The following is a 71,068-nucleotide window of genomic DNA, read 5'->3' as shown; positions in this document are numbered from 1 at the left end:
TTTTCCTACAGGCAGCCAGAGCAACAGCCATTTCATTTTGTCCTCAGGAAGTGTATTTAGTGGTAGGCTTTCTTTCTTTTCCTGTTAGTTTCCTGCAAAAGGACACCAGTGTCTTCTCAGAGCAGCAGCTGATAAGAAGGATTTTGTTGCCCAAGTGAAGGCAGACAAACATATTTCCTGAGGCAGACCTAGCACATCCCAAGGGCACGGAGAACTGAGCCTGGGTGTGGAAATAGAAGAACCTGATTTTCACACCTAGTTCCCTCGTGCCATCTTCCTCCCTGAAATAGTCTCTCTAGTGGGATACAATAATTACATCTTCCACTTGTGTAGAATTTCACACTTTCCCAAGGTCTCGTCACACTGTACAGAAGCAGACTCCAAGGCACTGTATTTGAAGGAGGCTGGGAGTTACTTTGGAGGGTTGATATAAGGAGGCAGCTTTGGGTTTAACTCTATGTTCTGGGGAAATTATACCAATAGTATAGGTTTACCCTAAGTTAGATTCCATTTACTAGCTGCTTCTCATCTTACAGATCTCACCTTCAAAGTCACTACTACAGTGGGGCCTGCTGGCACCTCCTCTCCCAGCCACCACTGGGTTGGATGCCCCTCTTATACACACTGCACTTCCGTGTGGAATACACACACCCCATGTGTAAACTTGCATAGTGCCTATCTCCCCTGCAGCATTGTGATACCAGGAAATTCATCCATCCTGCTCACAGCTCCTAGCACGAGGCCTGGCCCAAAGTAGCTCACTAAATGTTTAGCGAATGAATGAGTCAGGAGTTGTCTCTAGAAGCAGCCTTCCCACTCTACACCATCATTTATTTTGGGGTGGTGCTATGGGAGTTATGAAAAAGGCATGTGCTAATTATCATATAATGATCACTAGTGGTTACATTAATTAGTAGGTAAAAAGCACAGTGGGGGGATATGACTAAATAAAGCCTTCCACCAGTGTGTACAGGGCCTTCCCTGCATTATGAATTTGAAATCTCATTGCCTGTCTCTGTTGGACTCCCATAGAGAGACAGGGTCATTCCTTCAGTCGCCAAAAGTGGGGAGAGGGAGAACTCAGTTTCCTCTGACTCAGTGAAACTGTTCTGGTCTGAAAATTAAATTAAAATGCTGGGCTGGTGGTGGCCCTCGGCTACTTCCCTCTCAGGCTCTGGGATGGATTTCCCCATCAAGGGTCTGGACTGAGTCATTCCTGCTCCAGATAAAAAACAAAAAAATTCAACTCCCTCAGGATGAGTGATGCAAGCGAAGACTCATCCTGCTAATCCTCCCGTTGGGGGTCGTTGTTCATGGCCTCGGCCTCCTCCTTGGGAACAAGAGGATAAACTGAGAGAAAAGACAAAACTCTTCCTTCCCATTCCTTCCTACCTCAAAAGCTCTTGGTCTGTGGTTTCCTCTTCTTCTGCAGAGGGGAAGTGAGGATGGACATAGAGAAGGAGGAAGGATACACCACAGGACACAGCACTCTGATGGCCCTGAGATGGTGGGGGAGTTGTGAATTGGGATGAAGGATGACAAGACATGAAGAATCCCTAGGGATCCTTCAACAGGATCCTTCAAACCATCAAGGCACAGCCCACTTGCCAGGACACAGGGAATCAGAAATGCAGTCAGTGGGAAGTGACGACAGCGAAGAAGCAGGCAGATCTGACACACAGGCCCTACTAACAACTATGCCCCATGGGAGCACAGATTGCTGCAGATTGGGTAGTAAAGAGAGAGAGTGAGCGTTGAGTGTGAGGTCTTGGATCAGGAGGCCCACACTCTATTGCCTGCTCAGCCATCAGTTGATGGAAGGGCCCCACGCAAAAGATGATTGTCAGAGATGTGGCTTAATCAGCTACCCAAGGAATGGGCAGATGTTTGTGAAATGCTTTGAAATCTCTAGATGAAAAGACATGCCAGGAAAAGTTGTTATTATTTTGATTGTTGATTCATAGAGGACCCGGAGCATCTTTGAGCTCCTGTATTGGAATCAGAGGCCACAGTATTTTCATCTTGGGTGGACCAGTCCCTGGAGATCTGTTTTCTAATAACCTCAGTTGAGAACATGTTCATTGCTGATGTCTATAAGGAATACAACCAAAAATCCCCATCATTGGAGTATTACACATTTCCAACCAAGCACCAGTAAGTTTTCTGTGCAACAGATCCTGGCCAGGCCTAATTTGTGTGGAGGGATGTATAGGCTGTGACCTGGTAACACTTCTCCCTCTCTCTCTCTCTCCTAAGCCCTCCCTCCTATCCTCTTTTTTACATGTGTGTAAGGCTACTTAGGAACTTTGACTTATCAAAGGATATTTGGAGACTCCAAAATGATCACCCCAATTGTGGCTCTCCATCTCCCACCACTTAGCCCTTTTATTTTTAAGGAAGTGGTTAAACCAGACCCTTTTTCATTCTATTTGGCAGGTATGTGACCCTGGTATTCTACTTCTCTATTCACTCCCTTGTATACTTTGCTATAAATGCTCCTGCCCCACTACCTCTCCTGGTCTCTGTTCCACAAACCAACCAGATTGTCATTCCAAAGTGATATGTTAGTCATTGAGTTCTTAAGTGAAAGTATATTCCCCTTCTTGGTGTCTCCAAAGCTAACAGGCTGACTAGACTCATAACAGGACTTTAACCTGAGCCTGTAACAAGTGCTTACCTGTCCTGAATGACCTAAGCAGTAACAATCCCAGGTCACAATCATCACAGGAACAGATATTATTTTTCTGCTGTTGCACGAAGTGGACAAAGGTTGTCGAACTGATGCAGAATGGATCACCTAATAAAGCCAGAGCTGCTTGTAAACCAAGAAAAATCTCAAGAATGGCCATGTGACTGCTAGGCATGCTTTAGGGGGAGAGCTGAGCTAACTCTGTAGTATCACAAACAGCGTGGGGAAGATCAGCATGAACTCTGCTCTCAAATCCCCGAATCCTAGGATTATAACATCATTGACAAACTTCCAGTAGAGTTAAGATGAGGACTGGTAAAAAAAAAAAAGAATACTTTAAGGTGTAGGTAATAAATGCATGGAGCTCATTATCCAGGGAGGGAATATAGTCAGAATACAGAAATGATTAGAGCAAATTTATGAATCGCAGAGTCATACATGAATGAACCAGTCATTTTTCAACCCCAGTCCTACAGCAGAGTCCCAGATCCCTTTCCTAGTTCCAGGGGTTCCACTTCATTAGGTTGGAGTAGGGTCCAGAGATCTGTACTTCATTTTTGCAAAGCTCCACCAAGTGATTCTGATTCATAACCAGGTTTAAGAAGCACTACTTGAATAACCTTTCGTCCAAGGTAAGAGAATATTAAATGGACTATAGGTCTGTCTCAACCTGGTAATCCTTATGGTCCTAACTGTCAAACTGCTTGGTTAGTGAATGCCAACTCAGAGACATAACAGCTGGTATCTTTGTGATACGGACCAAACTCCAGAGTATCCATTAGACCCTGGATCCACTGATCAAATGTAGTAATATAATAATTCTCCGGCCCCTGGCTCATTTAGAACCTTCCGCAAGATCTGTGAGACTTTCCCACCTCAGGGATGAATCAACTGGAGCTTTTTAGAACAACCTTTGGAAGGAAATATTCAAATCTGCTTACCAGAATACACTGCAGACTTCTTTAAACACTTCCCTTGTGACTCGTCACGTGCAGTGCTTAGACTACTAGGCAGTCACTCATTCAGTAAATATCCATTGACTAAAAATTAGACACATACTCTATGCTAACAGCTTGCTGCTGAGGCTGTAAATAAGCAAATAAGACAGTGGTAAAACAGATGTGGTCCCTAGCTTCATAAGTAACTAATAGGCTCTCAAATTCTTTTTGTTTTTTTATAATGGCTGGGTACAGTGGAACAGCCATCCCAGGAAATTCTATGAGGGCCATTCTACCCTCTTAGGGACATAGCATTTGAGTTCTAGATGTAGCTCACCTGAGGCCAAGAACAACTGTAAAATGAGATGCCCCCCCCCTTTTTTTTTCCAAATGTACTTACAAGTAAAGGATAAAATGAGCTTCCAGAGGATAAGAACTATACTTTGTTCACCTTTGGATCCGCAATTCCATGTAGAGTACCTTGTGCATAGTAAGGTTCAGTGTTTTTGAATGAGTGAATGAATGAATGAAGCTTGACTCTAAGTTCTGCTGCTACTGTGTACCCTGTACAAGTCACGGAATCTTTCTGACCCTCTGCTTCCTCACGATAGAGGCAATAACTATCTTGCCTACTTGTCATACAATTAGAAATCACATGGTCACTAGCACTATAGCTGGCATAAGGCAGGCAGGTACTCAACAAATGGTTGTAGGGATGGTACATGGCTGTTACTGTGAGAACAGGTCAACAGAAGCTTCCAGGAACCAACTTGTATGGTCAGACTGACACCTGGTGGTGCAATCTTAGAACCTAGGCCAAAAGTATAGTCAATTGCTGGACTGAAATTTAAGTTAGGGAGTAACTAGGAACTAGTAAGACGGGCTTTACCCAAGTAACAATTTTTTTTTTTTTTTACACAAGTAATATTATTTAATCCTCACCAGTGATTTTCAATCCTGACTGTATATTAGAATAATCTACAGAGCTTTTATAATCTAATGCTATCTGGATCTCACCCTCAGAGATTTTGACTTAATTTGTAGAACAGGCTACCATATATTTTTTAATTAAAAAAATTTTTTTGATGTGGACCATTTTAAAAATCTTTATTGAATTTGTTTCTGTCTTTTTTTTTTTTTTTGGCTGTGTTGGGTCTTTGTTGCTGTGTGTGGGCTTTCTCTAGTTGTGGTGCGCGGGCTTCTCATTGTCATGGCTTCTCTTGTTGTGGAGCATGGGCTCTGGGCATGCAGGCTTCAGTAGTTGTGGCATGTGGGTTCAGTAGCTGTGGCTTGCGGGCTCTAGAGCTCAGCCTCAGTAGTTGTGGCGCAAGGGCTTAGTTGCTCCATGGCATGTGGAATCTTCCCAGACCAGGGCTCGAACCCGTGTCCCCTGCATTGGCAGGTGGATTCTTAACCACTGCGCCACCAGAGAAGCCCACTTCTGTCTTATGTTTTGTTTTTTTTTTTTTGGCTGTGAGGCATGTGAGATCTTAGATCCCCAACCATGGATCAACCCTGCACCCTCTGCATTGGAAGGTGAAATCTCAACCACTGGACCACCAGGGAAGTCCCAGGCTGCCACATTTTTTAAAGCAATGTTAATGTGCAACCAGGTTGAGAACCACTGCAGAAGACCCATGAGATAATTATCATTCTTCCCATTTTACAAATGATGAAAGTAAAACTCAGAATGATAAAGTACTTTTCACAGACTCACATAGTTACTCATAGCAGAAGGAAGTTTGAACGCGACTCTACCATTTTTCTCTATATCACATTTTCTTTTTTTTTTAACATCTTTATTGGAGTATAATTGCTTTACAATGGTGTGTTAGCTTCTGCTTTAAAACAGAGTGAATCAACTATATGTATACATATATCCCCATATCTCCTCCCTCTTGCGTCTCCCTCCCACCCTCCCTATCCCACCCCTCTAGGTGGTCACAAAGCACCCAGCTGATCTCCCTGTGCTATGTGACTGCTTCCCACTAGCTATCTATTTTACGTTTGGTAGTGTATATGTGCACATGCGTTCTCTCATTTTGTCCCAGCTTACCCTTCCCCCTCCCCGTGTCCTCAAGTCCATTCTCTAGTAGGTCTGCGTCTTTATTCCTGACTTGCTCCTAGGTTCTTCATGACATTTTTTTGTTTTGTTTTTTAGATTCCATATATATGTGTTAGCATACAGTATTTGTTTTTCTCTTTCTGACTTACTTCACTCTGTATGACAGACTCTAGGTCCATCCACCTCACTACAAATAACTCAATTTTGTTTCTTTTCATGGCTGAGTAATATTCCATTGTACATATGTTCCACATCTTCTTTATCCATTCATCTGTTGATGGACACTTAGGTTGCTTCCATGTCCTGGCTGTTGTAAATAGAGCTGCAGTGAACATTGTGGTACATGACTCTTTTTGAATTATGGTTTTCTCAGGGTATATGCCCAGTAGTGGGATTGCTGGGTCATATGGTAGTTCTATTTTTAGTTTTTTAAGGAACCTCCATACTGTTCTCCATAGTGGCTGTATCAATTTACATTCCCACCAACAGTGCAAGAGGGTTCCCTTTTCTCCACACTCTCTCCAGCATTTATTATCTGTAGATTTTTTGATGATGGCCATTCTGACCGGTGTGAGATGATATCGCATTGTAGTTTTGATTTGCATTTCTCTAATGATTAGTGATGTTGAGCATTCTTTCATGTGTTTGTTGGCAATCTGTATATCTTCTTTGGAGAAATGTCTATTTAGGTCTTCTGCCGACTTTTGGATTGGGTTGTTTGCTTTTTGAGATTGAGCTGCATGAGCTGCTTGTAAATTTTGGAGATAATTCCTTTGTCAGTTGCTTCATTTGCAAATATTTTCTCCCATTCTGAGGGTTGTCTTTTGGTCTCGTTTATGGTTTCCTTTGCTGTGCAAAAGCTTTTAAGTTTCATTAGGTCCCATTTGTTTATTTTTGTTTTTATTTCCATTTCCCTAGGAGGTGGGTCCAAAAGGATCTTGCTGTGATTTATGTCATAGAGTGTTCTGCCTATGTTTTCCTCTAAGAGTTTGATAGTGTCTGGCCTTACATTTAGGTCTTTAATCCATTTTGAGTTTATTTTTGTGTATGGTGTCAGGGAGTGTTCTAATTTCATTCTTTTATATGTAGCTGTCCAGTTTTCCCAGCACCACTTATTGACGAGGCTGTCTTTTCTCCACTGTATATTCTTGCCTCCTTTATCAAAGGTATGGTATCACATTGTCTTGGTGGAGGCTTTTGGAAGTCTGATGTGCTCCACTTAGCTTCTGCCTGTGAAAGTCTCAAACTCAGAGGCACTGAAGAATTCCATGACCCTATGGGGTGAAGTACCCCAAACAGCATTTTGGTGTTGAGAGGGTAAAATGGCCTAATGAAAGCACTGACTTCCTGAATTCTCTCTATAGAATCCCTCTTCCCAGAGCTTTAAACTCTACTGCTCTCTTGATGGACAAATGAGCAATTTAAATTTGTTTGACTCTGAATTGAATAGTTACAAGATATATTTAAAGCTTTGTTTTTTCTTTTCTGAGATCTGGGATATGTTAGAGAGCTAAAACAGATTAATTATCCATTACTGAGTTCCAGGAAACAGCCTCCCATACAACTAGTGCGCACTTATATGTTTGTCCAAAAACAGTTGAGGTGACAGGTATCAGCAGATAAAGAAGAATGAAAGGGCTAAATCCCAACCTCTGAGACTGTGTCTTAAATTGGCCTCCCAAAGAGATTCTCAGAGGACAGATGATCTTGAAAGGTATGGGAAGCACAAGTGCCTTCCAAACCTACCCTGTAGGAAGTGCCAGCTCAGCCCAGGCATGGAAAACGAATGGTGCCTCACTGGGTCATTGAGGAAGCCTGCAGCATCTTATAGAGATGGGGGAGATCCAGGCCACTGCCTAGCTCATTTTCTTGCTAGGACGATTTCCCTGAATTTTTGAGGAAATTTTCTTTGGTTGGTACTGGGCAGCACATGGGAAAAGGCTGAGGGTGCTGAGGTTCAGCCAGGTGAGCAATAGCCTAGAAACTCACCATCTGAAAAGCCCACATCAGGGGTCACAAACTCTCAGCCCAAGGGCAAAATTTGGCTCACAGATGTGTTTTGCACAGTGTTAGTTTTCAGTGTTTTTAATATTTTTAAAGTAATTGCCAATGTTTTACAGTGGACAGTTTTCATGTAAAAATCTAGATTTTTTTGCATGAGTTATAATGTAGAAAGCCTTGACTATCCTGGTCACTGCTATATCCCAGAACCTAGAACAGTTTCTGGAATGTAATAACTCTTTAATAAATATTTTTTGAATCAATGTTTTTTTAAAAAAAAACAAAACCCAGTCCTATGAAGTAGGAATTATTGTCACCATTTTACAGTGAATGAAAGAAATCTCAGGGCTTCCCTGGTGGCAGAGTGGTTAATAACCCGCCTGCCAATTCAGGGGACACGGGTTCGAGCCCTGGTCCAGGAAGATCCCACATGCCGCGGAGCAACTAAGCCCATGTGCCACAACTACTGAGCCTCCACTCTAGAACCTGCAAGCCACAACTACTGAGCCCATGTGTCACAACTACTGAAGCCCGTGCACCTAGAGCCCATGCTCCACAACAAGAGAAGACACTACAATGAGAAGCCCACGCACCACGACGAAGAGTAGCCCTCACTTCCGCAACTAGAGAAAGGCCGCACGCAACAACGAAGATCCAATGCAGCCAAAAATAAATAAATAAAATAAATTTATTTTAAAAAAAAAGAAATCTCAGAGAATTTAAGTCACTCACCTAAGGTCGCATAATTAATAAGCAGCAAAATATTTGGACTCAGGCATGTTGACTTCCAAAGCCAGTGTTCTGTTCACTACTCCACACTGCACAGCACCCTACACTTGTGGGCCTTTCACAGTCACAAAAGCCTTTCGATTTTGATTTTTTAAAAACAGCCGAATTGAGGTACAATTAACATACTATACAATTCACCCGTTTAAAGTGTATGATGCAATGTTTTTTCATTTTATTCACAAGGTTGAACAATCATCACCACAGTCTAATTTTAGAACATATCTGTTCTCCCAAAAGAAACCCCATTAACAGTCAATTCCTATTCCCCTCTCCAACTCTCCCTCCCCCATTCCCACCTCTCCCAGCCCTAAGCAATCACTAATCTACTTTCTGTTTACATAAATTTGATATTCTGTAATCTACTGCAAAGGAGGCAAGAATATACAAGGAGAAAAGAGAGTCTCTTTAGCAAATGGTGTTGGAAAAGCTGGACAACTACATGTAAAAGAATGAAATTAGAGCACTCCCTCACACCATATACAAAAATAAACTCAAAATGGTTAAAATACCTAAATATAAGACATAACACCATAAACTCCTAGAAGAGAACATAGGCAAAACATTCTCTGACCTAAATCGTAGCAATATTTTTTTGGACCTGTCTCCTAAGGCAAAGGAAACAAAAGCAAAAATAAACAAATGGGACCTAATCAAACTTATAAGCTTTTGCATAGCAAAGGAAACTATCAACAAAATTAAGAGACAACCTATGGACTGGGAGAAAATATTTGCACATGATGCAATTGACAAGAGGTTAATATCCAAAATGTACAAACAGCTTATGCAACTCAATATCAAAAAAAAAAACCCAACCCAATCAAAAAATGGGCGGAAGACCTAAACAGACATTTCTCCAAAGAAGACATTCAGATGGCCAACAGGCACATGAAAAAATGCTCAACACCACTAATTATTAGAGAAATGCAAATCAAAGCCACAATTGGGCATTACCTCATATCGATCAGAATGGCTATCATCAAAAAGTCTATATAAAGATGTTAAAAAAAGAAAAAAGTCTGTAAAAAAATGCTGGAGAGGGTGTGGAGAAAAGGAACCCTCCTACACTATTGATGGGAATGTAAATTGGTGAAGCCACTATGGAGAACAGTATGCAGGTTCCTCAAAAAACTAAAAATAGAGCTACCATATATCCAGCAATTCCACTCCTGAGCATATATCTGGAAAAGTTGAAAACTCCAATTTGAAAAGACACATGTGCTCCAATGTTCATAGCAGCACTATTTACAATAGCCGAGACATGAAAATAACCCAAGTGCGCATAAACAGACGATTGGTTTAAGAAGGAATAGACAAATTAAAAAATTTGTCTATTCTGGAAATTTCATATAAATGAAATCATACAATATGTGATCTTTGGTAACTGGCTTCCTTCACTTAGCATAGTGTTTTCAAGGTTCAGCCACACTGTAGCATTTATCAGTACTTCAGTATATTGATTTATAATGTGTTAGTTTCATGTATACAGCAAAGTGATTCAGTTATACATTCTTTTTCAGATTCTTTTCCATTATAGGTTATTACAAGATACTGAATATAGTTCCCTGTGCTATACAGTAGGTCTTTGTTGTTTATCTATTTTGTATATGGTAGTGTGTATCTGCTAATCCCGAACTCCTAATTTATTCCTCCCCACCCCTTTTCCCCTTTGGTTACCATAAGTTTGTTTTCAATGTCTGTGAGTCTCTTCTGTTTTGTAAATAAGTTCATTTGTATCATTTTTTTAGATTCCACATATAAGTGATACCATATAATATTTGTCTTTCTCTGTCTGACTTACTTCACTTAGTATGATAATCTCTAGGTCCACCCATGTTGCTGCAAATGGCATTATTTCATTCTTTTTTATGGCTGAGTAGTATTTCCATTGTATATGTGGGTATACATTTATATGTGTGTATATGTATATATATATATATATATATATAAAATCACATTTTCTTTATCCTTTAATCTGTCGATGGACTAGTACTTCATTACTTTTTATTGACAAATAATATTTTATTGTATGGATACACCAAAGTTTATTTATCCATCCATCAGTTGATGGACATTTGTGTTGTTTCCACTTCTTGGCTATTATGAATAATATTGCTATGAACATTCATGTTAATTTAGATTTTTGACATTGTTTCAAAAGTTAGTCATTGTAATTTTTTGTGTTAAAAGCAATAATTTAAGTGGATACATTAAAAACCTACTGTATTTTTAGAAATTTCATTTTGGCACTTCATTTTTAAAAATATTGCTGAAGTCTCAAAAAAGTCAGAGTATCCAGCTCACTCTTGACCTCTGAGAGGCCCTGATGCTGCTGCCTCCAACAAATGAGCCCCTTTTATCCAGTAAGAAAACAAACTCCTCAGAGTCAGAAAAACTGTCTTACACTTCCTGGCACAGCCATGACGCCTAAATATAATACATGCATTTGGTAACTATTTGTTGACAGTATAGCTCTTCCAGAAAGGATGCGATGGAGTGGGACGATTAAGTGATAACCAATGGGAGGTTGTGGGATGGGAGAGAACAAATTCTAAAGAACAAATTCTAACGCAGGTGTTTTCCTTCTGACCCACCGCCCCCTCTTTGCCGTTAGTCTGGTCAGGAAGATTTCTGTTGATGTAGTTCACTAAGGGATGCTAACTTAGATGGAATATGTAAAATAATAAGGACATGAATCTTTGTTGAAAAATGGAAAATTTCTCTAGATCTCGACCAAGAGAAGGTCAGCATAGTGTTTCTCCCACAAATTGGGCCAAACAGAAGCTTCCTTTTAAAGTAGGATAGGCAGCAATCCCTTGTCTAATCAACCTGTGGAGTTAGCGAATGTCTGTGGCAGAAGAAAGGAGATGAAAAATGGAAAGAGGAGTAATGGAAAGGAGACAGCCGAAACATTCTGTGCGGGAAGACTCTCCTACAACTGCCTCAGTCTGGAAGGACAGGCAAGGATCTCTGGAATATTTTGTCACTAACAGTTTATTAATATGAATAGATACAGCTAGAAAGCACAAGGGCAAGGAGAATAGATGACCTGCTTCTTTATTGTGAAGCAACAAGTGAACTGATTTGGAAACACAAGAGGAAAATGGAGCTGTCGTGGAGCCCTGCCGAGTTCCATCCTCCAGCTTTTCTCGTGTCCTTCCCCCCACCTGGAAGATCTTCCCTCCTCCCCTCACTCTATCTAAGGCTCGTGCTATCCCTGAGACCCATGACTACTCCAGCACCCTTCTCCCCTGGACTCCTACAACACATCTTCTGTGTACCCCACAATTCCTACTAGATTAAGCATACTGTCTTTCAAAGGTTCTTATATGTGTGTTTTATAGAACCCTTTGTACACTCCTCAAAGACAAGGGCCATTTCTGCTGCTTCTGCTACATCTCCCAGAGTGCCGAAGGCCTAATAGACCCTCTGTTTGGCCTTGCTGACTGACTGAAGGGTTCCGTTCAGGCTTCTTGTTCCTGCCAGTGATGCAGAGAGCACAATAAAGTCCTTTCATTATGAAATTACAAAGTCAAAGATAGAGGGGCTGAGAAAGTACTCATACAGAATTATTTATTGTCTCAAATGTCTCATGGCAGCCAGATCTCAGAATCTTCAGACTTGATAGATGTGGAAATAATTTTGATGTATGTGATGGTGCTTTTTGGCTTAGTATTTAACTTGAAGTGTGTAAATTAATAAATAAAAACATGGGTTACATGAGTCAGGAAAAGGGAAGATTTTCTTTTACATACTTAACTGATATCCCCCCAAAGTGCTTTTTTCCGCCGTGTTCAATAGCTGCTGGGTGTTCATAGTGGAAATTATTGCTTTTTATATTTCTGATCGTAACAGTGCAACCACAAGAGAGGATCTGATTAGGGGGAGAAAAATGGAGAGAGAAATTCATATTGGCTCTATTTTAATCACTGAATGTCCCAAAGCTGTTTAGGGTGTAAACAGCAATCAATATTTAGGAAAGAAAGCTGCATGCACACTACTATGAGTTCTGGATCTTTCCTCGTCCATGGCAGTTTTTTGGGTATTGTGTGCTCTTACGGGATCCCAGCTTAGGATACAGATAACAGTTTGTAACTCTCCCATGATGCCTTAATCTTTTAAGCATTAAGTACATTAAGGAGGCTCATGAGAATTGCTAATCAGCCTTGTGAAACTGCAGCAATGCTTCCTAGGGATCTAAAAGTGTTCATACCCACCCACGCAGTACAAGGTGGAAAATATTGTACTAGCTCTGTTTTCTTGTAACAGTCCAGTGACATGGCTTCCTTATTGCCTTCTGGGCTGCAGTTAAAGAACTTGCTCTAGACCAAGACTGGACTTGTAGATAGAAAACATCACTTAAGATTTTCTTTCCTAGATTAATGGGATTCTAGTTTGGGTTTCAAAGGGCTCTTTGTATAGCTTACAAAAGATTCTGGGTCTTTGAATATTTCTCTTCTAGTAAAATTTGGAGTTCTGACCTATATTTAGTATATGACTTTTCTGGGTTATAGAAAAATATGGACTGTCACCTAATGTGATGTCAATTTTCTTTAACCCTCTGTGTAAATGGTGCACATTAAAGAGCCAGGTTTACTGTTAAACGTTTTTCTTTATAAACATAATGACAAAGAGATACACATCAGTTAAAGAGAAGAATGTGACTAGGTCCACTGCTGCCTGTGTCTTGGAGGAAGAGAAGGGCTCATCCTAGAAATAATTACCTTTCCTTCTAGGGGAAGAGGACATGACCCTGGAAAAAAACTGAGTTTTTACTTAGCTAGAGATCTTGGTTGTCAGATCCAAATGGTCCCATCGCAATTCTTTTTTCCCGGGCAGTGCGCAGATCTTTGACAAGTGATGAATGACCTCTGCTTCTTGTGTTTAGGCCCGGGACTGGACTCTGTGACCAGGGATTTGGCGTGCGGGGCCTCACAGGCTGCAGAGAGATATTAACATGTGAGCGCATGTGCAAAATGTGGTCTCATGTGACAGATCCAAAGAGAAAGCCTCTTCAGCCATGGTTTTATCAGAATAGCTCTGTGAACTACCATAATAAATAAAAGAATAGAATCTATGAGTCCAAGACCTGCCTGTTTTGACTGCAGTCAGCAGCCTAATGTGGAGAATATGCCTGAATTTCCCACCCAAGGCTTGGCCCTCCACATGGCGATCTTTGGGGTTAGCCTGTGTTTTCTATGTCTTTATTAATATGTAGTAGTAGCAGCAGCTATGGGAACTGTAGTAGCAATGACTAAAGAGCTTTATTCTTCATGTGTGCTAAGGTGGATTCACTCAGGGTGAACAGCCCCTGGGGACACAGCGCTGCTCTATTTTCACCTTATAAACCAAAGTAGTGATGGCCATGGTTGAGTTTGTACCTAGGTTAAAGCGTTCCCAGGAATCTAGGCTGTTCTAATGTTAATCTAGGTTTCTGTATTACTCTATGAAATAGTAAGAGAGTTATCTATCTCATTCCCAAATGTATTCTAGCTTAGGGCCAAAGTACAAATGGAATCCCATTTACTAAACGTCTAAATATTTAAATGTTATAAATCAAGCTAGCAGGGATTTCCCTGGTGGTCCAGTGGCTAAGACTCCCACCCACTGCGGGGGGCCCGGTTTGATCCCTGGTCAGGGAACTAGATCCCGCATGCTGCAACTAAAAGATCCCACGTGCCGCAGGATCTTCTAAGACTGGGCGCGGCCAAATAAATAAATAAATATTTTTTAAAAATCAAGCTAACAAACGGTTTTTGTTTTTTTTTGTTGTTTTTTTTGCGGTACATGGGCCTCTCACTGTCGTGGCCTCTCCCGTTGTGGATCACAGGCTCCGGACGCGCAGGCCCAGCGGACATGGCTCACGGGCCTAGTCACTCCACGGCATGTGGGATCTTCCCGGACCAAGGCATGAACCCGTGTCCCCTGCATCGCAGGCGGACTCTCAACCACTGCGCCACCAGGGAAGTCCCCAAACTATTAACTAAAATACATACTATCACCTACATTGACAAAAAGACCAGGTTTGAATTTGGAATTTTTGCAGTCTTTGGAGCTCCTTACCAGAATGTGGTGGTGCAGGAAAACTGCATTATAAATAAATGCACCATGTTTTTCTTTTGTGATAGGATCAAGCAAAATAGAATACATCAGAATTGTGTATTTGCAGGGAGCAAACCTCTAATGGTACTACAAATGGTGAATTTTTAAAAATTTTAATTAATTTATTTTTTGGCCATGCTGTGAAGCATGCAGGATCTTAGTTCCCCAACAAGGGATGAAACCTGTGCCTCCTGCAGTGGAAGCATGGAGTCTTAACCACTGGACCGCCAGGGAAGTCCCTTGTGTATGTATATATCTTCCTCCTTCATTAAATAAATAGGAAAAATTTTATTATGGTGCCTAATGAATTTAATGGGATTATTTCTGATTTTTTATATTGGGTCGGCCAAAAAGTTCATTCGTGTTTTTCCCATAAGATGCTACAAAAACCCGAACGAACTTTTTGGCCAACCCATACTTGACTACTCTTTAATTAATCTCAAAAGCCTAACCCCAAAGTTTGATATATGCCCACTTACATATACGCAGAGAGAACACCATGCCTTGTATAATATTTCTTATTTCACAAATAACTTACAATTTTAGCTACATATTATATTGTATTTTTGCTATTTAAGGAAAAAGAACCAACACATTATTTATTATCTTGTTTTTCATTACTTAAAAAATTGAATAAATCAATTGTGACGGGTCATATCATTTTAACTTTTAATTTGTAAGTCTCACCTGCACATGAATGTTTGTAGCAACTTTATTCATAATCATTAAAAACTAGAATCAACCTTCGGTAGGTGAAATGAAAAACAAACTGTGGTACATCCATACAATGCAATATTGTTCACAGACAAGAAATAAGCTCTCAAGCCACAGAAGACTTGGGTGAACCTCCTTGAATATGTATCGCTAAGTGAAACAAGTTAGCCTGAAAAGGCTACATATGTATGATTTTAATTATATGACATTCTAGAAAAGGCAGAACTACAGAGATAATAAGAAGATCACTGATTGTCAGTTGTTTGCGGGGAGGAAGAGAGGATGGAAAAGAGGAAGCACAGAAGATTTTTAGTGTGGTTAAACTATTCTGCATGATACTGAAATGGTGGATACATGGCATTATGCATTTGTGAAAACCCGTAGAACTATACAGCACAAGAATGAAACTTAATGAATACAAATTTTAAAAAAAATCATTTAGGAGGTCAGGGAATCCCAGGAAAAACCCAGACTATGACAAGAGAATATAACCATAACCTCAATTTAAATACATATTTTTGTTACAGACAGTGTTATGATGATGAAAAATATTTTCAAGCATAAACATATAGTATATTAGAATAAAATTCTGTCTGGAAGTTATTTCAAAATGGAAATATAAGCTTAAAAAATACATTAAATTTTCACCTTCAAAGAAGAGCTTGTTTATTTTATAATTTTTTAAAATGGATGATGGTAGGTATCGAACTGTTATAGACTTAGTTGGATGCATTTTAAAGTGATGTAAGTTTTTTGTGGGTTTTCTTTTTGCGGTATGTGGGCCTCTCACTGCTGTGGCTTCTCCCGACGCGGAGCACAGGCTCCGGACGCGCAGGCTCAGCGGCCATGGCTCATGGGTCCAGCCGCTCCGCGGCATGTGGGATCCTCCTGGACCGGGGGACGAACCCACGTCCCCCGCATCGGCAGGCGGACTCTCAACCACTGTGCCACAAGGGAAGCCCGATGTAACAGTTTTAATTTAAAATATCAATATATATAAATGCTGGACTATGTAGATGTTAGAAATTAGATGCTTTGTGTCTATTTAAACTTAAAAAAAATATTTGATGTCAATGAAAAAAGGTGAAGAGGTGACATAGCTTTTCACAATTCTTTTAGAGGGTCCATGAGCAAAAGAGTTGGAAGTTCAACATCCTAGACAGCATCTTACATGATGTACTGCAGGACTTGGCAGACTTCTGTGAAGGGCCAAATATTAATAGTATATATTTTAGGCATTGTGGGCCTGATGGCCTGTGTCAAAACTGCTCAGCTCTGCTATTGTAGTATGAGAGTAGCCACAGACAGTTTGTAATGAATGAGTGTGGTTGTATTCCAATAAAATTTATCTGTGGGCACTGAAATTTGAGTTTTGTACAAATTTTATTTCAGAAAATATTATTCTTATTTTGATTTTTTTCAACCATTTAAAAATATGAAAATCATTCTTAGTCCACAGGGTGTGTAAAAATAGGAGTCAGGACAGATTTGGCCTGAGAGTTATAATTTGTTGATCCCTAATTTACAGTAATTTGGTAAAATAGTTTTACAAATTAGTGAGTCAGTAGTCTCAAAGTTAGACTGTAATCTGTCTCACATTTGCCAAAGCAAAGTCCTATATCCTTGAGGTCTTAAGCAAAATTATTCAAAAATGTATAAAGTTAAACATGAAAGTTCTTCTATTGCCAATAATGCCATTCCCCAGAGGCAACCTCTGACTTCAAATATTCAACTGTGCAGTCACACACACAAATACAACATATGTGGTTTTAAAGAAACTATATATAAATGTATATGGATTTTTTATAAAAGGGACAACATATATGTTGTGCTGCAATTTGATTTTTCAGTTTACAATATATTTTCAACATCTTTCCTAGTCATTATTTTTAACAAGAATTCTTGAAACTTAGTCGACATTTGAGTCATTTCCAATTTTGAAATGATAAGCAATGAGCATCTGTATATATCTCTGTCTCTATCTCTCTCTATCTCTATCTCTATATGTTTGTACACATGGATGAATATTTCTGTAGGATAGATTCCTAGAAGCAGTATTACTGGATCAAAGATATCCACATTTTTATGTTGATGGGGTCATCCAAAAGTTTATCCTAGGGTTTCTCAACCTTGGTACATTTAGGGCCGGATAATTCTTTGTTGTGGGGCTGTACTGCACATTGTAGGATGTTTAGCAGCATCTCTGGCCTCTACGCATTAGATGCCAGTAGCATCTCCCCTGTTGTGACAATCAAAACTGTCTCTTGATATTGCCAAATGTCCCCTGGAAGGGAGGGGGGTCAAAATCATCTTGGGCTGAGAACCACTACCCTGGACACTTGTTTTTCTTTTTTCTTTAATTTCTTTTTCTCCCTATCCCCCTTTTAACAACTTATCATGTTATCCTTCCTTCAAAAAGGAAAAATGCTTAAAGGAATTTGTGACTTAGTATATATCACCCCTCTGTTATGGGATAAATTGTGTCTCCCAAAATTCATGTGTTGAAGTTCTAACCCCCAGTACCTCAGAATGTGACTGTATTTGAAGACAGGGTCTTTAAAGAGGTTATTAAATTAAAATGAGATTGTAAAAATGGACCGTAATCTAATATGACTGATGTTCTTATAAAAAGGAGAAATTTTAACACAGAATTGTACAGAGGGAAGACCATATAAAGATTGGGAGAAGGCAGTCATCCACAAGCCAAGGAGAGAGGCCCCAGAAAACAGCCCTGCCAACACCTTGATCTCGGACTTCTAGCCTCCAGAAATTGTTTTCTGAAAATAAACTTCTTCGTTAAAGTCAGCCAGTCTGTGGTACTTTGCTACAGCAGCCCTGGCAAATTATTACACCTTCCCAGTGTATTTGAATTTTAAATAAAGAATGAATGAAAAAGGCAATGACTTATCCAAAGGTATACTATCTAACAATGGGATTTGGTGGGGGAGATAAATTTTCTGAGAGGATTCAGATCATTCTATGTAGATTTAAACATGGGATTGGCTCTATTCAATCTCTTTTCTACAGCAGCTTCTCTGATGAACAATTAGTAACTTCTATAATCTCAATGTCAAATTTCTTTCATTAAACAAAGATAATATCAATTCAAAAAAATAAGAGCAAGGCAAGCAATGATTAGAGATCAGAAGAAATGAAATGAATTAGGGAGAGAAGTTTGTTGTTTAAAAAAACACTATATAAGTTTTTCTTTTTTTTTTTTTGGCTGTGCCCTACAGCTTGCGGGATCTTAGTTCCCCAACCAGGGATGGAACCCTTGCCCCTGCAGTGGAAGCATGGAGTCCTAACCAGTGGACTGCTAGGGAATTCCAAAAAAAACACTATATTTTTAATTGCACAAATGATATGTACAATGTAGAAAACCCAGACCATGCAAATATGCAAAGAAGAAGAAAATAAAAATCACCTGGAATCTCACCATCCAAAGACGATCACTGTTAAATATTGTGGCATAAAGACTCCCAAACTTTTTTCAGTAGTACGTATATATGGATGGATGTATATAGATAGATAGAAATACACATATATATCGACACACACATATATATCTCCCAAATGGGATCCTACCATAATACTTACTTTGTCTGATTTTTTTCTTATTCAATGATATATTGAGAACATTATTCCATGTCAGTAAATATATTTCTTTTTCTTTTTCTTTCTTTTTTTTGTCTGTGTTGGGTCTTCGCTGCTGTGCGCGGGCTTTCTCTAGTTGCAGCGAGGAGCAGGGGCTACTCTTCTATGCGGTGCGCAGGCTTCTCATTGCGGTGGCTTCTCTTGTTGCGGAGCACGGGCTCTAGGTGCGCAGGCTCAGTAGTTGTGGCTTGCGGGCTCTAGAGCACTGGCTCAGTAGTTGTGGCACTCGGGCTTAGTTGCCCTGTGGCATGTAGGATCTTCCTGGATAAGGGATCAAACCTGTGTCCCCTGCATTGGCAGGCGGATTCTTAACCACTGCGCCACCAGGGGAGTCCCAGTAAATATATTTCTGAAAATGGTTATTAATAGCTGCTTTTGTTGAACTAAGTAAAGCCACAGGAAAATGATGAAATTAAAAGTAAGTCAGTCTCCAAAAGGTGTCTCCCAGTCACGAGGGAAACTAGAAGACAGATAGCAACAACATTCTTTACTTGAGGAATTCATAAAATGTTGAAAAAAGAAAAGGATGAGGTCACAGGAAAGACTAAGAGGAGGAGATATTGTACAGGATGTGGAAAAGACAAATTTACAGCTCTCATCTAGCTAAGCCCAGTGTTTCCCAGCTTTGCCAGCAGAGAAGCATAGCTCATCCCCCCAGTTCACTACAGGATGTGTCCACTGTCTATTGAAAACCGCTCCCTTTGAAAAAGCAATGAAACCTCCCAGTGCCATCCTTGACCTGCCCTCTGCAATATTTCCCTGGGGAATGTGATATCAGGGTCTGGCCAGCACACACAGCCTGTATGTCAATTAGGAAGAGGGCTCCCCCTCTGCTGGCCCTTCCTCCAGACACTGCAGCCCTAGAGTAGGGCACAGGACTTTTGAGGATAACATCGGTTGGTTTCAGACCCTACTCTGGCCCTTGGCCAGGTAACTTTGTGCAGAGCGATACCTCACACGATGGCCTTGTCTGAAACGGTCCCACTCACCATTTAAACTTCCACAGGGCACAGGCAAAAATAGTCTTAATCTTCCCATCCCATGCTGTCATCCTGGCCAATTCAAGAACTCTGACTCCCCCACCCCTAGTTTCTCTGAACTAGGCCAGAGGCACAAAAGCCATCATACAGGTCCTTGCCCCATAATAATAAATTATAGCTACCATTTTTTTAAGTGTTTAGATCTGTACCAGATCCTGTGCTAAGTGCCCTGCATGCATTATTTTATGCTCACAACAAAACATTATTTTCTCCATACATCTATGAAGAAGTATGTTCAATGACTATTCCTACTTTACAGATGAGATTACCGAGATCTGAGAGAGTAACTTGACTAAGCTAATGCCACAGATAATGAGTAGCAGGGACTCAATTCTGGTTGGTCTGCTTCCCACAAACATTTCCTGTGCATCTTCTCTGTGAAGAGCAGTGTGCTAAAAGCAAGAGAAAGAGGCATACGGAAGTCCTTTGCTCGAAGGAGTTAACAGTTTAGGAAGTTTAAGAAGGAATCTGATATATAATACACCAATACATGCACAATGTGCTAAAGCAATGTGAAAGGGCCAAAGTCCTCCTGTGACTAGGGAGATGGGAGAGCCTTTGGGGAGGAGATGGAATGTGAAATGGGCTTTAATAAGGGTACTTGTTTTTATTTAAGGTTTTTTTGATGTGGACCTTCTTTTTTTTTTTTTTTCCTCTGTACGTGGGCCTCTCACTGTTGTGGCCTCTCCCGTTGTGGAGCACAGGCTCTGGATGCGCAGGCTCAGCGGCCATGGCTCATGGGCCCAGCCGCTCTGCGGCATGTGGGATCTTCCCGGACCGGGGCACGAACCCGTGTCCCCTGCATCGGCAGGCGGACTCTCAAGCACTGCGCCACCAGGGAAGCCCCATTTTTTTTTTTTAAATCACAAACATTTATTACTTTCCCCAAAGCAGTTTGAAAAACATTTGGGAGGCAATGTAGAAGGCCCACTAGGTAGAATTAAAAGGCTTCTTTCTTTCGTTTTTTTTTTTTTGAAATATAGTTGATTTAAAAGGTTGTGCTAGTTTCTGGCATACAGCAAAGTGATTCTGATATATACATATTCTTTTTCAGATTCTTTTCCATTATAGGTTATCACAGGTATTGAATATAATTCCCTAATTCCCTGTGCTAAACAGTAGGACTTTGGTGTTTGTCTATTTTATATACAGTAATGTGTATATTAATCTTTTTTTTTTTTTTTTTTGCAGTATGCAGGCCTCTCACCGTTGTAGCCTCTCCCGCTGCGGAGCACAGGCTCCGGACACCCAGGCTCAGCGGCCATGGCTCACGGGCCCAGCCGCTCCACGGCATGTGGGATCCTCCCGGACCGGGGCATGAACCCGCGTCCCCCGCACCGGCAGGCAGACCCCCAACCACTGCGCCACCAGGGAAGCCCCTGTATATTAATATTAATCTTAATCTCAAGATCCTAATTTATCCCTCTTCTCCCCTTTCCCCTTTGGTAACCATGTTTGTTTTCTATGTCTGTGAGTCTATTTCTGTTTTGTAAATAAGTTCCTTTGTATCATTTTTTTTAGATTCCACATAAAGGTGATATATGATCTTTGTCTGACTTACTTCACTTAGTATGATAATCTCTAGGTCCATCCATGTTGCTCCAAATGGCATAATTTCATTATTTTTTATGGTATATATATATATATATATATATATATATACCACATATTCTTTATCCATTCATTTGTTTTTGGACACTTAGGTTGCTTCCATGTCTTGGCTATTGTAAATAGTGCTGCTATGAACATTGGGGTGAATGTGTCTTTTCGAAATAGAGTTTTTGTCTTTTCTGGATATATGCCCAAGAGTGGGATTCCTGGATCATATGGTAGCTCTATTTTTAGTTTTTTAAGGACCCTCCATACTGTTCTCCATAGTGGCTGCACCAACTTATAGTCCCTCCTACAGTGCAGGAGGGTTCCCTTTTCTCCACACCCTCTCCAGCATTTATTATTCGTAGACTTTTTGATGATGGCCATTCTGACTGGTGTGAGGTGATACCTCATTGCAGTTTTGATTTGCATTTCTCTAATAATTAGTGATGTTGAACACCTGTTCATGTGCCTTTTGGCCATCTGTATGTCTTCTTTGGAGAAATATCTATTTAGGTATCTGCCCATTTTTTTTTAAAGATTTTTTTATTTTTATTTATTTATTTTGGCTGCGCTGGGTCTTAGCTGCAGCACACGGGATCTTCGTTGCAGCATGTGGGATCTTTTAGTTGCAGCATGTGGACTTCTTAGTTGTGCCATGCACGTGGGATCTAGTTCCCCGACCAGAGATCGAACCCAGGCCCCCTGCATTGGGAGTGCTGAGTCTTACCCACTGGATGACTAGGGAAGTTCCTCTGCCCATTTTTTGATTGGGTTTTTTGTTTTTCTAATATTTAGCTGTATGAGCTGTTTGTATATTTTGGAAATTAAGCCCTTGTTGGTCACATTACAAATATTTTCTCTCATTACGTAGGTTGTCTTTTTGTTTTGTTTATGGTCTCCTTTGCTGTGCAAAAGCTTATACGTTTGATTAGGTCCAAAGGCTTCTTTCTTGAACTGAAGTTTCTCTCCTATTCTTGATTAGGTCTCTTGTTTTGAGTTCCAGAGAATATGGCAGGGGAAACCAGCAACATTGTTTCTCATCAAGGCCCAGTATAAGCCCACATGTTGAGCTGCCTGGAGAGTTTGCAATTTCTTTTTTTTTTCTCTTAATCATTATTAGAGTATAGTTGCTTTACAGTGTTGTGTTAGTTTTTACTGCACAGCAAAGTGAATCACCTATATGTATACATATATCCCCTCTTTTTTGGATTTCCTTCCCCTTTAGGTCACCACAGAGCATTGAGTAGAGTTCCCTGTGCTATACAGTAGGTTCTCATTAGTTATCTATTTTATACATAGTATCAATAGTGTATATATGTCAATCCCAATCTCCCAGTTCATCCCAACCCCCCCCCATTGCCCCCTTGGTATCCATAGGTTTGTTCTCTATGTCTGTGTCTCTATTTCTGCTTTGTAAACAAGATTGTTTATATATATACGATATTTGAGTGTTCCCTGGGGAGGCAAAATTGCCCCCACTTGAGGACCACTGTAATAGACCATGTGAGAAATTAAAAGGGTAGATGTGACACCTGGGTAGGGGTAAAATCGAAATGCTTTCTCAAGGGTTTGGATAGGAATGTGAGGAAGAAGATTGAGAGATCAAACAGAAACACAGAAAAGGCCCTAGAGGCCATGTAGTCTAACCTGCTCATAATTGCTTGCAAGGTTGTAAACTCTTTGGAAGGAAGTTTGGTAAAACCTATAATAATCACAAAAATTATCTTGCCCTATAATAATCACAAAAATTAAACTGACCCAGCAATTCCATTCCTGGTAATCTATCATAAATGTTTCAAATGAAGACAAGTAATCTTTATGTATAAAGCAACAATAGTTACATGGGGACAGTGACCATGTTCTCAACAATTGCACCCTCATGCCTACCACAGTGCCTGTTAATGAGAGGTCCAGATTTAAGAAGTCGATTTAAGGTTCAGAGGAGGTGAGTTTGAAGATTCTGGAGAGAGAAGTTGTAGCTAATAAAACAAAATCCCAGAGGGGGTGGGAAGGGCAGTTATCAAGAATATAGAATGGCCCCGGGGGCTTACCTGGTGGCGCAGTGGTTGAGAGTCCGCCTGCCGTTGCAGGCGACACGGGTTCGTGCCCCTGTCCAAGAGGATCCCACATGCCACGGAGTGGCTGGGCCCATGAGCCATGGCCGCTGAGCCTGCGCGTCCGGAGCCTGTGCTCCGCGACGGGAGGGGCCACAACAGTGAGAGGCCCTCGTACAGCAAAAAAAAAAAAAAAAAGAATGGCCCCGATTCCCCTGAGGAGGCGCAGGTCGGCCCCCTCCCCACCCCTGCCGCCCGAGTGAACTGGCTTGACGAGGGACCAAAGTTCCCCTGGACCAAGACGCTGCGCGCAGCTCTTCCTAAACAGCATGGGCAGCTCGGAGAGAACACGTGGGACTCAGAGTTGGTCTCCCGCAGCAGCTCGGGGACACAGGAAATTTTTTGGATGGACGCTCAACTGCCACGAAAAACAGTGAGGATATCGCTCACCTCTGCATCCCCGGTGTCTAGAAGAGCGCCTGGCATATGGTCACCTCTCAAGACCTTCTGAAGTAGGATAACACGAGACGTGGACTCTAAAAAGAATCGTAGGCAGCCTGTATATATAGTGAAGCTCCTCTGAGTCACTTTGACTGGAGAAACTTGGGTCACTTGGTTAAGCACAAGCCAATCATTGTGGCCAGGCCTTCCACAGTCTGGGAGCATTCACTGTGTTCTGCAGCACTTCTGGAGGCCAAGTGGAGTCCCAGCACAGGATGATTCTTCAAAGGAAATTCAGTCTTTCGTCGGGGGGGGGGCGGGGGTGGATGGCCGGGATGGATGCTGGGCAGGTAGACTCAGCATATGTTCACTGAATATGGAATTATTAAGTCAGAAAATATTCCTTTCCAGTTTAATTAAGAAGTAGCCTTGGAGATGAACTTCAAGTTTGAGCTGGATTAAACTAGCAAAGATGAAGGGAAGAAAAAGCAAAGTGTGCATTTCCTTGCAGGTTGATCGTGTCCTCTGAAACGTGTCCCATGAAGGCAGGTGATAGTCTGTTTCGTTGTCTTGTTTATGATTGTTACGCCGATGCCATCGCAATGTCTGTCACTTACTAGTCAGTAAACATTTGTTAAATTAAAAATATAAAATAAAAAAGAATACAAGTAGAAAAGTCTGTAGCTTCATTTTCAGGGAGAGAGCAATGACTGAAAATTTGTAATGGAGAGGGGAGGAAGGGAAGTTAGGCGGAGGAATTTAGGACTTCAATCAGTCTGTAAAGAGACCCAGGTGGATCGAAATTTGAACCTAGAACTTTGCCTGAGGGCATTCCTTGAAACCAAGAATTGTGCGCTTTCTCATGCAGAGCTGCTGGGGAACGTGTTTTTCAGAAACGGGGACCTCCCGAGGAACACTGCAATTTGCAGACACTAGAAGGAAAAAGTTCAGTAGCTGACTTTCTTTCTCCTGGAGTCCCTGGCAACTTGATTTGTAAACTGCCCCCTAAATATGGAATCCGTGTTAATTTGGCAGGGACTCTACCGCTCTAGCGGGAAGCCATGCATTGAATTAACATTTTCTAAAGGGGCCAGCCGGAGGCGCCGATGGAAGAATGGTGGGCGGGGACAACCCAGAGGCGGCTGGAGGCCCACCCCTTTCCCAGAGTACACTGCGGAAGCCGACTGCCTGAACCGGCTTCTCGCCATCTCCCGCTGGGCTCGGGAGAGGGTAGGACCATGGACGGGCTCCGGGCTAACGCTGGGCTGCCGAGGCGCGGGCGGTTGAGGCGCCGGCGCCAGCCACAGCCACATAGCGGGTCGGTCCTGGCCCTGCCCCTGAGGCCCAGGAAGATCCGAAGGCAGCTGAGGAGAAGTGTCGCGTCCCGGATGGCCGCGCTGAGGGCCCAGGCGCTGCCGAGCGAGGACTCGGAGGACTCGAGGGTGGAGTCGATGGTGGACGATCGCAGGGACCCGCTGGCTGGAGGGGCGGCGGCCCTCTCGGAGGTGACCCGGCGGGAGCCGTACGGCCACCTCGGGCCCGCGGAGCTGTTAGAGGCCTCGCCCGCGTCCCGATCCCTGCAGACTCCCCGCGCCCTGGTGGAGGCGCAGACCCCATCGGCGCGCTTGGTGGAGGCGCAGACCCCGCCGGCGCGCCTGGTGGAGGCATCCGCCCTGCCGGCACGCCTGGTGCAGGCCTCGGGTCCCCCGCCGCGCTTGGTAGAGACCTCGGCCGTGCTGTGCTCTGCCCAGCACTTGGCGGCCGCCCCGCCGTCCGTGGCTCCAGCGACGCTGTCGGGGCCGCAGGGGGAAAGCGCGGGCGGGGAGCTGCCCTGGGACTCCCCGCTGCAGCGCGTCTTGGCTGAGCTGAACCGCATCCCGAGCAGCCGGCGGCGGGCGGCGCGCCTCTTCGAGTGGCTCATCGCGCCCATGCCGCCCGACCATTTCTACCGGCGCCTATGGGAGCGCGAGGCTGTGCTGGTGCGGCGACAGGACCACACCTACTACCAGGGTCTTTTCTCTACCGCCGACCTGGACTCAATGCTGCGCAACGAGGAGGTGCAGTTTGGGCAGCACCTGGACGCCGCGCGCTACATCAGTGGGCGGCGCGAGACCCTGAACCCACCCGGCCGCGCCCTGCCCGCCGCCGCGTGGTCCCTGTACAGGGCCGGCTGCTCCCTGCGCCTCCTCTGTCCGCAGGCTTTCTCCACCACCGTGTGGCAGTTTTTGGCTGTGCTCCAGGAGCAGTTTGGAAGCATGGCAGGCTCCAACGTTTACCTCACGCCCCCCAACTCGCAGGGCTTTGCCCCCCACTACGACGATATCGAGGCTTTTGTGCTGCAGTTGGAAGGTAGGAAACTCTGGCGGGTCTACCGACCGCGGGATCCCACCGAGGAACTAGCCCTGACATCCAGCCCCAACTTCAGTCAGGACGACCTAGGAGAGCCGGTGCTGCAGACGGTGCTGGAACCTGGAGATTTGCTCTATTTTCCCCGAGGCTTCATTCACCAAGCCGAATGCCAGGATGGAGTGCACTCTCTGCACCTGACCTTGTCCACATACCAGCGCAATACCTGGGGCGACTTCCTGGAGGCTGTACTGCCTCTGGCAGTGCAGGCTGCAATGGAGGAAAATGTGGAGTTTCGTAGGGGACTGCCCCGAGACTTTATGGATTACATGGGGGCCCAGCATTCGGAGTCTAAGGATCCGCGAAGAACTGCTTTCATGGAGAAAGTGCGGGTCTTGGTTGCCCGCTTGGGACACTTTGCCCCTGTCGATGCTGTGGCTGACCAGAGAGCCAAAGACTTCATCCACGATTCTCTGCCCCCTGTGTTGACTGAGAGGGAGAGGGCACTAAGCGTTTATGGGCTCCCAATTCGCTGGGAGGCTGGGGAACCTGTAAACGTGGGGGCCCAGTTGACAACAGAAACAGAAGTGCACATGCTTCAGGATGGTATAGCTCGGCTGGTGGGTGAGGGAGGCCATTTGTTTCTCTATTATACAGTGGAAAACTCCCGAGTTTATCATCTGGAAGAGCCCAAGTGCTTGGAGATATACCCCCAGCAAGCTGATGCCATGGAACTCCTGCTCCGCTCCTACCCAGAGTTTGTGAGGGTAGCGGACTTGCCGTGCGACAGTGTGGAGGACCAGCTTTCCTTGGCGACCATGTTATATGACAAGGGGCTGCTGCTCACCAAGATGCCTCTAACCTGAACTAGTTACTCCTTGACTGCCAGAAACAAGACAGTAGTGATTCTCTCCTACCACCACCACTTTTCTGGGGGGGAAAATTCGTTCTTACCTTAATAACCATCACTGTGCTTACATTTACCTTTATGACTGCTTCAATGTCACAGAACTCAGACGGACTTCTAGGAAACACCACCTCATCTAGGCACAAAAGTAAAAGCAGGAGTTGGAGGTGGAAGAAGGAGCTTGTTCTGAAGTACCCTTGATTCCTGATCGTTTGAAAGTACCAACTTCATCATCACCCTGAGGCTTCCGTGTACTGTGTGGCATTTGCTGTGTTACTCTGCTTGAGACATTAGAAGTTTTTATTTGGAATTTGCATCCTTCATTTGAGTTCTCTTTCATCAGTTTGGGGGGAGGGTTGGGGTCAGTATCCTGTTTGTTACTGTGAGTCTGTTTGAAAGTTAGAAAAGTTATTAAAATGCCAGAGAATGTTTTCCTTTTTCTAGGGCTAGATTATTATGTGGCATGGTCTGAAGAAACATGGGAGGAGGGAGGTCGATAGGGAAAATCAACAGCTGAGGTGAAAGGTAACTTGGGACGGTTGTAGGATTGGGGCCAATTCTGCAACTTTGGGGGTAATTTATTCATTTTAATCATGTTACTCGAACCCCAAACAGCACAATCCTATTAGAAAAGTTTTGAGTATATTATGTTTTTAAAAGTGTATTAGGGTTTTGCTCAGTGCTTGCTTGCATCAGTGGCTGGCACTGCTCCCAAAGAGACAGAATGTCACCTAGTTGTGCTGTCATAGGCCTCAGTCAGCCAACTTGTAGCAAGCTGGCCATGAGGGAAGGCTGGTGTTCAAGTTACTTTCCACTCTCATTTTTTTCTGGCAGTTGGAAGAAACTTCCCCAAATCTGGCAAGTGAATATTCTCATGGTTGGTGGAAAAGAGCCTGGTGTACCGGAGAGAGCACTGGACTTGGAAGCAGAAGACCTGGGTTTGGGGTGGTGGCTGGTGGGCAGCTGGCTGAATGACCTGAGGCTGCTGCTGCGCCCGGGCACACTGACTTTGTAAGTATGTTTTGGTACAGCTTGATGTCTACACCTCATCATTTAGGTTGTATCTGGAACTTTTAAGATCCTTTCACCGTAACTGATAGGTTGAGTTATATAAAGCTGAGAACTTTATGAAATCGTTTTTTTTTAAAGTTGCAAAAGCATAGATGTACGTATAATCTCACTTTCCAGAGGTAATATTACTATTCAAGGTTAAGCTTCAAGGATTTTTCTGAGTGCTTAACCAGACGTACACACGGCAGTTTTTTGTTTTGTTTTTCTAAGGCGTCCTTTTTTTGACCTAACTTTCAAATTGGTTCGATAGAATTACATCATTCTTTTTTTAAGGGGCAGATAGCAAATCAGAGCCTGGGGGAGGGGGACAAGGAAAAGATAACAGAAGGACTGAGAGGATGGTGGTCTAGAAGAAAAGAAAGTGTCCTTTCCTGGCTCTCATCCTACAGGGCTCACAACTAAGTCCCCAAACATCCAGTCACGAAAAAGCCTTGTTAAAGGAGTCAAGGCATAGGATTCACCCCTAGAAAACTTACCCTGAAAAGCTTCTTGGAGAAAAGTATGGAATTTCAGTGGTTTTTGCCCCTGTTTGGGTTGCATGTAAACACGTTTTGCTTCCTCCTTCACTTTTCCTATGACTGTCTCAATCTTGAATATTTTCTGTATCAACAGTTCCTTTTGGCTTAGTGTTTGAATCTGAATCAGAACAAATGTTGAAAAAAAAACTATACTAGGCTGTAAATCATCAAAAAGCGTTAATAAAGTAGGATTGCATCATGCTTATTAGTATTAGGTGGTACGTAAATGCCTGAGAACATTGTTCTCTGGTGATATTGGTTGGATATTTTTCACATGTTATTGAAAAATTTACTTTAGCTTTTTGGGCATGATGAAAGGAATCTGCTAAGAAATGCTTGCTTGATGTGAAATTGGTTTTGTGAATTATATGAAGAATCTTTTGCCTTTTGTTTTTTTTTTTTTTTTGCGGTACGTGGATCTCTCACCGCCGTGGCCTCTCCCGCTGCAGAGCAACAGGCTCCGGATGCGCAGGCTCAGCGGCCATGGCTCACGGGCGTAGCCGCTCCGCGGCGTGTGGGACCCCCGCCCCGGACCGGGGCACGAACCCGTGTACCCTGCATCGGCAGGCGGACCCCCAACTACTGCGCCACCAGGGAAGCCCTCTTTTGCCTTTTTAAAGTCCTTTTCCCTTGATTTTTCATCTCCTCTAACAGCTTTGAAAAATTAGAACCACCTGTTCGGTTAGAGTTCCTTTGGTGAAAGAGCCCAGATTAGGAATTAAGGAAAGTTTAGAAGGAAAAAGAAAATCTAGGGACTTCCCTGGTGGCGCAGTGGTTAAGAATCCACCTGCCAATGCAGAGGACATGGGTTTGAGCCCTGGTCCGGGAAGATCCCACATGCCACGGAGCCACTAAGCCCGTGCGCCACAACTACTGAGCCTGTGCTCTAGAGCCGGCGAGCCACAACTACTGAAGCCCGTGTGCCTAGAGCCCGTGCTCCTCAACAAGAGAAGCCACCGCAGTGAGAAGCCCGTGCGCCGCAACGAAGAGTAGCCCCCACTTGCAGCAACTAGAGAAAGCCTTGTGCAGCAACGAAGAACTAACACAGCCAAAAAAAAATAAGTAATTAAAAAAAAAATCTAGGGGGCCTATTCCAGTCCCTCATTCCTTCTTTATGCCTATCTGCAAAAAAGAAAGAACTTGGGTTTAGAGGATGGTGGGGGAAAAAAGGGAAGGAAAGGAAACAATATTTCAGAAACAGCTTATTTTGAGGGCTACTTGATAGGACTAAGGGGATTTTTGCTTTGTTTTACTTTTTACTAGGAGGATTTTATAATCCTATCTTGCACAGATGTATTTTGTATCTTCAAGTGAGATATTGTATCTGGGGCTGTAGAAAGTATTTCTGTGTTGGGGAAGAGGGTATGTACATGCTTAGGGGGAAAAAGGGGCCTGAGGAACCCTTGTGAGCCCTGAATTTTTTTTTGAAAACATAGCTTGTACTTATCTACCCTGTTCTTGATCTTCTGAAGCATTTCTTGGTTTCCTTCATTTTCTAAGTTGAGTATCTTCATTGCATGGTGAATTTCTCTGAAAGGTAAGAAGGACTTCTTAGGCTGTTCTTCCCATCCTTAAAGCATGGAGGTGGAAAATACAGAACTTGGAATCACAAGAATCCTAAGTTCCAATCCTAACTGCAGTTTTGCTGACCTTTATTTGCAAAAATTGTATGATGCTTAGCTTGTAGGTGTGTTCTGTAGTTTTTGAGATGATATACTTGAAGGTACTAGTAGATATTATTTATTGAACACCTTTATGACAGGGACTAACATGTTATCTCATTAATCATCACCACAGACCCATAAGGCAGACTGCCGTCTGCGTTTGATACATGAAAAAATGGGCTCAGAATTTAAGTAACTTACCCAAACTCACAGAGCTAGCACATGTCTGAGCTGGGGTTCAAATCCTGGTCTTTTTGACGCTAAAGCCTATCGTCACTAAGTAGGCACTTGATAAATGTTAGTTGAATAAAAAAGCCCACCTGGGATGATGAACAAGTACGTAAACTACATGAGCTTGACTTTTAATCTAATTCAGGCCAGTTTTTCTGTTACCCACTTGCTAAGTAGATGAATGGCCCAGGTGAGCCTGTGCTTCTTACAGCCATTAAGCAGCCTGGAAAGGCAGGCACATACTCTGTTAACAAGGTTGGGAGAGTTGGCAGTACAAGAGGTCACGGCAGGAACCAGAGGGTTAGTGCTTACTTTAGAACAGCATCATGGTTCTCTAGGAGCAGCACGTCTAGGAAGGTGTCCCTGACTCGGTCTCCTTGAAGTTTGAGGGCTAGGATGCTACGGCAAGCCTCTAGTCGTACACCTGGTGATTCTTCATAGTGGATAGCCCAGAGCAGGAGGTCTGTCAGTTGGGGACTCACGTGGCCAATTTGTCCCAAAGCTGCAGAGATTAGAGGGCAGCATGTTCCACTGTCACTTAAGATTGAGTTTGTTATATCCTAGCATCCAGAAATGGCCTTATTAATAAATAATAATAATAATAAGGTATAGGCAACCACTTGCTAAATTAAATATTGCAAATACTAAACTAAGTATTTTGTCTTTACCTTCCCTTTTAGATGACAATTACCATTAGAATTTTAGGAATGGGTTAGAATAGGACATTATCCCCAGAGAATTCCCAGAAGGGGGGTATTCCATGCCATCCTTGTCCATTAGGATGTGAGAATATACTAATGTACCTATTTATCTAGGAATGAGATATGGGATAGATAACTCAGAAGACCAACCTAGTCAAGGCAGGGTAATGGGGAAAGAAGGCACAATTACTTCGCAGTTTAACCCAGGGCTGATTCTTAAAGGGACCTGTCAGAGAGAAACAATGCCAAAAATCCCTGAAAAGAAACTCTAGGAAATTTGAGGGCAGGATTTTAGGTTTGTAGCAGTCTTGAATCTGGTCTGACTTACAGAGTCCTGTGGTTGAAACCTCCAGAGAAAGTAAGTATATCCAACAGTGGATACCTACTTGGAACTCATACCTAATTCTGTTGGCAGGGATTGTCCTGTCAGCCCTTTGCCTTAACGCGTTTGACATAGACCTAGACGCCTTAACTAAAAATTAAAAAGAACAAGAAAAGAATCTTTAATTTCTTAGGCAAGGAACTTCTGAGAAGCTGTGATTATCCCCTCCCTTACACTCTACTCTCTTCCTAAAGAGACTCTGGGGATCATCTATACTAAAATACGGGAAGGTTGAGGAGCTGGGGCCACTCCTGTAATACCTCGAATGGCAAAGGCCTTGATTTTCCAGCAGGGATCTCTCTGTATGAGATTCAGAAGGCATTCAAGGACCTGGGATGGATAAAAGGCAGTGCTGAGTGGAGAGAATCAGAGCAAGAATGAACCAGAGACAGGGACCCCTCTTGTCTAAATGTGCTTTAACTGGAAAAGTGGCCTTCTATCAAATCTAGTGAAAAAATGAGCTGGAGCCAGAAGTACTGGCTTAGGCGCGGAGTGCTCTTATCTCCTCTCTGTAGATTGATTTTCCCAGCTCACAGATCTATGGCCATATAGGCTTCTTTTGAATACCTCCATCAGGTTTTCCACTAATAACTAGGGATTATAACTCGATTCACTGGAGTCGATCCCTAAGCCTATCAGCACCCATGTAATGAGAAGCTAGTTAACTGAGGTGAGAACAGGATTCAGGGGTGTGCTCTAAAGTGAAGTCTAGGCTGGCTTGGAGCTAAGTGTGGTCCAAACTGTTGGTGTGGCCTATATATCTCCTCACCTTCCTGGTTCTGATCTCTCATTCTGTGTCCCCACAGAATGGTGAGTATGCTATGTACGAATGAAGCACAGGGTAATGCCCTCTTGGGTTAATCAGGTAAGATGGGTCCATGTCTCCTTGACTCACCATATTATCATGGATCTGCAGGGCACCAGCAGCCAAACAAGCTGCCTGCCGAACTGCCGTGAAGTCATCAGAGAAGCAGTTCAGAAAGCTTGGGAGAAGCTTGGCAGTCATGAGCTTGAGCCCACGAATCAGGGAGAGGGCTTCCACACGCTCCTGGAAGTTTCCTTGGCCCAGCTTGACTCTGTAAGGCACAGGTGCTTTTATTTTCCCTCCTTAAACTTTTGGTCCCTCTCCCTACGCCCACCCCCAGTGCCCTCTGGATAAAATCCAACTTCTGTAGGCTCTCCATTATCCATTCCCACCCTTTCCTACTTAGCCTTTAAGTTTCACCAGATAGACCTCAACTGTTTTATTTACTTGAATCCCTATTACCTAGAGTATGCTAGGTGCTAAACTATGTTGAATGACTGAATAAAGGAAACTTTAAACATGGATCTCTTGCTACAGTCAAGTTCTCTTCCCCACTGCCCTCACATGTGCCATGTTCATTTCTGTATTTGGCTCCCAGTGTGGAAGGTCTTACCTTCTCTCTGCCTACGTAGTCTTACCCATCCTTCATGAAACTTGACTTTGCTAGGCATTTGTGTATCTTGCCTGTATAATCAGAATCATGGCATACATTTGAACTCTCAAACATCTAAAACAGTGCCTAACACCTAGTGGGCATTCAATTAATGATTCTTCCCTTAGCTACATTGTTAGTGTCTGTAGGGGCTGTTAATGTTTTACTTTATTTAAAAAAAAAAATCCTGCAATGGGATCTATACAATGCAGAGCAGACAGAGCAGCTTAACAAATGCTGGCTGGCTGGAGCCCACGCTCCCTGTACACGTTAAGAATAAAAAAGCTTCTTTCTCCATGTTGACAAGGTCTTACCTGATTGTGTCATGCACCTCTTTCCCAAGGCTCATTTGCCCCAGAGCTTGGGCAGCTGCTTGTCTCACTTTCTTATTCCAGTCACTCAACATCAGCTGGATCAACTTATGTTTCATATCCTACACATAGGTGTAATAATTAGCTACCATTTATTACCAAGTCAATTTTGTACTTGACACTGTGCTAATAAGTATTTTTACCCATCACGTAATCCTCCCAAACAATCCCATAAGGCAGATATGACCATTTATAGGTGACAGAATGGAGGCTTAGATTTCTTGCCCAAGGTTAACCTGTTGAGTGCTGGAGCCAGGACTCAGACCCAGGCCTGTTTTTGAAGCTTATGCTTTATTTATTCATAAATTTTATTTATTTATTTATTTATTTATGGCTGCGCTGGGTCTTCGTGGCTGCATGCGGGCTTCAATAGTTGTGGCTCATTGGCTCTAGAGCGCAGGCTCAGTAGTTGTGGTGCACAGGCTTATTTGCTCTGCAGCATGTGCGATATTCCCAGACCAGGACTCGAACCCATGTCCCCTGAATTGGCAGGTGGATTCTTACCCACTGCGCCACCAGGGAAGCCCAAAGCTCATGCTTTAAACTACTGTATTATATCGGGGCCAGCATAATCTGTACTTGAGACTCTTAAAATTTGAAAGTGATACATTAGTAGGATGACCAACTCATTCCAATTTGCCTGGGACTTTTCCTGGGTTTAGTACTGAAAGTCCTATGTACTGGACGAGCTAGGACAGTTGGCCACCCTATGTGTTAGTACGTCTCTCAAAGGGAAAGGGACGAAGATTACTAGTTGGTGATTATGTAATGTGCCCAAAGCTATTCTCCCTGCCTGAAACATCTCGCTTTTCCACCCCTATCTGATACCTGATGTTTTCCTGTTCTTTTAGGATTGAACTCAAAAAGCATCTCCTCAGTGAACTCCTCTGCCTTCTGTAAGCAATAGGAAATCTCCATAATACTTTACAGCTACTTCTGTTATCTTTGCATCCCCAGTGGTAGCATGCTGCCCAGCATGTAGGATGTGGTCAGAAACTGCTTGCTTACTGAATGAGTGGAAGGACTGATGGACACATTGCTTAACCCCAGCAGTCTGATGTGAAGTTCTCATCTTTACCCCGTCCCCTGCTTGCTCTGCATGGCTTTTTACTTTCAGTTGGCCATCCTGAGTAACAAGTGCTGAGGAGGTGAATGTGCAAATTAATCAGATGTTGTTAAAATGGTGTTGTTAAATTCAGGTTCTGATTGAATTGACCAGAGGTGAGATTTTTCACTTCCAGCAAACTCCCGGGTGATACCTATGCTGCTGGTCCAAGACTTTAGCAGCAGGGTACTACTATGGCAGTCGAGGCAGAATTAACCCAGACTAGAATTATACTGATTACACTGAATGGCCAGGTTTTGTGCTTCCCACATCAAAATGTGAGGGTCAAAATGGAGGGTGCTCTCTTCTCGTGGGAATGGCAGTGTTCTGGGCCATTTTGGAGTTACTTAGTGTTATAAGGAAAAGATAGTGGCACATAGGAAGAAGGGAAAAATCCCATCTGGACAGCTGAAGTTGATTTTAAAATAATGGCAAGAAGGAGGTCAGGTGAAAGCCTAAATGATGGTCAGGGTTTCCCGTGCCTGGAAGTCTTTTTTTCAGTTCTGTCCCAAGTCTTGCTCAGCTGACCCACACTCCTTCCTTCACAGAACTTTAACTGATAGGTTCAGCCCACACTAATCTCTCTCTGAAAAGTTTTGAGTACATTACATTTATCACTTGTTCTTGAATCATTTGTGTATGTTAGTCTTGTTACTCTAATGTCAGGTTTTTGAAAGTAGGGACAGTATTGACTGATACTTATAAAAGTACCTTGATGTGGAGGCAATGTCAAATTACTATAAAAGTTTCTAAACTTTTCTCTTTTTTTTTTCTTGCTTACTTCATTGTAGGTAGGTTACAAACAGTTTGTGGACTGCCACCAGGCTGAGAAGCAGTGTCTTAAGTAATAGAACGATATGCTGGCATTTGAAGAGAATTCTGGGTTAGGAGTAAGAGGTAGCAGTATGGGAACAGAGATCTGTTTGGCAAGAATGGGATACTAGATAGCAGCAAAAAGTGGAAGAGCTCCCTAGCTCAGTTTTGCTTAGACTTTCTGTCCTGGAAACACAGGAAGAGAAGGCTTACCACACTGACATTTCCACCAATCTGGGAGAGAGCTCTGCAGGCTATAGTCCGGTCTTTCCATTGATGGCTATTCAGCTCCACGGCAAGCATGGTATGTATCAGGGTCTGAGGAAATGGAAGACGTGTATGGATATCCGTGATCACTTTTAGAGATGCTGGGACCTTGAAGAAGTTATATCCTAACCTGGCATCCAGCATAGTTAATGTCACAAACACATGAGATGCCCGTTGCTAGCAAAGGAGAGTGGGTTTACAATGGGGCACTCTTCCATCCAAGCCAACTGATTTCTGGGGAACAAATCAGGGAACAATATACAGATTTAGTAATCTGAACAGAAAATTCCTGGGACATTCTCTTCTTAATTTAACTATCTTTCCCCCTAAAATGATTTGTATATGCCTCAATCTGTGAGTTTCACATTTCTACTGGAAGTAAACAGAATTGTAGGTCTGTGTAGTTTTCAGTGGTAAACTTCTAGCAGAAGCAAATTCTGCATATCACAACTTTTCTTGCCTACACAGTTAGAAACCATCTGCAGCCTACTTTTCTCACCTTTCTCAGCTAGCTGTTGTCACTCTTCCTTGTGTACACGCCGGTTCACCCACACTTAGTCCGGTTTTACCTGTGCTTGAGATTATCCCTACCCAACCACCTGCATTTTCAGTTCCTTACATGCACCGACCTCAAAGACCCAATTGTTCCCCCCAAACTCGGTTTCTTCCTCTGACCCTGTAATGGACACATACTGTCTTCGCACTTAGATGGCTCAGGAGCATGCAAGACTGTTGCTCAGTGTCCTCATTCTTCTTGTTAAACAGCTGATGGAGGATCCTCGTAATCACGGGGTAAGTGGCAGCACCTTCCAGAGCCAGGCACTGAGCTGCAGCCCAGCTGTCCACGCTATTACCTGCCACAGTGGGGTGAAAAAGGAGTCCAGAATGGCGATCTGTTCTCCCCACAGAGAGCAGCCTTTGGGTTGGTACACAAGGCTGCTACCTGCCTGATATCTCACTTCCCTCTGCCCCCTGTCTCGAAATTCAATCCCTTATTTAAATCACATTTAAATGGATTGTATCAAGGTTCTAAATATAGACTGAAAATCTTAACCTGAAAAGTCAAATCCTAATATGTTTTTGTTAGGTAACAGCAGGAAGGCACTTCCAGCCTGGGTGAGAGACACAGTTGTCCCTCTCACTAGAGATTGGGAAGTCTGTAGTGGAGGTTTTTTTAAGACAGATGAATTAAATTGTTGAGTATCTCCGTGCCGAAGGCCAAACTGGTCAGCCAGTTGTCCTCCACCCCTGCCGCCACGCAAGGAGCAGGTACATCTTTCAGACAGCATTTGGGCACCTTGGGCCTATCATCTGACAGAACCTTTTTGCTTGTGTTACTCCAGCAATGCTTGTGGACAATGCCTGTAATTTAATGTGCAAAAATGGAAGCAAGATGTGTTCAAGTGGTGATTTAAAAAAATTTTAGAATGTATTCTTTAATATTACATTATCTTTTCGATTGAAAATCTGGTTTATGAAAGGGGACATGGTTTTTGTTCAAACGCACCTATGAAACGTTTAGCCCAGGTACCACTAGGTGGCAGTGTACCTATTTTGTAAAGTACCTGGGAAGAACAAATCTCTGAGTATCTAATGGAATCCCAGGCCCAATACAGTAGACATCATAGAGCATGATGGTGGAGAGGAAAGGATTAGGAAAAGCTGATGGTGAGCTGTCCTCTCTTTACCCCATATTTCCAGGTCAGAAGTAACAAGGAGTTACTCACCCTTCAAAAGGGCAGTCTGCATGATTTCCCGGGCAAGAAGATTATGTGACTGTATGGCATATTGGCATACTGCTGCTGCCATCCGCACATTGGCGTTCTTGTCACAAAGAGCAGCCTTTAGGGGGGCCTGTAGAACCTCTGGCAAGTCCTGGATAGATGGAGCTTTGACGGTTTCCTTGTCTGTGATCAAAAGAAAGCCAGTAAGAGGGTGCTAGCTAGCCCCTTTGCTCTTCTCTGAAACAGAGCTTTTTCCTGTAGTCACGTGGTGGCCAACCTCAGTCTCAGTCGCAGGTGCTTACTGCTTCTTAATATAATTAGAGTTTAGCAGAGCCCCTACAATGGGCAGGATTTTAAGGCTGACTTTTGTGCTGGGTATTCCTGTTCCCAATCCTTTATCATCTGGCCTCTACAGAGCTGTATTCAAGCCAAAGGAGAATGTTTCCAGCTAGGCTATGGTGACCATCACCATTAGTTTTAGTGATGAAAATCAACCTATTTATATGTTTTTGTATTTTTAATAATAATAGCAAATATATTTAGGTAGTGCTTTGCTGCTTATATAGTGTTTCATATTCATTATCTCATTCAGTCTTCTAACCCTCATTGAAGTAGGCAAGGCAGGTATGACTGCAGAGCTCACCTGAAATATGTGTATTGCAGGAGTCCTTTCAGGTTTAACTACACAGCCTCACAAGACTATCATAGGCCACGCATGGCACTAATCTTTGGAAGGAAATAGGATGGAAGCATAGTTTGCCAACAGGACATTATCAGGCATTCCTTTTGGTAAGAGTTCTTGAGGTGGTTTGTCTAGCATTCCATGGAGCCTTCGGGGGACAGCTCAGGAGCATGGAATCGATCCCCAGGTATGTGTCTTATGTTCCACCGCAGTTATTATCTCTTTTATAGAACAACTCCATAGATATAATTCCAAGGTCCTCAAAGGGCATGCTTTGACAAGTTACAGCATTCATGGGAGCCCAAAGGATGGTGCCTCCTTCAGGTGTGTGTATTTCACTTTACAGTTCTTCCCAGTCCAGATGTAATTATCAGTCAGTGTTCATTTTTATCATAAGCAATGTTGCCTACAAAGATAGTTCCTATCCTTATCAGGTTATTGGGACAACAGGCAGGCATTTAACTAAAGCTCATTTCTCAAGTAAGAGGGGAAAGTGTTTTGTTAACCTTTTGTCCACAACTAGTTTCATTTTATAGATAAGGAATTTGAAGTTCAGAGAGGTTAACTGACTTCCCAAGATGTGGCAGAGCTAGTTCTATAGCTAAGGTTTTAGAATTTCTGATCTGTCCTTTTTGCTACTACTGTGGGTCACTGTGCCATCTGTTAAGAATGGGCTAGGTGGAAATATGTGCATTTCAGGGGAACAGATAGAAGTCAATTATTTCAAGAAATAACGAGTAAGATAATTTTCTTTGGAAAGTTGTGGGGAGGAAATAAGACAAATCAAAATTTAGACACCCAGGGTCTTCCCTGGTGGCGCACTGGTTGAGCGTCCGCCTGCCGATGCAGGGGACACGGGTTCGTGCCCCGGTCCGGGAAGATCCCACATGCCGCAGAGCGGCTGGGCCCGTGAGCCATGGCTGCTGAGCCTGCGCAGCCACAGCAGTGAGAGGCCTGCGTACCGCAAAAAAGAAAAAAAAAAAGAATCTAGACACCCAGGAAGGGGATCCCATGAAAGGGAATGACAAAGGTATTCTCTAATGTATGTGGAAGATTTGGGGATAAGATGATATCTCTTGCCACCTACTGAAGGTTTTCTCTATGTGCCAGGCACTAACACACATCATCCCATTTAATACCCAAGGAAATAAGCATTTAAAATAAAGAATGTGTACATGTGGAAGCATATTAGCAGGGACATCAAACCAAGTCTGGGTGGTGGGGCAGGGAAGACTCCTCAGAGGAAGTGATACCTTAGCTGAAAATTGAAGGGCATGTATAGAAGTTAATCAGGTAAAGAGGGAGAGGTAGAGTTTCCCAGCAGAGGGAGCAGCAAGTTTGAAAACCTGGAGTTAAAATGCCCATATCTGGAACTCAGAAGACAGGAAATAAGTGAAATGAAACTTTAAAAACCTGACAACTTTGTAGAGATAAAATTAGTTCCCACCTCTAAGAAGTTCCTTGTTTGGTAGAGATGGCAGAAAAGTAAACAGACAATTATGACAGAACGATAAATGCTAGGGCAGAATAATATCAGGATGCTACCGGACTTCCCTGGTGGCACAGTGGTTAAGAATCTGCCTGCCAGTGCAGGGGACACAGGTTCAATCCCTTGTCCGGGAAGATCCCACATGCCGTGGAGCAACTAAGCCCCTGTGCCACGACTACTGAGCCCACACGCTGCAACTACTGAAGCCCATGCACCTAGAGCCCATGCTCCACAAGAGAAGCCACCGCAACGAGAAGCCTGCGCACCGCAGCAAAGAGTAGCCCCCGCTTGCTGCATCTAGAGAAAGACCTCATGCAGCAATGAAGACCCAGCGCAGCCAAAAATAAAAAATAAATAAATTTTTTTTTTAAAAAGGATGCTACCATCAGCAGAGAAGGAAGAAGTATCAGCCCAGGCTTCTCACAAAAGGTGGTATCTGAGAGGGCACTTGGAGGTTAGTAAGAGTTGGTTTTATGTCCTTTCAGCAGCATTTTATAGTTTCTGTCATCTGGGTCCTGTGTCTTGTTAAGCCAGCTCCTTGGTAGATTACAGTTCTGGCTCTTGTAGATGGGAAATTTTCCTTTTTAACTGCTTATTGCTAGCAAAGAAAAAACTATTGACATTTCTTTTTCAAAAGATTACAGACCATTGGGGAAAATGGCCAAGTCCTTAATTCATTTTACAAGGCTAGTAAAAACTAAAACTTGATAGAGATAGTATAAATAAACACAAAACTACCGATTTCACTTACAAATGTAGTACATTCTAAAATATTAACAAATCAAACCCAGTGGAGTAGTAAAAGAAAGATCCATTAGAAAATGGCTGGTAAAATTCAACACTCATTTTTGTAATAAATAGAAAAGCTCACATGTATGTTGGCATATGTTTGTAAAAGCATAGGAAAAATGGCGGAATGCCAAACTAAACATTGGTTACCCTGGGGAATGGCATGGGGGTGGGATTGGGACTGGGAAGTGAGTTGGGGGAAGGTAATCACCTCTTTTTTTAAAAATTTTTTTGTCTGCACTGGGTCTTTGCTGCGTGCGGGCTTTCTCTAGTTGTGGTGAGCGGGGGCTACTCTTTGTTGCAGTGCGCGGGCTTCTCATTGCGGTGGCTTCTCTTGTTGTGGAGCAGGGGCTCTAGGCGTACGGGCTCCAGTAGTTGCGTGGGCTCAGTAATTGTGGCTTGCGGACTCTAGAGCGCAGGCTCAGTATTTGTGGTGCAGGGGCTTAGTTCCTCTGTGGCATGTGGGATCTTCCTGGACCAGGGATCTAACCCGTGTCTCCTGCACTGGCAGGCAGGTTCTTAACCACTGAGCCACCAGGGAAGTCCCACCTCTTTTTATACTCCTCTGTGTTGACTGATAATGACACTTTATATTTCTTTCGTAATAAAAAAAATGTTTAGGAAGCAGAATCTGTAGAATTTATTGGTCAATTGGTTGTGGGAAGAAGAAAGATTTTATCCAGGATGACTCCCAGGGTCCTAGCTCAGAAACTGCATGGATTGTGGGGATGCCAATTGCGATGTGGAACGTGGGGAGGGGTCTATGGAGAGGGTGATGAGTTCAGTATGGGATGGGACATGTTGAGTTTGAGATGTGCTGTCAAAAGAAGCGCTAAAATGGAGTCGGGAGAAAAGTGTGTGCCTTCACACACACATACACATACTTTTTGGGTATTATGAATGGGATCTCTCAAGGTAGAACAATGTGAACTTACTTGTAAGCTACTGAGCATCAAAGGGTGATGAAATTCGTGCAAAAAGCACTAGACTAGAAGTCAGGAATTTTAAATTCATCTCTATTGCTGATAAGTTGTGTATATTCGGGCCAGTCTCTGGGTCTTGGTTTCCATTTTGTGAAATGATCTCAGATAAGCTTCAGGGTCTCTGCCAGTTCAAAATTTCTATGGCTCTGCGAATTGCTTATATTCTCAAGCAGTCCAGTTCTGGCTCTCACCTGAGTCCCCCTGGCTGATGGCAATACGGGGCCGTTCTAAAGCAGCTGTGGCACAAGTGATGATGGCTTGGATGCGGATGTCATCATGGATGTCCACCAAGCTCTGCAGCAGGCTCTCTATTGTCTTATGGTGCCACTCGATGACTGTACCATGAGGAGGAAAATTAGAAGAGAACCACCTGGTTAGGGCTAGATATTGTGCTGCAGGCAAGTGACAAGAAGTCCCCTTCCCCTAGGACAATTCAAGCAGAACAGCTCAGAAGAATAAAGGGCTCCAGAGATGGAGTCCTGTCCTGAGGGAAGTTATTTCTCTTACGATCCAAGTACCCTCTTAGGTAGTTCCCAAACAAAGCTCCTAATCCCATCCTATATTCTTTTTTTTTTTTTTGACTTAAATAACTCTTTATTGTTATCACCTGGTAAATAGTTGGTACAATAAAACATAGCGGTTAAGGGGACTTTGTCATCAGACATATCTGGTTTGGAATCGCAATTACTAGCTATGTGACCTTGGACAAGTTACTTAACCTCACTGGGCTTGAGATTTCTCATTTGTAAGATGAGAATAATGCTGGAACCCATTGTATTGAGTTACGTTGAGTGTTAAATGAGTTAACTGGACAAAGTGTTTAGCAAAATGCCTGCAAGATAATAAAGGGCTCACATGTTATGGTTGTGGTTATCATTAGGTTTCCTTGACTTCTAGGGCTCTTCCATCTGGCTTTCAAGGGCTTCTTCCTTTTATTGCTAACTGCTCTCTTTATAGCTTTGGAGCTTTTATTTCGGTGCTCCCACCACCTGTAGGTGCTCCCCACTGGTAGCTTTTACTCAGAATCTTTTTTTCAACTCTTTTTTTGTTTACCTGGACCAGTTTATGTGATGGATCACCTCTCTTTTTCCTGCACTAACTAAACTAGTTTTTCATGTTCTGAAAGCCAGCAGCCCTTGAGTCCTCAAATCTTGCAGCTTTCAACACTCCTTGCTGGGCCCTTCCTCTGTCCCAGGCGCTCAGCGTTCTATTCCCATATCGCTGAAGGCAAAGTAAATATACGATAATCCCAAATTTACAAATGAATTTTGGAAAAGGTTTGTATATACCATAGCCAACTGAAGTTTCTTTTGATCACTGCATTTCCATTGTTTGGGCAGCACATTTCACCCTTTCTTTCACGCATCACTTATTGAGTGTAAAGTTTCAGAGGTCAGTAAAGATAGGGTCTCTGCCTGTGAAGAGTTCTCAGCATAGTGAGTTTCCACAAATTACTGATGTAAAACCTGCCCATGCAAAAAGTATCTAGATAAATGCAACTGTCATTGTGTGAAAAGCTCTTTTCTAGTCTAACCTTGATGAGGCAACCAGAGTTTTATGTCTCACAAGAGAGGGATGGATTTTCAAAGATTGAGAAACACTAGTCCAAGGTGAGAACCTCCTCCTTCACAAATAACATGCTGATATGTCAGGACCCCCGCCCGCCCCACCCCCTTCACTCACTGAGAGCCCAGGCCATCTTCCATTCCTGTAGCATCCTCCGCAGGACCACCAGTTCCCAAGTCACGTTCTCCTTCAGTGACTCTGCCTGCTTCTTCAGTCTCCTGGTCTTCATGGGCATGTCCTCCTCACCCACCTGCACCAGCAGATCCTTGGCCGGTATGGGCAGAGCTGTCCAGCGCATGGCCCCTTTCACAGGCCTGCAAGCTGTGCGGGGCAGCAGTATGAGGTATTCTGCCCACTGCCCTAAGCGTGTGTTCCCAGCCAGCATCACATTCCTATTCCTGGCACTAAGGCAAAACAAAACTATCAAGAGCCAACTTTCCTGTGATTATGTAGGAAACTGAGTACAAGTCCCATAGGGAGTTATGACAAGTCCTGACTACAAACATGATAAAGCCATGATGATGGGGCAGAGAAATTTGGGGAAGAAAAGTTGAGATACATATAAGCCTTTTTATAAGTTTAATAAATCTTTAGGAATATAAATATGTTTATATGTAACAACATTTGCTCATAAAATTCAATATTTGATATATTGCCATTTAAAGTAGAATGTAATTGGCCATTAATTCCTAATTTATTAAGTTTTCTTTTTGATATTTTTAATTTGGGAGGAGGAATGGTGCTATAAGCTGCTAAGTGTTTACGAGTGCCTTGCTATAGGAATGATTAGTGTCTCCGTTTTAATGAGGCAGCTGAAGCCCTGGGAGGTGACTTGCTAAGACCCAACCCAAGGCTTTGCTACATGCTTTCTTCACTGCTTTATAATCATAGCCCTCAACAAAGGAGGAGGCTGTGTGAGTTTGGTGGAAGCTGCCCACATCTGCCATCATTAGCACCTCCTCTGCTCTAGTGGCTATTGCCTCTAGAGCCAGGCAGCACTAGAGACAGAGGTTTGGGGCTGGTGGGAAAAAGAATGGTTCACTACTGCTGCTAGTTTCTGCACACCAGTGAGCCCATCTGAACGGTGACATTGCAAAAAAAAGAGTCATGGGGAATGGAAACGTAGTCTCTGGAGGATGGGCACTTTTTTTTTTTGCGGTACACGGGCCTCTCACTGTTGTGGCCTCTCCCGTTGCAGAGCACAGGCTCCGGACGTGCAGGCTCAGCAGCCATGGCTCACGGGCCCAGCCGCTTCGCGGCATGTGGGATCTTCCCGGACCGGGGCACGAACCCGTGTCCCCTGCATCGGCAGGCGGACTCTCAACCACTGCGCCACCAGGGAAGCCCGAGCATGGGCACTTTTTGTTTCATAAGTTTATTTCTTGGTTAACTCGTTTCCCTCTACCTAACCTAACTTACAGAATGAAGGATGATGTACTCATGAAACAGAAATTTGAAACACAGGTTGATTCTAGGGCCTGAAGCAGGTATGGGCCTGAGAATGGAGTGGGAGGGTAGAGCCAGCCCAAGGAAAAAGGGCAGAGTGCTAGATCAGGGGTTTGATGTACTTCCTTTGGAAGCATTAAGGTGGGATCTGTCTTATTAGGAATTACCGGCCCTAAACCACTTGGTTACAACTAAGTTCCGTCTCATTTCAGCTGTATGGGCCACAAAGGCTTTTCCTGTTACAATTACTATTTTATAATTTTTTTTTTTTTTGGATACGGGGGCCTCTCACTGTTGTGGCCTCTCCCCTCGCGGAGCACAGGCTCCGGACGCGCAGGCCCAGCGGCCATGGCTCACGGGCCCAGCCACTCCGCGGCACGTGGGATCCTCCCGGACCAGGGCACGAACCCGCGTCCCCTGCATCGGCAGGCGGACTCCCAACCACTGCACCACCAGGGAAGCCCCAACTATTTTATAATTTTATGAGATGATTTTCAGTTAGTAGGAAGGGACTCCCCTAGATGCTGGTGGTGTCCCAGCCTATGAAACAGGGGCCTTAAAGAACTAACCCTACATCCACCTTTACCCCCATTATCAGCTTCGTGCTTACATGGTTCAGGAACTGGCTGGGAAGTCCACCTTTCTGGGGTTTCAGGGAAGACCTTAGATAGCTGCTTGTTGTATCGATGGAGGTTTTCCAGGAAAATCTGGTCTCTCTTTGCACCAATCTGGTGGATGATCTGGACTTTATCTGTGAACAGATAAATAATGAGTCCCTAGAACCCGCCTCCTTCCTCTCTTCCTGGGTTTTTGGTCACCAGGATCAACCGAGTTTCCTTTCGCCCTACTCTAAAGCCTCTAGGACTCATGACTACCATGCTCTGAGGGCATCCCTTGAAGGTGACTGTTGCTTGGAAGTATGACCTGGTGGCCTCATAAAAGCCTGGAAGCCAAGTCAGAACCTAACTTACAGGCATTGTCCCCTATGAAAAGCTAGATACTAATGAAGGGTTACCTAATTCATCTCTTATCAATCATAAATACCTTTGTCTGAATAATTTTGTTAAACATTTTAAGAAGACTTTCAGTTGAAAGCAGTTTCGGAACAAGATGGGGGTAGGGAAGAATAAACAGCTTGGAACGTGCAATCCTAGATTGTGTACCCTGGAAGCCCAGGCATCTAAAGGATAGCAGGACGGAAGGGGAAGGTAGTGGACATTCATGGGTATTGGGCAAGAAGCACTATATTTCTTGTCTACTTAAAGTGCATTTTTGTTAATATTGTTTTACAAATAAGGTATGTAAGGCTCGGACAGCTTATATAATTTGCTGAAGGTTAGTAGGAAGGGGCTAAGCCAGGATTTAAGCTCAGATCTCTAGAGCCTGTGGTTGTTTTTTCCAACATAGCACCTCATTGGGGGAATTATCTCAGTGAGAGAAGGGAGAACAGAGAAGAGGTAGGTTGTTCCCAAAGCTGAATCTTGCTTACTTTGCAATCCTACCTCCACTACCTCTTTAGTAAACATAAAGGGATAGAGAGAGGGGAAAGAGGAAGAAGAGTTTCCTTCCTATCAGATACCTGCCCCCGTCCCCGGCCTCCACCCCACAAACCCAAAAAAAACCTCACGTGCTAGTAACCAGGAGGTGTCAACATGAACACTTGGTTCATCCAGGGCCTCTCATCCACACCCATGACTGTTTTATCCCCCAGCTACCTTCCACCTCCCTGCTCCATGTCCCCCTAGGCCCCCACTACAGGGCCCCAGTTCCATTACCAAAGTAAATCTCCTGTTCAAAGGTGTTGTCTGTGGAGTAAGCAAACTTTCCAGCTCGGGGATTCACCTGTCGGAAGTGGCTCTGCCTTGGGGGCTGGCAGACGCTCCCCTTTCCATCGATGTCCTCAGCAGTCTTACTGATGCCAGGCATGCTTTCAACTGTCTGCACTTGCGGCAAGTAATTGGGCAATCTTGGAATGAGTGACATGGGGAGAAAAGGGGGGACAGGTAGCTTTAAAACTGGTGCCCTTAGAGGGTGCATGGACTTGGGGAAGGGAACCTGCCTCCTACATTACCTCACTCTACCTATTATGTGTGTGGTTATTTAGTGGACAGACTGTAAGCTCTTTAAAGGATAGGTCCGTGTCGGTTTCATATACATTGTATTCCCAGCACTTTGCAGAGTGCCTGGAAAGTGGTGGCAATGCAATTTATATTTGTCCAATAGATGAATAAATAAATGTTTCCACTTTAGTTCACTTTTAGGAATCAGGGATGTTATAGCTCCAGTCTTCCTTCCAGTTATAAATGAAAAGGAAGCAATGTGAGAAAGGTGCAGTAATCCTCTTTTCTAAGCTTGTTTAGTTCTCCATCCTGCTGCCAGTCAGTTTTCGAGTCAGTTGACACACTGGCTCCTTATTCAGACTGAGGCAGGACCAAACTTCATGAGGTCTCTGCCTTCCTCACTCCCACCATGGATTCGTTTCTAGGAGCACCTGGATAGTACCTGGAACAGCAGAATGGCTCAGTCTGCTAGGTAAGGCTGAGAACGCATTCCTTTAAAGGCAGTGGTTCTCAGCTGGGAGCAGCTTTGTCCCTCAAAGGGACATGTGTCAGTGTCTGGAGACATCTGTGGTTGTCACACCTGGAGAGTGCTACTGGCATGCAGTAGGCTGCTGCTAAACATCCTGCAGTGCACAGGACCAGCCCCACAACAAAGAATTATCCAATCTCAGGAGTGCTGAGGTTGCGAAACCTTACTTTGTGGAAATCTTAGCAGGTTGGTGGTGGAGAACACAAGAGGTTAATGTGAGAGTGTATTCTGAAATAAGGAGTGTGAGGCCACCCAGGAGTCCTTGAAGGGGAGCCAGGGATTCTCAAAGGCGTGCCCGAGGCCCCAGCCAGTCTACCTATAATAGACAGGAAGCAGCAGCTCTGGCTTCTTTTCCTCCTGGGTGGGCAGAAGGACACTTCGATCCTCAAATTCTGCTGTCTCTTCTTCCTCCAGCTGTTTCAAGAGCTCCAGGTCGCTGGAGGAAGTGAGTTCATCCCGGATGTGGCTCCAGTCGTATTGCTGGTGCAAGAAGCTCTGCCACTTACTGGGGGACACCCCAGGCCTCAGAGGACACTTGTTCTGGATCCATCGGGCAGTGCGCTTGTTAAGCTTTTCCAGCACGACAGCCTGCCATGCTCTGGCCTCCTTCTCAGAAGGGGTAAGCCAGGTTTCCCTCTCCTCCAGGTTCACATCTGGAGAAAGTGACAGATCCAGCACGTCTAGCTCCCTGCTTGGATGAAGATTGAGAGGACCAGATGCTTCCTGGACTGCGCTTGCTGGCTTTGATTTCTTCAGCTTCTTAAGATTGGCAGAGCTTTCCGTCTTCATAGCCTGGGAGGTAACCCTTGTCGAGGGACCTGAAAAATCCAGGAACTTGAAGCTGACGGGCTTCTCAGCTCGGGGCTTCCTGACTTGGGGAGGCTGGATGATGCCGTCTGCATCATAGAGATGGTCAAAGCTGTTTTGGCTGTAAGGAATGCTGGCCAGCCCTCGTTGCTGCACCACCTCCCGAGAAAAGGTGAGGTTTGCAGCTGCCAGTTTCAAATATTGGTTCTTGAGGTTTGCACAGTGCTGCGGGCTGGAGTGGAAGACTGGAGGCACACTGGAAACGGAGGCGCACTCCTCCTTGTTTCTTGGTTTTAAGTAGGAGAAAATCATGCCCCATCCCAGCCGTGGGGGGAGTGACTGACGGAAATGCTGGGAGAGAAAGGTCTTTCCCTTCTCGGTCTTAGTCATTGTTTCCCAGCAAATGCTTCCTTCCACACTGCCTGGTCCAGAGGAGGACCTGGAGGCATGACCAGGCACCTGTTAAGGGGATGGGAAGAACTGGTGAGAGCTCTAGGTCAGTAGAAATTGGTAGCCCATAGCAGTCAGTAAGAAAAGAACTTGGAGAACAGGTAGGGGAGGGGGGAAGCCATGGGAATTAGAAAGACAAAAGAAAGAAATGCTGCAACATTTGAAATGGTCCTTGTTCAGACCTTTGCTTCCAGTTCTCACATTTGTCCCAAAGCTCAGACCCTCATCTCCTTATGAGGGATTACTGCTTTTCAGCAGTATCCCAGGTTTCCAGTTTTTCCCCAAAAGTTGCTTTCTCCCTGTTCAAAGAACTTACAGCGTAAAGTTCAGACAACTCAGCCTGGCATTCAAGGGTTCTCCCTGAGTATGACCCCAGTTTATGACCTTGTCCTGACATGTAACCTCTCCTCTCGACACTCCTAGCTCTTCTCCGAGTGTTCTTCCCTCCACAAGTAGATCTTCCTTCTGTGCCATGTGAAGCCTTTCTTCCATACTTGACACAAATTCTGTCCATTCTTCCAGGCCCAGCTCAATTCCTGCCTACTCCGTAACTCTTTCTTGACCTATCCAGGCCTCCCTGTCATACACAGATTTACAAATCACTCCTAGTCCATTCCAGTTATTTTAACTTTTAACCCTGTGACACCTCACATCGTTAAATATTTGGTTCCTTAACTGCACCGTGAGGACCATGTCTCCAGTCTGCTGTCCTTCAGAGTCACCCAGTACTCTTCCATATTGTTACATAGGCTTCATTGTTAAAATGTTTTACAGCTACAGAATATTTTATCAAATAGGGAAATCACCTTAGCTCTTAATTATCAGGCAAGTTGTTTCCACATTTTAGCTAGCATGGAAAACACTGTAGAGAACAATTGCCTAGAGCTAGTGCTTTTTAAAAATTTTTACTTCCGAAGCACTTCCTTGGCCTAATAATGATAATTGACAATTATGAGTACTTTGCTAAGGGCTTTACACTGGGATGATATTATGGTCTTTATTGCCTGTGGGAAGAAGCTGAGGCTCAGAGAGGTAGGTAAATTACTTCAGATCACATAGGCCATAAGTAGCAGAGTCAGGCTTCAAAGTCAGCTGCCAGATTCCACCCCAGAGCACTTAACTTCTGTGCCACACTGGCTTTGGCTCCCTACCACTCATTTTGTTGGCCTTGCCATTCCCAGGGGCAGGTGACACTGCCCCCCCCACCTCTGCCCCAAGCATGAAGGTGAGACCATTATTCTGTTGTGCTTAGTGCCAACTCCTGCCTTTCCTGCCCTGTGCACAGGGTACCCCTTAGCCTGGATCTGACTCTTCTCTCTTTCACAACACCCAGCACAGTACCTTCTCTTTTTAGGGCTTGATTTATTCCATTGTCTTCTGTGTATTAAATCTGTCCTCTTGGTGTGTCTTTTTGTTAAGGGTCAGCTTTTACCTAGATGTCACTAGGCCAGAATTAATGACCTAACTCACATTAAATGATTAATGTGATGTCCCTCCAGGAATTTTTGCACATAAGGTTAAATTTAGTTGTTCCATCTCTTCACAGTCACGAAGGCAACATGGCCACCGGGCACTGAGTATTTTAAAAGTCAGAGTAAAAAAATTAGGGCAAGGCTAGAGGGTGGTCACAAGGTGCTGTTTTTCTTTAAACAGTGTCTACTCTCACTGGTTGAAAATGAACTGCGAGATGAACACAATATTAGTGTTCTCCTGCCTTGTGTATTGCCTAATAGAACATCTTATTCTTAACATATCAGTGTGTCAGTATCTTGCTCCTAAGTCAGGGGGCATTTTGAGCCTAAACACTTGAAAAACAGAATGAGGACTGGTTTTACCCTAAGATGACTACCTATATGGAATGATTTGGGATGTCCCCAGATATATGCCCTTTAGCCTGTGACATACAGAATCTTTGGTTACAATGCTGTCATCACAGAAAGAATACCATGTTATCATTATCAGTTATTATAAATTCTCAAGGAATAGTTATCATCATCTAAGATAATGGCTTGTTGAAAAAGGATGAAACACATGATAGATATGTTTTTGTAAAGGAATTGGGACAGGACAAAATGTTCTAAGGTTTGGTCAAAAGAGGTCTGTCCTGGACGGACTTAGAGTCAGAAAACAAGTGTCAGGCCAGGTTCTGCACTTCCCAGCCATGTTTAAATGATTTAATATCCCTGGTTTGCCTTAGTTTGCCAACCTGAAAATAGAGTCTGATACCTGTTCTAATTTAGTGTTGATATGAAGCTCAAAATTAGGGAACGTGTATGAAAGTTCTCTGCAAGCTGCAAAGTATTACATAACTGTGAGGAATTGTTATTGATTTAGAGCCTGGAGTATTGTCCTTAGAAGGCAAGTCTCTGGGGCCCCACAGGTAGATGCACTGGGCACTTAGGGAAAAGTTTAGGAATACTGGGGCCCTAGGCAATTAAGAGAGGGAAGAAAAGACCTACAGAGTTTGGAAGCTCCATATTATCCAAACTTAAATGTTACTTGGACTAACATTGAGGCAGGGTTCCCTCCCAACAAATAGCCCTCAAGAAGCAAAAGCAGAGTGGCAGGTTCCAGGTGCTTTTGTGCACTGACAGCGTGAGAAATTGAATAAATTGCATCCTACAGTTATTCAAACCTGGCATAACTGCAGATCAGGCCCTGTAATCCGGTAAGCAGCAACCACCAGATTATCTCTTGCATTTCTAGGAACTTGGCTAGACAGGCAGGAGTGGGGCTCGAAGGTTTATGCCACATGTGTCCAGTTAACACCTGATATAAAAATCCAGACTCAAAATGGATGCTATCTCAGAGGTCCCAAATTTAGTTCCACTCTTCTGTTCACCTTTCCAGTCCCCAACCCTCACCCCCTCGTCTGTTGCCTTTATTCTGCAGAAATAGTTGAAGTGGGCTAAATAATGCATGCTGAAAGGAGAAATATCTTGTTTCTTTCCTTCTGTCACTAAAGCAGTGGAAACTGCCACAGAAGGAAAGCCTATAAACCTTAGCACAGTATCTTGAGAGTTTTTTTTTTTTTTAATTATTTATTTATTTAATTTATTTGGGCTGCGCCGGGTCTTAGTTGCGCCACGCAGGGTCTTCATCACAGCATGTGGGATCTTCTTAGTTGCAGCACTCGGGGTTTTAGTTGCGGCACATGGACTTCTTAGTTGCGGCATGCGGGATCTAGTTCCCTGACCAAGGATGGAACCCGGGCCCCCTGCATTGGGAGTGTGGAGTCTTATCCACTGGACCACCAGGGAAGTCCCATCTTCTGAGAGTTTTAGACAAGTAATACACTCTGATCTACACCCACAGATTCTGAAGTTCTGAGGAAGGGCCCAAGAGGGGACAGTCAACTTCTGTGACAGTGCTTGTTAGATACAGTTAAAGGACCTTCTGCATCAAGATCACCTGAGGAGTTCGTTAAAATGCAGATTCTTGTGTCCCACGCTCTAGAATATTGATTCAGTGGGCTGCAAGTGAAGCCTAGAGATCTGCATTTTAACAAGCTCTCAGAGGTTTTTATACACATTAAATTTAGAGAAACCATAGCTCCAAAATGTATCTGTCAGATTTGTGAAGGAAGTTTGGTTAGCAGGGAGAGTGGGATCAGGGAACACAGCCTTTTAACCTGGCTTATTTCAAATACCCTCTCTCTGCTGCCTTTTTTTTTTTTTAAGTATTTTTAAAATGAATTAATTTATTTTTTGGCTGTGTTGGGTCTTCGTTGCTGCCCATGGGCTTTCTCTAGTTGTGGCGAGCAGGGGCTACTCTTCGTTGCGGTGCGCGGGCTTCTCATTGCGGTGGCTTCTCTTGTTGCGGAGCATGAGCTCTAGGTGCGCAGTCTTCAGTAGTTGTGGCATGTGGGCTTCAGTAGTTGTGGTGCGCAGGCTCAGTATTTGTGACTCATGGGCTCTAGAGCGCAGGCTCAGAGCCTACTTCAGTAGTTGTGGTGCATGGGCTTAGTTGCTCTGCGGCACGTGGGATCCTCCCAGACCAGCGCTCAAACCCGTGTGCCCTGCATTGGCAGGTGGATTCTTAACCAGTGCGCCACCAGAGAGGTCCCTGCTGCCTCTTTCTTAACAGAAAGTTCCCTTCATTTTTTCCCCCCTCTACTTTCTTTTTTCTTTCTTTCTTTTTTTTTTTTTTGGCATGCCGAGTGGCTTGGGGGATTTTAGTTCCCCTACCAGGGACTGAACCTGGGCCAGAGCAGTGAAAGTCCTAACCACTGGACTGCCAGGGAATTCCCTCCCCTCTACTTTCTAATTCCCATTCTTTGCCACGCACTCATACAGGTACACTGCTGTCTCGTGAGATTACTCTGGAAATGCTGCCATAAAGATAATCTGTTAAAACTCTTTTATACTAGGTTTCAAAACCAAGGTCTGGAGAGCAGACGTGACTAAGATCACAGTACTGCTTAGTACCTGAAGCAACACACTGATACTTTGACACTTAATCCAAAATATTTTCGACTACTTCTGTCTGCCTCTCATCATTCATCTGATGCTAATAAGCTCCTTTCACATACTGATGAAGCAGCAGTGTTTTGAAATTACCTTCAAAGTGGCTTCCCAGACACAGTCTTCAAAGGGAAGCAAGTTTCTTCCATCTTAAACCTTCCCTAGTTTTAGGTTCCAAAGCTGCTTATATTGGTTACTAGGCAACCACCTCTTTAGAATTCCATGAGTCTACGCACAGAACCTATGGGTTCAATCAGGGGTATCTTCAGCTATTTATTAAATTTCCTTTTTTGTAAATTGAACTTTGGGAAGTTGCATTGTATTTACTGATTGGTGGCAAAATGGATTTCTTGGTCATCCTTTGAAAAATAAACCTCTAGGTCTATGCAGCTCAATGTCCCCCCTCCCCCAATTCGTTCATAAGTCCTACTGAGAAAGAGACAGAGCAAGGGAACACATGAACACCCAGCTCTGGCATGCTTCAGACCACCAGGTTGATAGAACAAACGGTAAAGCAGAATGAGTGTCTTTGGGACCTTTCCCATTCCCCTTTCATCTCTGCCCCTGCTTAATCTCCTTCCTTCACACAGTTCAGTTCCATCTCCCCTGCTTCCCAAATTCTGGCTAGGTTGTCAGCCAATAACACTATTTTTTTTACAAGGGGACCCTTCAAGTCCTATATTTTTAATAATAAAATTCCAGGCCTACAGAATACTGGTCCTCAGGCTTCCCCTTGTGAAGAGAACTAATTTGTCCTGACAGTAAAGAAGATTTCTGGCCATAAAGTTCTGTCTGTCTCGTTGATCTGGGGCTGTGCTATTCAGGTGGTTACCATCTCTTGCTGACCAACCTGAACACTAACTTTAGTGCCAGGGCTCAGTTTGTGCTCAGACCCTGGGTCCCTCACAAGAGTGAAAGGACATGTTCTCTGAGATGAAGTGAATGAAAGAATTAAAAAATTAAATATTAAAACACTGGTTAAGGGCTTCCCTGGTGGCGCAGTGGTTGGGAGTCCGCCTGCCGATGCAGGGGACGCGGGTTCGTGCCCCGGTACGGTAGGATCCCACATGCCGCGGAGCAGCTGGGCCCGTGGGCCATGGCCACTGAGCCTGCGCCTCTGGAGCCTGTGCTCCGCAACGGGAGAGGCCACAGCAGCAAGAGGCCCGCGTAACGCAAAAAAACAAAAACAAAAACAAAAACACTGGTTAAGGTTCCTTAAGAAATTAAAATTAACATGTGATCCAGCAATTCCATTTCTGGGTATATACCCAAAGAATTGAAAGCAGAGGCTCATACAGATGTTTGTACGCCCATGCTCATAGCATATTCACAACAGCCAAAAGGTGGAAGCAACCTAAATGTCCATCGATGGATGAATGGATAAACAGAATGTGGTATATACATACAATAGAATATTATTCAGCTTTAAAAAGGAATAAAATGCCGGTACATGCTACATATATGGGTGAACCTGGAAGATATTATGCAAAGTGAAATAAGCCAGATGCAAAAGGACAAATACTGTATGATTCCACTGATCTAAGGTACTTAGAATAGTCAAATAATAGCTACAGAAAGTGGAATAATGATGTCCAAGGGGCTGTGGTGGAGAGGGAGGAATGCGGAGTTGTTTAATAGGTACAGAATTTCAGTTTGGGTGATGAAAAAGGAGATAGGGTTAAAGGCTGCATGACAATGTGAATGTACTTAGGTAACTATGCATTTTAAAATGGTAAATTTTATCTTTGTATATTACCACAGTTTAAAAAAACCAACCCTGTTTAATTATAAACGCCATGTGTTTTTTGGTGATAGAAATTCTGCACAAAGAAGAAAATTAAAACTACTCATGATACCCCAAAGCCTAAGAGACAACAGTTTAGGGTAGCTTTCTACTAGTCTTTTTTTTTTTAATGTTTATATATATATATATATATATATATATATATATATAAAGTTCTACAAACTGTTCTCTACCTGCTTTCAATGTCATGAAAATTTCCTCATCATATTCTGCTATATCATTTTTAATGGCTACATCTCTTCTGTTGTATTACTGCATTACAATCAAATTGACTAAACCAAATTTATCTTGCTAGTTTCTTTTTCCTCTGTTAAAACAACGATATGGTAAACATTGTTATAGCCAAATATTTACACACATTTATGAATGTTTATTTAGGCAAAGTTTCTAGAAGTGGAATTGTGAGTCAAAGAGAATGCATCTTTTAAATATTTTTAACCAGGTTGCTCTGAAAAGGTCATACCAGTGTGTATATCCACCAACAGTATATGAATGTCTGTTTCCCAAATCTTCTCAACTAGGACATCATCATGTGAGAAACAAAGCATAATGTTCAGAGCACAGGCTCTGGAATTGGACTGCAAAGGTATAAATCCCAGCATTTCCACTTTCTAGCTGTGTGATCTTCAGCAAATCAATTCACCTCTCTGGGCCTTAATTTTCTCATAAGGTTCTTGTATGGATTAAGAGTTAGCTATTATTATTTACCGTCTTTAGTTTGAGTCTCGTGCACAAAATACACTGTGAAGTATCCCATAGAACCAGTACAAAAGTAATTAGAGCTAAAGGGAGTTGCATGATTAATGACCAGCAGGACAGGAGAACATTTGAAACTAGGTAAAAAGTCTTGTCTGGGAAGCTCATGGGGGTGGCCTTATTAGGAGCAGAGGCAAACACAGGTTTTGTGGGTTTGAAGCTTATACAATTTGCAGGTTTCTCTAATAGAAAGGATATGAATTCATGAATGTAAAATCAAGTACAAGGCCTTGGAAGGGGCCTGCAGTTAAGTTTGATGAAAAATTCACCACTGGATGAACCCGTAACTTATGTAATAGTGGGAAAAGGTGAGCAGTCCAGGGCGAGAGGGAGATAACGTTTGCCTAAATGGAGCAATATAAGAGTCCAGATAACAAAATAACAACTATTACCTCATTTGGCTGTTTTTACACCCATAAGGAATGAAAGTGAGGTCACACAGCTAGTAAGACGCCAGGCCCCTTAGTTGTGGAAAAATAATCATAATAGACAAATAACATACAAGCAAAACACCATGGTGCACATTTTATTTTTATTTTCTTTTTTTTTTTTGGCTGTGCCGCACAGCATGGAGAACTTCCCCTAACAGGGATCGAACTCATGCTCCCTGTATTGGAAGGGCAGTGTCTTAGCCACTGGACCGCCAGGGAGGTCCTTTTTTTTTTATGGTGCACATTTTAAAAGAAAAGACATGATTATTAGCTGGTGTGAATTACCCAACAAGGTGACAAAACTCAATTCCAGTCCACTCCTCTGGCAATTAATGTTACGGAACATAAGTCCATGTGCCTGACGCACAATGAGGCCAAACAATACCAAAACGTTGGAGTTTGGAACAGAGAAAGGTTTATTGCAGGGCCATGCAAAGAGATTGGTGGCTCATGCCTTAAAAACCCCAAACTCCCCTAAAGCTTTCAGCAAAGCCCTTTTATAGGAAAGGTGGAGGGGGCGTGGTTAGTTGTTGCAAACTTCTTGATGTTAGATCCTTTTTAAAAAAAAAAAATTATGTATTTATTTAGTCGGCGCCAGGTCCTAGTTGCAGCATGCTTGCGGGGATCTAGTTCCCCGACCACCTGCATTGGGAGTGGGGAGTCTTACCCACTGGACCACCAGGGATGTCCCAGATCCTTTGTTCTTGAGGTCAGGTCAGGTAACGATGTTCTCATAAATCTCCACCAAACAAATGTTATTCTCTGTTCCGGCCCGAAAGGGCAAGGTCCCAAGGCACAACTTTCACCCTTAGGGCCGGGTCCCCAGACCCTGCCCAGCCGTCATCACTGAGGGAGCAAGGCGTCCAGGACCCAACTGGCCCTCAGGCTCCTCAGGCCGCCCAAAAGGCGGAGGTCAGGTCCCACAGACTGCGACCCAGGCGGACTACCGCTGCCATTAGGTCGCAGAGACGGGCATGGGGGAGAGGTTCACCACTGCCTCAAGGCCTGGGCCCCGCCAGTGGGCAGCCTTGGCAAGGGCTCTGAAGCCCTACAGGACACAGCCCCCAGCCTGTCCTGGGGCTCCCCATTGCACCTGCTGGCAGGAGGCTGCGGAGGGCCTGGAGGGCCCCAAGGAGAAGGCCGTGGTCTGATCCACCTCTTACCTCACCCTCCGCTGGAGGACCACCGCCGGTCGGACAGTTGGCGGAGAAGGACCGCTAATCGCCTCTCTAACCTTCCCGCTTTGGGGTTCTCACGGTAACCGGTCGCCCAGAGTAACTGCGTGCGGCAAATGCTGCGCGCCAAAGGCTGCTCGCTGCCCCGCTCCACCACAGGATCCCGGGCAGGCTCAGGGGCTCGGTCCCGCCGAGGGGCCGGCGCTGCCTCAGCTGCCGTCTGACTTAGCAGCTGGGCTGGGGGAGGGGGCAGAGACCGGGGTCGCCCCGGGGCCCGCCTCGGAGCCAACCGGGCGGCTGGCTGCAGGAGGCAGCGGCGGCCGCACGCTCCTACATCATAGAGGCCCCGGGGTCCGGCCGGCGCGCCCTGCCCTATTACATTAATTTTGGAGACTGGACACTTTGTTAAGTGCCAGGTTCCTTCAGGGGCAGCCCGGTCCAGCCCACGCTGCACGAGCCAAAGAACTTCTGAGAGGCAAAACTAGGAAAATTCTTCCCCACATAAAGTTCCTGTGTGTCTGCTTTCGCTCTTGCTTTTAAAGGTCGGTCACTGATCGGCAGGACTTCGCGGCCCTCCAAAGAGTTATAGCAGGCTGCTCGGCCCCATGAGGCCTTAGGCTGCAGGTAGGCAGCCTGTCGCTAGAGGGACTAGTTTCTAATCTTCTTCACAGCCCTTTGAAGTTGACCCGAGATCTGAAAAAGGCGCAAAATGGTGGTCTCATTTCCGGCTCTCCTGCGACGCTTCCGACTCTGTCGATGGGACCCGACCCCCTGGGCGCGGATGGCAGGGCCTACAAAGCTGAGGACCGGTGACCCAAATTCTTGGGCCCCTGCCAGGATGGCGGTAACAGTGACGCTGGAGCCCGCGGGCCGCTGCCGCTGGGACGAGCCGGTGCGCATCGCCGTGCGCGGCCTGGCCCCGGGACAGCCGGTCACGCTGCGCGCGTCCCTGCGCGACGAGAAGAACGCGCTCTTCCGAGCCCACGCGCGCTACTGCGCCGACGCCCACGGCCAGCTGGACCTGGAGCGCGCGCCCGCGCTGGGCGGCAGCTTCACGGGCCTGGAGCCCATGGGGCTCCTCTGGGCTCTGGAGCCCGAGAAGCCCTTGCTGCGGCTGGTGAAGCGGGACGTGCAGACGCCCTTCGCCGTGGAGCTGGAGGTGCTCCATGGCCACGACCCGCAGGCCGGAGGGCTCCTGGGCCGGGCGGTGCACGAGCGCGACTTCCTGGCGCCGGGGGTGCGGCGCGAGCCCGTGCGCTCGGGCCGGGTGCGCGCCACGCTCTTCTTGCCGCCCGGTAAGCCCTCTGGTTCCCTAACTGTTTGTCTTGTCTGTGAGAGAGAAAGGCAGTAAGTAGGTAGCTCCCGACATTCCGAAGGTCTGTGGGGCCTGAAAATTTCGAGTAGACAAGAATGGAACGTAAGGCTGGCTGGGGAGGTGGCTCTGCTGCTCCAAGACAGAGGTCAGAACGAAGACATCGCAAGGAAAGGGTAAAGACAGTTGTAATTAAAAAAAAAAAAGTATAAGGAGTTTCCAGTTTTTAAAGTTTTCTTTCTAAAGTTTCTCAGTTTTACAACTTTGCTTCTAACTCCCAGAGTATATTAAGATTTAAGAAAATTACCATGAAGGAAGAAGGCCTCTTGCTATCCACTGGAAATCTTTTGAATTATTGGTTAATTTTACCATTACATAAAAAGCAACAGGCCAATGAAAAAGTTAAAAGATGCTTGTCCTGATTAGGATCAGGGAAATGCAAAGTAAAACTAAACAGTACACTCAACACCCTCAAAATTTAGAAGTCTAACATTACCAGTTTTTGACCAGTATGTGGAGGAAAAGGAACTCCCATACACTGCTAAAAGGAACACAGAATCCGCCTGCCAATTCAGGGGACGCGGGTTCAAGTCCTGGTCCGGGAAGATCCCACATGCCGCAGAGCAACTAACCCAGTACACCACAACTACTGAGCCTGCGCTCTAGAGCCCGTGAGCCACAACTACTGAAGCCTGCGCTCCACAACAAGAGAAGCCACCACATTGAGAAGCCCATGCACTGCAAAGAGTAGCCCCTGCTCACCGCAACTAGAGAAAGCCCGCCAGCAGCAACAAAGACCCAACGCAGCCAAAATTAATAAAATAAATAATTGTTTTTAAAAAAGGAACACAATTATTCATCTACTCTGGAAAAAATTGCTTTTACTTAGAAAGTTGACTGTCATTCTACTCCTGGTGCACCAATAGGTATTTATGTTTGTAAGAGCAAAAACAACTGGAAACAGCCTAAATGTCCATCAGCAATAAAACTGATGAATAAATTGAGGTATATTTATAGCACAAAAGTAATTGAAATATAGTCACAAGAATCAAGGGACTTCCCTGATGGTCCAGTGGTTAAGAATCCACCTTCCAATGCAGGGGACACGGGTTCGATCCCTGGTGAGGGAACTAAGATCCCACATGCCGCAGGGCAACTAAGCCTGCGTGCCACAGCAACTAAGACCCCATGCAGCCCTAAATAAATAAATAAATATTTTTTAAAAACCAAGAATCAAAATGGGTGAACCTCAAAAACAGTGTTGACGGAAACATCAAGTCTCCAAAGAACACATTCAGTATCATTACATTCAGATAAAATTCAAAAAAATAGGCAAAATAAACAAAATGCCATTTAAGGAATACTTACAAGTAGTAAGACTGTGAAGAAAATCAAGAGATTGATAAAATTCAGAATAGTGGAAAGTGAGGGAAGGGGAACAGGTACTGACAGGGCTTTGATGGTTAGTACTGAATTATTAAAGTTCTGCGTATAAAGTATTTGCCTTAAAATTTGCACATTAAATACAAACTTTTAATGTAAATAGTGAAAATGTGACATAACTAGACTTATACACAGTAGGTAGCTTTTTTTTTTTTTTTTTTTTGTGGTACGCAGGCCTCTCACTGTTGTGGCCTCTCCCATTGCGGAGCACAGGCTCCGGACGCACAGGCTCAGCGGCCATGGCTCACGGGCCCAGCCGCTCCGCGGCATGTGGGATCCTCCCGGACCGGGGCACTAACCCGTGTCCCCTGCATCAGCAAGCGGACTCTCAACCACTGTGCCACCAGGGAAGCCCGTAGGTAGCTTTTTGAGTCTAGCATAATGTATTTGAGATTCATTCCTGTTGCTCCATATATTGGTAGTTCCTTCTTCTTGTGTCTTAGAAGTTTCCCATTAGATGGATGTGGCACAGTTTGTTTATTCTTTTGCCAGTTGGAGGACATTTGGGTTTCAAGTCTTTGGAGGTTAAGAATAAAGTCACTGGAAACGCTTGCATCCAAGTTTTTGTGTGAACACAAGTTTTCATTTTTCTTGGGTAAATACCAGGGAGTGAGATTGCTGGGTCATAACCTAAGTGTATGTTTAACTTTATAAGAGATTGTAAGCTGTCTTCCAAAGTGATTTTATCATTTTGCACCCCCACTGTTGCCCTTAAAAATAAAAGTTAGTTATTTGACTAACAAAAATGGGTTAATTTGGGAATAGCAGAGAATTGCAAATTGGAACAAGCAAGCTAAGGCTAAAACCATAGGAAAGTACAACAAAGCAAGGAGAAGAACGCTATTTTATAGAGAAAAAGGAGGAAGCTGGGAGGGGTTGTTTTGAACAAAAGTCCATCAGAGAAAAGAGAGTTTGGGATAATGGTGATTTTTCATTGTTGAGTTGTTGGGGTAGTCAGTTTCTTGGAGGGGAGGCCATTTACATCTTCTGCTGTTGGGGCCTGTAGTTGATGATTCTTTCCTGTTGATGATCTTTCTGTTGTGATCTGTAATTGACAATTCTTCCTATAATTGACATGGAGTGGTACTGCAGGAAAGCTCCCCAATTCTGTCCTCCTTACTCCATTGTAGTGAGGTTTCCCTTTATTAGTTTTCACATTTCTCCCTTGTAATCACGATCTTTCTCCAAAACCATTGATGATCAAGAGTCAGTGGAGTGGCTTTTTGTCCTTCTGTGTCAGGAAGGACCTTTCCTGGGTGTCATGTCCCTTGTTAGAGGGAAACTGCACAGAGTGGAAACCTATTGAGGTCACATTTGAGTAACAAGGAGGGGTAGGAGGGAGAACTTTCAGGAACTTTCTGTCTATAGTCCCTATTTCTCAAGACCCTAAGAACTAGAGATCATCTCTTTTGGTATATATCATTTTTACAGAGGTTTGACAGGAAACAAGTATAGAATCAAAAGTAACATGACAATTCCGAATTGTATGATGATTCTAAACCAGGATCCTAGGCCTGAAGATAGCCAACTGAACAAATATTTATTGGCACTTACTCTGATTTCGGGGAGAAAAGTTCTCCCTACTGAGGCGAACCCAGAGCCATGGATGCCTCCTGGAAGTCCCCGTTTAAAGCAGCCAGGAGAGCAAAATAGACGAGCGTATACAACAAGGGCCTAGTCAATCTAAAACAGTTAACCAAGTGCATTCAGGAAGGTACAGTGCAGGCATAAACATGAGGCAACAGCTAATGAACTCTTCGTGAAGACAGGAAAACTTCAAAGACATTTTAAAACAGTGTCTTACCTTAAAAGAACTGTTTGTAACCAAATGTGTTATTACTGGCATAGCATGTGAGGTTGCAAGTTCAGTTACCCTGAATTTGGATAAGAATCCAGAGTCAGTTAACAGTCCAGATGAAGAGACTAATGTGAATCCTGAACTTTCTAACAGTACTGGCCCTGACATCTTAGCAAAGCTGTCTGGTCAGATGTCGTGCGCTTCGATTCTGGGAAATCTTTACTTTCAGGTCATCCTATGATGTGAGGTCCAGGCATGGTTTGGTGCTTTTTTTTTAGATGTGTCATGTAAATGAAGAGTCTGTTCCCTGGAGTTTGTCAGCACAAGAGTTGGTTAGCACTACTTGTAAGGGGCCTTCCCAGTGGGGTTAAAAAAGTCTTTCTGGAGGTGTCTTTTTCAAGCGGAAATCTCCAGAATACAAGGTATGATGCTTAAGGTTTTCATCTCCTGGGATTGCTCTGTGACAAGATTGCTCTACCAAAGCTTGATTATTTTTAATGGAAGCAACTAGGTCTTTACAGTATGAAATATACCTCCTCTTATCAGCTGTGAATCAAAAGAGGCAGGGGCCAGGTGCATTGGATGTCTTGTGACTATCTCAAAGGGTGAGAGTTTATGAGTTCCAAAGGGGGTGGATCTGAGATTTAGAAGGACCAACGGCAATGCTTTTGGCCAAGGTATTTGGAGGGTTTGTACGAATTTTGCCAATTTAGTCTTTTTAAAAATTTTTATTTATTTATTTATTGGCTGCGTCGGATCTTAGTTGTGGCCCTTGGGATCTTTGTTGCGGCATGCAGACTTCTTAGTTGCAGCATGTGGACTGTTAATTGTGGCATGCATTCGGGATCTAGTTCCCTGACCAGGGATTGAATCCCCCTGCATTGGGAACGTGGAGTCTTACCCACTGGGCCACCAGGGAAGTCCTGCCAATTGAGTCTTTGTTGTTGTTTTTTTGGCTGCACTGGGTGTTCATTGCAGGCTCTAGAGCACAGGCTCAGTAGTTGTGGTGCACGGGCTTAGTTTTAGTTGCTCTGTGGCATGTGGGATCTTCCCGGACCAGGGCTTGAACCCACGTCCCCTGCATTGGCAGGTAGATTCTTAACCACTGCGCCACCAGGGAAGTCCCTTTAAATTATTATTTTATTTTTTTTTTTTTGCGGTACGTGGGCCTCTCACCGCTGCGGCCCCTCCCGCTGTGGAGCACAGGCTCCGGACATGCAGGCCCAGCAGCCACGGCCCACGGGCCCAGCCACTTCGCGGCATGTGGGATCTTCCCGGACCGGGGCACGAACCCGTGTCCCCTGCATCGGCAGGCAGACCCCCAACCACTGCGCCACCAAGGAAGCCCTAAATTATTTTTAACCACAAAAATAGTACATGCTCTTTGTAAAAATTTGTGGGGCTTTGAGGCCCCAGGTATAGCGGGGAATGTGGGCTTAGCCTATGCCACAGTCTGGATCTTTGAAGACCAGAGCCGTTCAACATTTCTGATTGTCAACAGAAAACTCTGACATCACCAAATAGGTAAAAATGGCTTTTGACGCCACTGCAAAGAGTTTCAAGTATAGTTTAGTTTTGTGTTTTGTTTCTTCTCAAGGACCTGCACCCTTTCCTGGGATTGTGGACATTTCTGGAACTGGACGTGGCCTTCCGGAATATCGAGCTAGTCTGCTGGCTGGGAAGGGTTTTGCTGTGATGGCTCTGGCTTATTATAACTATGAAGACCTCCCCAAGAGCATAGAGAACCTCCACCTGGAGTACTTTGAAGAAGCTATGAACTACCTGCTTAATCACCCTCAGGTTGGAACTTCCTCTAATTTTTATGTTCTGCGTTATTAGTTCTCCTTCTCTTAAATGCTCTTGGTTTTCACAGAACTTGACAAATTCATGACAGCCCTTTCCTGCCCCCAACACACACTGCCTTTCATAGTCGCTTTTCCCAGACAGTTTCCATGCAATTAGATGTTGCCGTAATAGATTTCCTGCTAGTAAAGATGTCCTAATTGGAATTATGGAATTTTAAATTCCAGTATTTTATACTATTTCATTACAAGCCCAAACACATTGAGAACCCTGGGTTTGACACAGGAAGTAGAGGAAAAGCGGAAGGAGATCAGTGTCTCTAGTTTAAATGTTTGTGTTTAATAAACCTCTCCTCCATGTGCCCCTCTGAGAGCAGAGGATTCAGTTTTTTTTTTTTTTTTTTTTTTTTTTTTTTATGCGTTACGCGGGCCTCTCACCGTCGTGGCCTCTCCCGTTGCGGAGGACAGGCTCCGGACGCGCAGGCTCAGCGGCCATGGCTCACGGGCCCAGCCGCTCCGCGGCACGTGGGATCCTCCCAGACCGGGGCACGAACCCGCGTCCCCTGCATCGGCAGGCGGACTCCCAACCACTGCGCCACCAGGGAAGCCCAGAGGATTCAGTTTTAAAGAAGAACCTGGTGACAAAGAACCTAGGTAGTACGGAGCATTTGGAGGGCTCAGGATATCAGAGGATTAGAAGATAGACCTTGCTTATTTTATAATTCAATCAGAGCTCAAAGGAGATGGAAGTGCTGGAGCTCTTAGAAAATGTGATGGGGTGTAGTGGAACCAGCACAATATGTTTGATAGAGAAAAGTTAAATTTGAGGTTTGATTTTGCCACTTAACTAGCTTCATGACGTTGGGGCCTCTGTTTCTTCCTCTCAAAAGCTGGGATGACAGTAATATCCCATTCCAAGTATCTTTATGAGAAATAAGTGGCTGAAAACAGTTAAGGGTGCTCTTGTAGAAACCATAACAAAGACAACAACAAAAAAAGTGCTGTTGAGAGGTCAATAAAAAGGCATTTGTAACAGAAGAGTTTGGTAATTGACAAGAAGAGTCCTTATGGAATAGGGCAAACCCAAATTACCCTGGAGGGGATTGAGTAGAAAGTGAAGAAAGAAAATAACCACAAAGTTTCCTACAAGTTTTGCTGTGAAAGGGAGTAGAAAACTGGGGCAGAGTGGATTTAAGCTCAAAGGATTGTTATTAAAATGTAAGAGGTACTAGAGCTTGGGGTACACTGATGGGGATGAACCAGTAGAGAGGAAAGTTATGAAGGAGAGAGAGAAGGAGGAAGTAATTGCAGGAGCAGAGTCCCTAAGGATGAGAATAGATGGGATCCCAAGCACAAGCAGAGGGTGGCCTTGAATTAGAGATACTTTGGAAACAGGAGGGAAGAAGGAGAGCTTGATTCATGTAGAACTAAGTTGACTTGGAAGGGAAAATTGAGGACAAGTTCCTACCTGATAGCTTCTATTTTTAGTGAAGGGGAATAGGGGTTAAAGGGGCTTACAGAAGAAGGAGACAAGGTGGAATGGCCTTTTGGAGAAGTGGAAAGCAAACATCAGGGAAGCAGAATTGAGGGGCAGTATGGATGCTTATTTGAAATCTGTGGTCATGACATGAAAGTAAGATCTGTCCGGGGCTTCCCTGGTGGCGCAGTGGTTAAGAATCCACCTGCCGATGCAGGGGGCACGGGTTCGTGCCCCGGTCTGGGAAGATCCCACATGCCGCGGAGTGGCTGGGCCCGTAAGCCATGGCCGCTGAGCCTGTGCTCCGCAACGGGAGAGGCCACAACAGTGAGAGGCCCGCGTACCACCAAAAAAAAAAAAAAAAAAAAAATCTGCCCTCACGAGCATATATATATATATTTTAAATTAATTTTTGGCTGTGTTGGGTCTTTGTTGCTGCGTGCAGGCTTTCTCTAGTTGTGGCAAGTGGGGCTACTCCGTTGCGGTGCGCAGGCTTCTCGTTGCGGTGGCTTCTCTTGTTGAGGTGCATGGGCTCTAGGCACACGGGCTCAGTAGTTGTGGCTCGCGGGCTCTAGAGCACAGGTTCAGTAGTTGTGGCGCACGGGCTTAGCTGCTCCGCGGCATGTGGGATCTTCCTGGACCAGGGCTCGAACCCGTGCCCCTCGCATTGGCAGGTGGATTCTTAACCACTGCACCACCAGGGAAGCCCAACAAGCATGTATTTTTTTCTCCAGCAGTGTTCATTTGCACAAATGCAGGCCTGGAGGAAGTGAATAAACAGGTGCTAACTGAGGTGAGCACTTTTCTAGGCGAGTAGGACCAAAGGGAGAGAGGTATTAAGGGACTTAGGAGTGTTTGCAGGGGAGCGATAATAACAATGAAGCTTGAAATCTAAGCCGGATGAGGTGAGAAGTGAGAAAATGAGAGGTACTGATAGGGAAAAAATGGTAGTCAGGGTCTCAAAGAGGTGGGAGTGGGCAGTATGAGAATTGCCAAACTGGAGGTAAGTAAGTTGGTGATTAGAGAGTAGAATGCTTGAAGCTGATGTTTTGGAGATGATGTACTTATTGATGACTTGACTTAGGTTATGACAATGGGAGTGTGTGTCTGAGGTCGGGGAGAGAAAAAGATAATGGGAGGCTTGGAGGTCAAGGAACTGAGAGGCCAAAGTATTTAGTTGTCATCCACATGGTTGAAGACACCAGGAATGGTGACGGAGAAATTGTGGAAAGCAAGGTAGAGAGGAAGGATAAGTCAGTATCCCAAGGCTGCAAACCCTGATAAGTGGGAGAGCCCAGATCCACGCTCAGTTCTAACCGACTCTCAAGTCCAGGCGCTACTCGCCACACTGCACTGTTCATGGACTCATTCTCCTTTTCCCTTTGGCCTTTTCTCAGGTAAAGGGCCCAGGGGTAGGGCTGCTTGGGATTTCCAAAGGAGGCGAACTCTGCCTCTCCATGGCCTCGTTCCTGAAGGGCATCACCGCGGCTGTCATAATCAATGGCTCTGTGGCCAGTGTCGGCGGAACCTTACACTACAAGGGTGAGACACTGCCGCCTGTGGGTGTCAGCCGAAGTCGATTCAAGGTGACCAAAGATGGCCTAACAGACATTTTGGATGTCCTGAACAGCCCTTTGGAAGGACCTGATCAGAAGAGCTTCATTCCTGTGGAAAGGGCTGAGTGTGCCTTCCTGTTCCTTGTGGGTCAGGATGACCACAACTGGAAGAGTGAATTCTATGCTAATGAGGCCTCTAAACGCTTGCAGGCCCATAGTAAGGCGAAGCCCCATATCATCTGTTACCCAGGGGCGGGACACTACATTGAGCCTCCTTACTTCCCCCTGTGCCGGGCTTCCCTGCACACCTTGGTGGGCAGTCCTGTCATCTGGGGAGGGGAGCCCAGGGCTCACGCCAGGGCCCAGGTGGATGCTTGGCAGCAGCTCCAGACTTTCTTCCACAAACACTTGGGTGGGGAAAAGGCGACAATCTCAGGAATGCTGTAATCATTTATCCCGGGGACAGCTGCCACAATTAGTGTATATGTGTAGTTTTTTTCTTTTTAATAATTACTTCAGTGTTAAAGTGGATGTACCAAGAAATTTTCAAGATATTTATAAATTACATACTTTTTCAGTTGTTTGGGAGGAGAGTGATTCTACAGAAAACACAACAGATGGAGAAAGCATGCCCTTTAGTGTCTAACAACACACAACTGACAAGGCTTTAGCTCTGAAAGGAAAAGAGTAACACCTGGTACACAATTGGTGCTTAGTTATTATTTGAATAATTTATTATTGATTTTGTTTAATAATTAATTTATAAATAAATGATTACCTACTGTGGAAGAAAAGCATATAAAATATCAAAAATATTATCAGATCTGAGTTTCTAATTTAAGAATGGAAGTGAACATCTTAGCTGTAAATTACTATACTAGTTATAGAACTACTTAGATGAAAAAAAATTACTAAAAATTTTCAAAGCAAGTATGGTTTTAGTTCTTTGATATCTTCTCCTTGAATGAGTAAGCATTCTCCTCATGCAAGTGTATTTTAAGTTATTTTTGTACCTTCACATATGGACCTTTGTGAACTAGTTATTTTGAAAGCTGGTAAAACATTTAGATGAATTTCATAAGTGACTTTAATAATGGTTAGCGTGCAAATAAATTATTCAGTTTTGTAACACTTGATATAAATAGTTCCATATTAAACTTACTGAACTTTTCTAAAGCTTAATGTGTTTAAAATAAAAAACACCTTAATTTGTGATATGGTATTCCAGTTCCTCAACTTTCTTTTTCAGTAAAGCAATTCCTGACAGGTGTTTTTTCTCAAAATTCAAAAACAGTACAGAACTTTTTGTTTTGCCAGCTGTTTTTTTCTTCTATACCACTGTGAGGCAGGTGTCATCTTCATTTTACAGATGAGGAAACTGAGACTCAGTACCTGCATGGTACCTCTAGAGCTGGGGCCCCGGCTCCCCACATCAAGTTTCTTCTCTCTTGAGCCCATCCATGCCCTGTGCAGGGCAGCAGCCCCAGGCACAGGCAAAGGAAGTGGCTTGTCTTTCTCCTGCCTAAGTTCTCAGGCGAGTTCCTGGACTTGAAGTGCGAGGGGAGGGGTATTTCAGGGCACTGATGTTGAAAGAGTAGATCTGGAACCGTGTTTAAACCCTTGACATAGTAGTATGTTTTTGCGGGAGCTGACAGGCAACTCAAAATGCCTACACTCCTTCTCTTGATTGTTAACAATGTGTATGTGATTTGCCCTCCTCTTCCTCTTTCCTCTCTTTGTATCTGTCTTTCTGCTACTTTCTGTAAACAGCGTCTTCCGTGACACTTGAAGGAATCGCGCCATCTATCAAGCTGGAGTGTCAGTCTTCTCTAGATGCTGATCATGAGTGATAAAAGGCAGAAGCAGCAGAAATTTGGGGGCCAATTAATGATGAAGTTAAATTGTAGACCATGTATTTCAAAAGACACAAAGATGATTTCCTCTTTAAATTCTCTTGAGTAGGAGGATCTAAGAAAAGGGGAAATAGAGACACCATAGGCACGTGTTCTGGAGGGGAGAGTGAAACTACATACTATGATGTGAAGATCAGAAAAGAATTCAGAGTGATAGTGGCTTTTGATATGGGTCTTAACTGATAGGATCTCTTTTTCTGGAATCTAGAGTAATAAAAATTCATAAAAAACTTGGAAAATAGAGAAAATTATTCACTAGAAAAGGAGTTGCATATAATCCATTCGCTAGAAACTAGCACACTTAACATTTAGAATATTTCCATTTTCCTCTAGGCTTGTCATTGTGTGTATTGAGTTTTTACTCAATTAAGTGTACATCTGTTTTACCTTAGTATTGTATGATGTTTTTCTTACCATGTTATTATATTCTTCAAATACATGACTTTTTAAAAACAGTGATATGTATTCCATTGATTGGTGCTACAACCCTTCATTTAATCAATCCCCTATTGTTAGCCCTTGACTCTGTTGATAGTTTTTCTTTATAAAGTCCGTTCCTATGGTGAAGGGACATATACATGTATAAGTCTTTGTGTATCACTGATTATTTCTTTTTTTTTTTTTTTTGCTGTACGTGGGCCTCTCAGTGTTGTGGCCTCTCCCATTGCGGAGCACAGGCTCCGGACATGCAGGCTCAGTGGCCATGGCTCACGGGCCCAGCCGGTCTGCGGCATGTGGGATCTTCCCGGACCGGGGCACGAACCTGTGTCCCCTGCATCGGCAGGCGGACTCTCAACCACTGCGCCACCAGGGAAGCCCTGATTATTTCTTTAAGAGAGATTCTTTGAAAGGAAATTACTGGGTCAAACTTCTGAACAGTATTAGGATCCTTTACTATGCATACCAGAAACAATCAAGTACACCATCAAAGACACTGTATGAGACAGCCATGTTGTCAATACTGGTGTAATGTGTGTGTATAGGTGTGCGTGTGTCTAATTTTTATAATTTTATAAACTTTATAGGTTGAAAAGAGAATCTCATATTGTTGTGCTTTGTTGTTAGTGAGGTTGAATATTTCCCTCTCTTATTGGGAAAATATTTGTATTCCTTTTAATCTACATTTCCCATTCCTTTAGAATGTTCACCTGTTTCTTCATGACCTAGAGCAGCAGCATTTCATTATGTATTTCAGAAGTAGATAATTCTAATATATGTTGGCAACATTATATTACCGTGTTATTTGCCATTTAAACTATGTGTATGTGTGTGAATATATGTGTGTCAGGTTTTGCAAGATGGACCTGATGACGGAAGGTGGAAATGATAAGAAATATGTGTACTGGTCTCTGCCTGTACCTTTCTCCCAACTTCCAGCACAGAGCTCCTAAACCCTTGTAAATTCCTAACTGATAAAAGCACTAGTAGCATCTTTTGTTCTATCGAGGCAACTCTGGGTGGGCTCCTGGGTGGCTCCTGGATGGGGACTGGTAACCAGAAAGACCAATCCATGATTAGAAGCTTGGAATTTTCAGCCGTCTTGCCCCATTCTCCAGAGGAGAGCAGGGCCAGAAACTGAGTTAATAATTGATCATGCCTATGTGAGGAAGCCGCCAGAAAATCCCAATAGTATGGGGTTTGGAGAACTTCCAGGTTGGCAAACACTACCACACAGGCAGGGTGATGTACCCCAACTCCACAGGGACAGAAGTTCCTGTAGTCGGGACCCTCTCAGACCTCGCCCCACACATCTCCTTATCTGGCTGTTCCTTTATATCCTTTGTGATTTCCTTTAATAAGGTAGTTGATGTAAGGGTTTCCCTGAGTTCTGCAAGCTGCTCTAGCAAATTAGTTGAACCTGAGGAGGAGGGGGTTGTGGGAACCTCGGATTTCTTGCCAAATCACACACAAGTTGTGGGTACCCTGGGGACCTATTACTTGCAGTTGGCAGCTGAGGAGGGGTGAGAGCAGTTTTGTGGGACTGAGCCTTTAACCTCAGGGAACTGACACCATCTCCAGGTAGATAGTGTTAGGACTGAATTAAATTGTAGGACATCCAGATGGTTGTCTCAGAGATCTGCCTGGTGTGGAGATAAAACCCTCCACACATGTGGTAACCAGCAGTGTCAGAAGTGCAGTGTTCTGTGTGAGTAGTAAAGGAGACACACAGAAAAGAAAGACACAGGAGGAGAACTGTAGGTTTTTCCTTATATACAGAAGACATTTTAGGAAGTCAAAATAACAGGCTCAGTGGTGGAAAACTCAAGTGTGTTCAAGTATAGTTGTCCATGTTAGAGTATAGGGTACACATAAAATAGCAGTGTGTAAACACTACAAAAGGAGGAGAATGCTGTGTGATAGACAGTCTTAAACGTGTTTAATTGTACAGGCAAAGGGAGACCTTAAAGATTGGTAAGAAAGAGGGTGATATAGTTGCCATTGTACTTTAGAAAAAGAATATGGTGTGAAGTACCCACATGGACACTATTGCAATAGTGAAGGATTCTACTGCAATGCCTTATGGGAAGAGTGGACCCTTTCTATCTTACGCACTTTATAGGATCTCAAAATTTCTTGATACTTTCTAGTTAAAACTAGAAGCTGTAGGGAGGGAGGAAGACTGTTCCTTTTCCTAAAAGAGGTTTCATTCTGAACAGTACTTGGACACCAATTCTGCATGGACATCAGTTTGGATCTGGA

The 71,068-nt window shown here is 44.0% G+C and overlaps 3 protein-coding genes across 3 annotated transcripts; 2 read left to right on the top strand and 1 right to left on the bottom strand.

Moving 5' to 3' along the window:
- Nucleotides 1-13,259: 13,259 nt before the first annotated feature.
- Nucleotides 13,260-48,441, bottom strand: HEATR4 (HEAT repeat containing 4). Its single transcript, XM_065872454.1, has 16 exons — nucleotides 47,498-48,441; nucleotides 46,368-46,558; nucleotides 45,203-45,343; nucleotides 43,264-43,467; nucleotides 41,772-41,915; nucleotides 37,641-37,820; nucleotides 36,607-36,767; nucleotides 35,860-35,964; nucleotides 33,672-33,790; nucleotides 32,796-32,976; nucleotides 32,161-32,230; nucleotides 31,130-31,319; nucleotides 30,374-30,452; nucleotides 28,881-29,040; nucleotides 27,411-27,469; nucleotides 13,260-13,418 (listed from the first exon to the last, which is right to left on the bottom strand). Exons 1-16 carry the CDS (start codon nucleotides 48,376-48,378, stop codon nucleotides 13,260-13,262), a joined length of 3,024 nt encoding a protein of 1,007 aa, XP_065728526.1. The 5' UTR covers nucleotides 48,379-48,441.
- Nucleotides 25,319-27,292, top strand: RIOX1 (ribosomal oxygenase 1). The gene has a single exon (XM_065872876.1). It carries the CDS (start codon nucleotides 25,319-25,321, stop codon nucleotides 27,290-27,292), a length of 1,974 nt encoding a protein of 657 aa, XP_065728948.1.
- A 9,287-nt stretch (nucleotides 48,442-57,728) lies between the features above and the next one.
- LOC136117937 (acyl-coenzyme A thioesterase 1-like) lies at nucleotides 57,729-67,270 on the top strand. Its single transcript, XM_065870956.1, has 3 exons — nucleotides 57,729-58,362; nucleotides 63,218-63,420; nucleotides 66,297-67,270. The coding sequence occupies exons 1-3, from the start codon at nucleotides 57,777-57,779 to the stop codon at nucleotides 66,900-66,902; spliced, it is 1,395 nt and encodes a 464-aa protein (XP_065727028.1). The 5' UTR covers nucleotides 57,729-57,776; the 3' UTR covers nucleotides 66,903-67,270.
- The last annotated feature ends 3,798 nt before the right edge of the window (nucleotides 67,271-71,068 follow it).

The sequence above is a fragment of the Phocoena phocoena genome, chromosome 2 (genome assembly GCF_963924675.1).
Source record: "Phocoena phocoena chromosome 2, mPhoPho1.1, whole genome shotgun sequence".
Classification (NCBI taxonomy): Eukaryota; Metazoa; Chordata; class Mammalia; order Artiodactyla; family Phocoenidae; genus Phocoena; species Phocoena phocoena.
The sequence above is the reverse complement of the archived record's forward strand: the minus strand, read 5'-3'. Positions and strand labels throughout refer to the sequence as shown.

Excerpts from the sequence above, each read along its gene's own strand:
- LOC136117937 (XM_065870956.1), top strand. The coding sequence starts at position 57,777 with ATGGTGGTCTCATTTCCGGCTCTCCTGCGACGCTTCCGACTCTGTCGA. Across the intron at positions 58,363-63,217 it reads CACGCTCTTCTTGCCGCCCG|GACCTGCACCCTTTCCTGGG; the intron begins GTAAGCCCTCTG and ends TTTCTTCTCAAG. Across the intron at positions 63,421-66,296 it reads ACCTGCTTAATCACCCTCAG|GTAAAGGGCCCAGGGGTAGG; the intron begins GTTGGAACTTCC and ends GCCTTTTCTCAG.
- RIOX1 (XM_065872876.1), top strand. The coding sequence starts at position 25,319 with ATGGACGGGCTCCGGGCTAACGCTGGGCTGCCGAGGCGCGGGCGGTTG.
- HEATR4 (XM_065872454.1), bottom strand. The coding sequence starts at position 48,378 with ATGACTAAGACCGAGAAGGGAAAGACCTTTCTCTCCCAGCATTTCCGT. Across the intron at positions 46,559-47,497 it reads CTGCTTCCTGTCTATTATAG|ATTGCCCAATTACTTGCCGC; the intron begins GTAGACTGGCTG and ends ACTCATTCCAAG. Across the intron at positions 13,419-27,410 it reads ACATTGAAGCAGTCATAAAG|CCTGTGAGGCCCCGCACGCC; the intron begins GTAAATGTAAGC and ends ATCTCTCTGCAG.